The sequence below is a fragment of the Molothrus ater genome, chromosome 7, assembly GCF_012460135.2.
Source record: "Molothrus ater isolate BHLD 08-10-18 breed brown headed cowbird chromosome 7, BPBGC_Mater_1.1, whole genome shotgun sequence".
In the NCBI taxonomy this organism is placed as follows: Eukaryota; Metazoa; Chordata; class Aves; order Passeriformes; family Icteridae; genus Molothrus; species Molothrus ater.
The window spans coordinates 23,750,949-23,811,896 of NC_050484.2; the positions used below are offsets into that span (position 1 = coordinate 23,750,949).

The 60,948-nt window shown below is 43.6% G+C and overlaps 2 protein-coding genes across 2 annotated transcripts; both read right to left on the reverse strand.

Moving 5' to 3' along the window:
- Positions 1–4,513: 4,513 nt before the first annotated feature.
- Positions 4,514–7,708, reverse strand: RPL37A (ribosomal protein L37a). The gene is made up of 4 exons (XM_036387258.2): positions 7,626–7,708; positions 6,569–6,697; positions 5,282–5,364; positions 4,514–4,672 (listed from the first exon to the last, which is right to left on the reverse strand). The coding sequence occupies exons 1-4, from the start codon at positions 7,626–7,628 to the stop codon at positions 4,609–4,611; spliced, it is 279 nt and encodes a 92-aa protein (XP_036243151.1). The 5' UTR covers positions 7,629–7,708; the 3' UTR covers positions 4,514–4,608.
- Positions 7,709–11,460: 3,752 nt separating this feature from the next.
- Positions 11,461–46,619, reverse strand: SMARCAL1 (SWI/SNF related, matrix associated, actin dependent regulator of chromatin, subfamily a like 1). The gene is made up of 17 exons (XM_036387229.1): positions 46,391–46,619; positions 45,085–46,042; positions 44,337–44,387; positions 41,529–41,789; positions 40,302–40,352; positions 37,398–37,578; positions 36,252–36,402; positions 33,243–33,401; positions 31,430–31,495; positions 23,587–23,727; positions 18,193–18,411; positions 17,341–17,411; positions 15,107–15,209; positions 14,260–14,442; positions 13,665–13,765; positions 12,158–12,254; positions 11,461–11,778 (listed from the first exon to the last, which is right to left on the reverse strand). Exons 2-17 carry the CDS (start codon positions 45,953–45,955, stop codon positions 11,581–11,583), a joined length of 2,904 nt encoding a protein of 967 aa, XP_036243122.1. The 5' UTR covers positions 45,956–46,042; positions 46,391–46,619; the 3' UTR covers positions 11,461–11,580.
- Positions 46,620–60,948: the final 14,329 nt, after the last annotated feature.

Genomic DNA, 60,948 nt, shown 5'->3' on the forward strand with positions numbered 1-60,948 from the left:
GTAAGCCCTAAACTCCCAGTCTTTAATATGGAGAACAACTCCAGTGGTGCCCCCAAGGCTTAGCATCATGATCCCCTACAGACCAAACAGGGTGTTGGTGACCAAGAGGGGGCAGGAAGCACAAAGGGGGTAAAGCCAAAGCAATTATTTTGTTTTGGAAACAAAGAAATACTTAACAGAAATCAGAATGAGGAAAGCTGCCCTGAGCTTGTTCAGTTTTTTATTTCCAAGTTCCTTTGGGCTCCTGAAACACCTTTTGGTACCTGAAATGCCACACTTATTACAGCTACCATCCCCTTAGGTTATATCCTTGATCCTGAAAGAAAAATCCCATGGGACTGATATATTGGTCTGAGAAAGAGGTCCCCTTCTCACTTGCTCTTCAAAAGTAACCAAGATAAACTAACCTGCACAGCCACATCTACAGAACATTCAGTCAGATTCAAAGTCTCAGTTTCCATCAAACCCTTCTCCAATTCCCAGAGCTGTTGAAATCCAGCTGGGTCTGGCATTGCCATAAGCTCACACCTTCCAGGACAGGTATCAGCTCTCTGTTGCTACAGCATCTAAGATAACTCTATCCAAGCTCCTGACTAAGGCTTAACAGCAAATGTACTGAAAGCAGTAAGCAATATTGTTTAGAATTCCTGTTTTCACCCTAGATTCCCAGAGGAAACACCAAATTCCGAGGATTACCTGGCTGAATCACTTAGTTGTCAATACAAATTTCTCCTAGTATATACACAGCATTTGGACTGAGCACTGACACAGATTCAGCTTTGCTAGTGGTGACAAATGACTACAAAATCCTCATGTCCAACCTGCCCATTCCTATGGGCGGACAATCGAAAAGAGTGCCATGGTGTGTTCTGGGGGGAGCGGGAGCCGCTGAGCGGAGCAGCTGTGGCCGGAGCGCAGGTGCGCGGAGCCGCTGCCGGGCGGGATGCAGCGAAGCCGGGGCGATGCAGCGGCCCCGCAGCAGAGCGGCAGTGGCGCCCGCTGGCCGCTCGCAGCATTGCCAGCGCATCCTCCTCCTGCCCGCCTCACTTCGGGGAAATGGCGCTGGCAGCCTCGAACATTCACCCACACGAAAGGCCTCTGCCGAGGAGCACGCCGGGGTACCACGGCACAAGAAGCCCAGGGGATCTGCGGGCACAGCCCATCCCACAGGGATGCAGGTAGGACCACACGATCCAGGTCAAAAAGATAATCTCACATCCTTATCTTCTCTTTGTATTTCTGCCCTGCCCAGCTTCCACCCTCTGCAAATATTAATCCAAAGGGAACTAATAACCTCCTTAGTAGGAGTAGAAGTCGTCTCAGATAAGATACCTGTGCAGCCATCCTGGTATCAACACAGTGAAACATATCCTCTGCATCTGTTAATGAATAGCCATTCATACTTCAGAGCAGTTGAGAAAGCTTCATCAGAAACCTGTACTTCAATTACAACCTCTGCATTAATGCAGAAAGCACAGAGGTGTGCAGAGTCATGTCTCATCACCTGGAAATGTGACCCAAGCACACTGAAGCAAGAATAAAACGCAATGTGCAGAACCACACTGTCCTGCCCATGAGAGGAAGCAGAGGGGCAGGGGCTGATCTCTGTAGTGATCAGTGACAGGACCCAAAGGAACGTAATTAAGTTGTCAGGGGAGGTTTAAGCTGGACATTAGGAAAAGGTTCTTCACCCAGAGAGTGGTTGGGCACTGCAACTGGCTTTCCAGGGAAGTGGTTACACCACCAAGCCAGTTGGGATATGAGGATATGCAGATTGATATGAATGACACCAGATACCTGAATACATGAATTGACTTTAGTAAGGGAAGTTTGAAGTACTGAATTAAAAGGAAAAATGAAAAGTTTGGAAAACAAGTTCAGGTGACTGAAGTCAAACTTGTGAGCCACAGACTTTTTGCAACTTGGGGAAAAAGTTCCTACTTAGGTCCAGCTTTGAATTAATCTTTTGAAGATGTCAGGCTCATTAATGAATCATTATTGCTGTGGCTTATCACTCCCCAAATCCATGTAAAGCTTAATTTGGAATAAAAATAAGCAACCCCTCTGCTACTTCCTTGCTATTTTTCCTCCAGCAGAAAAAACTGTTTATAAATTTTGTTAATAACCAAAGTTATTAACAAGACTTTTGTTTTCTGATCTGTATTGCTAGGGATGGGAGATACAGCCACCAAAAAACCCCCAGATAAAACCAAATTGAAACTCACAAGTCAGACCATGAAAGATATTCCAGCATCTTGACAGTTTAAATTGATTATTTGGAGGCAATTACTAACTCAAACAGCAGCTTTTTCACCAAGACTGAATGTCCAATTGGCTTAACATGAAAATTTATTGTTGCAACTCAGTGTGGATTAGGTGACTCAAACAGCCAGACATGAGAGCCTGCTACCAGACCAGGGAGCAAAGTGTTTGGGTGGACTAACCCCGAGATCTGCACACACCAGAACACGCCACAGGCTATGGTACACAGCGATCTGTGGGTGGTGCTGAAGGATTAGCAGCACCAGCCATCTTGCAGCACATGGCTCAGTTCCTTGAGGAAATGGGAAAAGGCAGAGATGTTTTACATGTTCTCTCTTCCCCCCCTTACATCTGCCCATTCCTCCACTCATGGAGCTCTACTCTATTCCTCAAGACACAGATGTAAGGATGTACCAAGATGAGCCAAGCTTCTTCAAGTTATTTAAGCTTTCCTCAGATTCACCTCACTGCATTCAAGCACCAAAATGTGCAATTAACTAGAAAGGAAAATGGTTTTTAATGGCTTCACCAGTAACCAGGGCCACTCAAACTACTGCATAGCACTGCTAGTGTCTCCATAGTTACACCTATAAATACAGAGCAGTGCACTGGGTTTGCATGGCAAGGTTTTGGGAGTGGGAGGGCTACAGGGCAGCCTCTGGGAGAAGCTGCCAGAAGCTTTCCTTGTGTCTGACAAAACCAATGTCAGCCCACTCCAGCACAGACCCACCACTCACCAAGGAGGAGCCCATTGGCAGCGATGCTAGTGTCTGGGCTAACAGATTAAAGGAGAAAAACTCCCAAACAGCAATTGCAGCCAGAGAGGGCAGTGAGAGTATAAGAGGAGCAGGTCTGCAGGTACCCAGGCCACTGCAGCAGAAACAGGAGATGCTCCAGGCACCTTTGAGAGACTGAAATTTTAAGGGTTAATGACGCAAACAATCAGCCTTTCCAAAAGCAGCTGGTGAGGTGCAGGACTTTAAACCAACTTTTGTTTAGCCACAAACTGGTTTTGAGCCAGATGAGGGAGAAGGGCATTAAGCAGATCTTGTGAGATGGGAAAATGCTTTTTATCATGCAAATGTCCTCCCTTACACCACTGGCTGAGATGTAAAACTCCTCCTCCCTTTCCCCCTCCCCTGGAAGGTATTGGGACATTCACATGCACACGTAGCTGTGACAGCATTTGTTCCTGCCTCAGCGAGGATGATGTGAGGGAGCTGTCATGGCTTGGTCATAAACCATCAAAGACCCCCGAAGCACCCCCAGACCCATTTAGGGCCTGGACTGCACCTGACCCACAATGTTATATCCGACAGTGGAAACCCCACCTCCTTCAGGGAAGGAACCTGGGCATTCCCACCACACCTGAAGATACTAACCCAGTGAATTTTTGTGTTTCAGGGGCTCCCCCACCTCCCACAGACAAAGACTGTGACCATCACCTTGACTAAGGGACACTGAAGTCACCCACAATCAAGTCTTGTCACTGGATCCATAGGTGGTGATATTTTTCATATTTTACTCTTTTCTTCCCATTATTTGCTTATGTATTTTACACATTTATGGTGCTATTTCTATAGCTAACCAGAACAGCTACATAGCTCTGCCGTTCCACGGCAACCAAATTATTCTAAAATGCGTCTGCCATCCCAGTCCTATAGCCCATGGAGGGCTACATGCTGCAGCAGGGCTGTCCAAAGGAGGCTGTGACACTGCAGGAAGCCTGCAGTGGAGCTGGCCTGTGGCAGTACCTGTGCCCTGTGGAGAGGAGCCCAGGACCCATGCTGGAGCAGGTTTGCTGGCAGGACTTGTGACACCATGAGGGACCTGCGCTGGAGCAGAGGAACTGAGAGCAGCTCTCCCCCTGAGGAAGCTGGAGCAGCAGAGTCAGCATGTGATGGACTCAGCCCCCATTCCTCTTCCCCCTGTGCAGCTGCTGGGGAGGGCAAGAAAGCCAAGAGTAAAGCTGAGGCTGGGAAGGGAGGGGTGATTGGAATGAACATTTGGTTTAATTTCTCATTATCCTACTCTGATACAGCTGGTCATAAATTAAACTGGTTTCCCCAAATCAGATCTGGTTTGCCCATGAGTAGCTGGTGAGAGGCATCTCTCCCTGCCCTTATCTCACCCCACAGACCTTTCATTCTATTTTCCCTCCCTTGTCCAGTAGAGGAAGGCAGTGATGGGGCAGCTTTGGTGGGCACCTGGCACTCACCATACATAACAGACAGGACAGAAAAGACAAACATTATTCCACTCCATCATCGCCCTTTTATTGATAAAAGGATAGGTCTTGACAGTGGAGGAAAAAGGATGTTTCACAAGGAGAACAGGATGTAGCTTCTACTGGTCTTTCAGTTCCTTCAGTCTTCTGATGGCAGATTTGACTGTCACTGCAGAGGTGGTACTGGAGGGAGAAGCAGAGTCATTTGCATGTGGCAGAACAACTGTGCTGGTGTTGTTTATTTTTGAGAAAGCACTTATCATTTCCAACTGTTATCATCTGACTGCACTGTCAAACAGGGTCTAACTCCACTTTAATTTTTCCTCACAACACAGCGTAGGCCTGGCTCCACAAAGCACATGGAACTTCAGAGGCTGCATCCCAACCCCAATCTCCCAGTCATGCACTGATCACGTGCACCGATGTGTGGGCTCAGGTCCCTCACGACTGGGACAGGAGTGTCTTCTACAGAATTGTGGGGCAAGGAGCAAACAACGGGAGTAAGCAACTGCACCCTCACAATAAAGGTTATTATAACTCAATTTTTTTGCTTTTACAACCAAAGGAAAACATGAAAATAATTTTTCTTGGAATAAATCTGGCTTTGCCTATTGCAAAGAATAGCAATCAAATTTTAACAAAACAGGCAACTTCCCCCATTACTATCTCAAGACAGATCTACTTAATGATGAGTAGATCAAAATTAAAAAAAAAAAAAAAGAAGTCAAAAAGCTGTATTGTGCCACAGCTATGTGAGAATAAATACTGGTTAGAGCTTCTTCATTTCCTTACTTGTAAGTCCAGGCACCACCAGCAACTGTCTTCATGCAGGACCCGCAGTGCCAGATACCCACAGCCTTCCTCTTCATTTTGGTCTGGAACAGAAGATTAAGGAAAAAAATAAAGTCACTCTCCATCAGCTGAAAAAGCCAAACAAGAAACTTCAGGTAAGGCCTTCACAGCACTGCTATAAGCTAAGTTTAGACAAGAAAGGGACAGACAATCCTTTTACTCAAATTCTGCAGGCACTTGTGAAACACTTTTCCATTCACATATGAACTGGGTCATTTCTAAAGGCCTCATCAAAACTTCAGCTTATCCTGAAGGAGAAAAATAGTAAGGAGCTACCTTGGTTATAACAACTGATATTCTCTCTGGTTTGGTGCTCATGTAACCCCACTGTTCCCAGGACTCCCTGGGCAAGCTCAGCTTGCTCAACACAGACCCAGATCTGAAGAGTGAGTGGTGGGTACAGAACTCCCTCCCCCAGGCAGGTATCCTTCACCCTGCAGAGGTGACAATAGGTTTGCCCACACCTATGCCTGATTTAGGCAGCTCTGCAGGCAAGACTATGAACATTCTCACTTCATATATGAAAAGTAGTAAGCTAAAAACAAACAAAAACCCAACAACAAATCAAAGCAAGTAAAAACCCGATGAAAATATTTTTACATTTCCAGACAGTTTAAAGATTCCTACTCTACAGATAGCAATAAAAATATCTGTGCAAAGCATAAGGTGATGGACCTTTCAAACTGTCAAAAACTACATTTAACAGCAAATTTGAACTATGTACACACAGAGTTAAGATTACTTCCTATCAGAAATTCTTCCTCATCCAGAGTTATACAGCACACAAAAGTAAGCAATTGCCATCAGAAGTTTAAAGTGGGAAAAGCAAACTCTGTTCCTCTGCCAGGTATGCTGTAAAAAGTTACTGAAGGACAAAAAAAGTTAAGCCTTAATTATCAATATAACAACTGTGATGCTTTAATTCTGTCAGGTCTATTTTCTTAATTATGTAAAGCATATAATATGGCAACATTGCTCCCTCTTTTGCATCATGAAACGTAATAATGTTTGTTTTCATTTAAGTACTACTCAACATTCATGTGAAATGTCTACTCTCTTTTTCAAGGACTCTGACAGCAGCTTAAAGCTCACTACACACTAGTCCCTGTCTTGGAACTAGGCACGTTTCTCTTCACTACAAAAATTACTGATGAATCAAATCACCTCTCTAGCATCAATACCAATGTGATTTTTAAAGATTTTTTGGGGGGGAAGGAGATCTCTCACCTTGCCGCAGAAGGAGCAAGTATACTTGGCATGCTGGCTAATTTCAATCTTCTTCACCATTTTCCTAAGGGATGCACCGTAACGGGTCCCATATTTACCCACGATCCCGACCTTCTTGGTGCGCTTGGCCTGTTGGGAGGCAAACCAGAATGAGCTTCAGCTCTACAGAGACAGCTTTCTCCTTGCTGCTCCCCTCTCCCAGCATGGCAGCTGAGGGCTCAGCACCCTACAGCCTTCCCTGCAGCCTGGGAAAACCGAGTATTCACAGCGTCAGGCTGGAAGGGACCACCTGGTCCAGCCTCCCTGCTCAAGCAGGACCGGCCCGGAGCACATGGCACAGGACTGCATCCAGACGGTTCCCGAGTATCTGCACTGAAGGACACTTAACGCCCTCTCTGCGCAGCCTCTCAGTGCTCGGTTCAGCAAAGTTCTTCCCCGTGCTCAGGTGGGACTTGCTGTGCATCGGTGTCTGCCAGTTTGTCCTATGGCTTGGCACCACCGAGAAGAGCCGGGCTCCTGCTTCTTGACAGGAGAAGAGATAATATCCGTACGCTATTTTAAGTATTAAATTATATGTATTTATATAATGAGATTCCCTATCAGTGGTCACTTCTGAGGCTGAACAGGCCCAACTCCCTCAGCCTGTGCTCGTGAGAGCCGTTCCAGTCCTCCAATCCTCCTCGCTGCCCTCCCCTGGAGCATTAGCGATGAAAGGCCACCGGGCTGGCGCTGCCGCAGCCCCGCAGCTCCTGCCGGGCACCCGGGGCCGCCGAGACCGAGCAGAGCCCCGTCCGTCCCGGGGCCATACGGCGGTGGCACGGAGCGCTGCAGCCCCTCTGTCCCCGCGCCCCGGCTGCCATTCCCCTCACCCAGGCCGCCTCCCTGCGGCCGCCCGACCGAGCGAGCGGCTGTCGCAGCGCAGCGCGGAGCCGGCTCGGGGACGCGGCGCATCCCCGGCCCAAGCTCCGCGCTGCCCCGGGCGCGCCCCGCGGGCTCAGCGCGGCGGTCCCGGCGCGGATGACGGCGGATGGCGGCGGACGGGCCCGGCCTCACTCACCATCTTTCGCTGGCCCCGACGCGGAGAGGGAGCGACAGTGCGCAGGCGCGGGCGGGCCGGCGCGGGCGGAAGTGACGCAGAGAGCCGCGCGGTGCCGGCCCCGGGCGGTCGGGCCTGGCCGCGGCCGCAGCGCGGCGGGACAGAACACAGCCCGCCGGACGGACGGACGGACAGACAGCTAGCCGGCCAGCCGGCCGAGCGAGGCGCCTGCGCTGATGCTGGGAGAGTGTGTGGGGGCTCCCCCACTGCAGACACTGCCGTGTGCTCCGCCAGGGTCCTGCTCGAGCAGGGAGGCTGGAGCGGATGAGCACCGCGGTCCCTTCAGCCTGACCCATCCTGTGGAACGCTGTGAGACCCAGGCGGTGCATGGGCGCCAGCACCGCCGGAGCTCACATTCCTGGGTTTCCAGCGAGGGAAGTCACAGCAGAAAAGGAAACGGGGTAGTTCCATTCACTCACCTCGTTTTTAAAGAGGATAAGCAGTAGGTCAAAACAGAGACAGAAAACGTGCCCAGAACTGCAGAAAAAGCAAATATAAAATCAACGAGGATGAATTCCTATCATAAAACATACCAACCCCAAACCATGAGGTTTCGAGAGCTTTGTCATCAGGTCAGGTCAAGGCAACTTCCTAACTTCCTCGGGGTTAGCCTGTGCTGAAACCACCAGCCCTGAAAGCCGTTGTGTGCCGTTTCAGAGGTGATTCCCAGCACCAAAACACAGAGGGAAAAATACAGCAGTGCCACCGAGCTGCAATGCTTGTAAAGGGATTAGCATTAACTCATTAACCTACATTAAGAAATGTAATCCAGTTAGCCTGAGAGCTTTTTCATGCGCAGAGGCGGCTCCGGTCCATCCCCTCCTGCCAGGAGAGGGCCGGAGCTTCCCAGTCCCCAAGTAATTGTTGCAGGTAATTTTCCTCCATACCCACCCATTGCTGCCTCAAGCAATGACAGCACTCTTCACTTGCAGTTTAGCTAAGAGGGAATCAAGGAATCGAATGTACCCAGCCACAGTGTTACTTTCCCTGGCTGGGGTCTGTAGTTTTAAGAGATGCTCATGGACGACAGATGTCACATCCCTTCTTGGCTCTTGCTCTGAGGGTTTGAACACTGACATTTTTAATGGCCTCTGTCATGCCAGGCTCTTCTGGGAGCTGGTGGGCCAGAGGAACGTTTGAGATGAGGGCTCAGCAAGGCTTTAGGCAATGGTATTTATATCTCCCTCAGTTGAATCAAAATTTCATTTGATATATCCTACGAATAAATCTGCCCTTTTCAGATCCTCGTCACAATGATGACTCACAGGATACAGCTTTGATACCAGCGTATTAAAAAACAGAAAAAAGTAATTTCCTTTGGCTGCCTAGTGACAATATGGTTAAAAAAATATAAATTGTCAGCCAACACATCCAGAATCTACTGCTAGAATCTACTGTCTGTATCTACAGAGTTCAGGTTTGCTGTGACAGTGCAGCACATGGTCATATCCATCACCTACCAGTGTCACAGAGAGCTCTGGCAACAACCAAACCCAGCCACCCTGGGTGACAGCCATTCCCAGCACTGCCAAAGTAAACACACATTTATTTCCAAGGGACTGAGAAGGACACAGGCCCAGCACAGCCATGCCTTGATAGTCCACCCCCTTGAACTTTTCAGTTTATTGTTGATGTATTTTAACCTGTTGTTGCTGTTCTGGCATCCTCCTTGAAAACACACCTTTCTCCAACAGAGGTGGGAGCACTGATGCAGGTGTACAAGCAGGCAACCAGCCACAGTAAGATGCTCCAGATCAGTGAGATGGGTCCTTCCCTTTCTTATAATGCCAAAAAGATACAGCTCTGTCATCTTCAGCTGGCAGGTGCAAGAGGCCCAGGAGTGCTCCATGTTCCTGAGCTTGCTGCGGGTCCCATCCTGCACACTGCCTTTTAGAGGTTCTTCAGCAAACCTTGGAGATCCTGTCTGAGCCTGCTGCCAGCTGCCCAGCCACCTCCTCACCACACAAATGATGGACTAATGATGCCATTGGGGTAAGGCCTGCAGTCTCTCCAGTCCCTTGAAGTAATCACTAACAGCACTTTCCTGGAAGCTTCTTCTCCCCTTTTTCATGTAGTAAGGATAAAAAGTGGATCTCAGGTGTATTTGAAAAACCTCTGTATCTGGGCAGCAAACCAGCTGAAATTTTATATGTCCTAACAAAGGGAAGGTTCACCTGGCATTCCTCTAGCAGGGCTGGGATTTATCAACATACAGACAAGATGAATCAAGTTAATAAGATGCAGAATTCTCCAAGGGTACTTTCAGTGTATCTTAGGAAAGTACTGTTTTGAAGCAGCTGTAGCTTTACAAAGAAGAGAACTACTCCTATAGGAGACAACAATATGGGCACCCAAATAATGCCTTTTGCATTTTTGTTTTGTTTTCAGTCAACAGACAGCAACATTTCTCACCCCTTACTCAGAACAACCCACTTTGCAAGTAGGAAGATCACTCATCCTACAGACAGATTAAATACTCTGTGTTCAAGATGACAGACATTTTCAAATGCCAAAAAGCGTGTCTTCATCACCTGGCCAGCTGCTGAAGTAAGAGCAGTGATGGTAACTCTCAGCCTCAAACCCAGAGATAAAGCATTTCCTCCAGCTGCTCCAGCCACAGCACCCCTTGCTACTGCTCACACCCCAAAGACCCATCTGCAGGCACAAATGAAATGCAGCTCTCCAAACTGTACATGCAGCCTGTGGGGCATTTCCGTGACCTCACCAGCTGAAAATGGAACAATCAAACCCTTCAATGCAGGAAAGAGTACCTAATGTTACCAGGTTGATATTACAGCACAAACATTTTTCTCCTCTGCCTTGCAAGAGAGGTATTTTTGTCAGTGTCTGGTACCTGCACAGAGCCAAGCACATCACCTCCACAGCACGTTAGCTACTGGCCTCCAGGAGCTAAATGTAAGCCTTCAGTTTGCCACCTTTTCTACAGATTACAGCTGTAAAACACAGCTAACTGGGAGATGGAATGCTAAGATAGATAAAGTACCAAAAGCTTGGTACACAACTCAGAACAATTTTTTTATTTAAACAGTTCAGTCCAGAATCAGTTTCTCACAAAACAAGAGCAAAAGTCTGCCTGTGTCCCCTTCTCATCATTCATCTGTAGAAATCAGTCTTGAAGAAAACACCCACCCACCCACCCCACCTCCCTGAGAAGTCAGGGTTAATCCCTGGCAGTCAGCACAAGCTTCACCCTCCACTGATAGAAGAAGCTCCTGCCAATGGAGCAGGTCCTAATATTCAGCATGAGGCCAGAGATGAGTGTGCAGAGGCAGACATGTACCTAAAACAGGCAATGCACATTTACTGGCACACAGCTACATTACTTAGCTCAAGGTGGTAACTTCCTCTTTTCCCTCCTCTTCCCCACCTCCACAAAACATCAAGATCTGTTTGGATCTTTTTTCCTCATGGCCAAATGGAATACCCAAGAGCCAGTCTGTGAGTGATCCAAGTAATGGCCCAATTTGCCAGTGAACAAACTCCTAGAAATACAGACTTTTGGAAATGGAAAACATTGTTAAAAGCACTCTGCAGGTGCTGATGAGTTGGTTTTCTCAAGAGTTCTGCCTTGGGGACAGATAACCATTATCTGCTTTTTAAACAAAACAACTGTGGAAGCTGACATGCTGAAACACAGCAGAATGATACTTGCCCATGTCCATTCAGTCATCAGCAAAACGAGGACTGCAAATCCTGCAGGCTGCCAGGTGTGTGCTGCACATCTGTCACACTGTCAGTCTGCCTTCTCATCCTTTGAGATGAAACATCCCAGAGATACAGAACATTTCAAGTCTTTTATTTTCAAAAATTCAAAAAAATAATATGTGATTGCTTTTGGTTTTTCTTTTTTAATAAAAAAAATAACCTCTAAGCTGCTATTTTTAGCTGTCACCATTTACACTTCCTCAATACGCCGCTTTTTTTTGGGACTCACTGAACATGCCTCTGCTTCTCTGTCTTGCAAGGCACTGCCAGAGTCAAACTCACAGCCAGCATCAGCTGCCTCCAAAAACAACACATCATCAGCATCATCTCTGCTCTCAGAGAAGGTCTTCTGGAAAAGGTCATAGATTGTCTTCTGCTTTGGATCTGTCTGAGGAAACAGAACAGAACAGGATCTGCATCCACACGGTCATGTAAAACATGGTGAGCAAAATCAGAGGAGAATCCCCTTACACAGTGCACATGTGTGTACAGATCATACCTCTCATGATACACACCCACATGTATCTCATACACTACATACTCAAAGACATATGTATGACATGGATGCTAACAGGTCTCCTTGCAAATAGCAGGCTTGGAACTTCTGTGGAGAGTCCAAGCCAAGGCATGGATCCTGGGAGGAGCTGAACAATCTGGTCTGAACAGGTAGAACAGGTGTAAGGTCACCTGTGCCAATCTAGATGTACACAAGCCAAAGCCCATTCAGCCTCTCCCAGGGACCACCAATATTCTTTCAGGTCAATTACCTTAGGACAGTAATTAGTTGACTCAGCTGTTTCAGAGAAATTGGTTTCTGAAAGACCAGCTTCACCCAGCACTTTGATCTTCTCCTGAATCATTGGCCTAGGAGTGATAAACAGATATTACCGAAAGGAAAAAAATCAAGGACACTGCTTCATTTACTATGTGTAGATTAAAAAAGGATACAACTGGGAATAAAAATGGCTTTTCTACCAAACTTTGTTAGCTCCTTAACCTGTCCTGCTCTTGGTTATAATCACTGTATGCTGTCCTGAGATATCAATCAATTAAATTAGTAACAATTAGAGGATTTTGGGCTATAAACATTTGGAGAACACATACGTCCAATACAGAAAATAGTTGATTGAGGCAACAACACCAATGGTGCATTTCAAGGATAGCTCCCAATGTACAGCAGGAGGAAGAATCCATCACTGGCCCAAGAGGCTGAGAGGTCCCAGCCACACCTGCACACTGGACACTGAAAGATGCCAAGGCCACAGCACAATTAGTGCATTTACCAAACAGCCTTGCCCTCTTGTTCTTTTTCTTGTCTTTAAAAAGATGCCACTGTCCTTTTGAGAGCCATATTTCTTCCCCATTAAGCACTAATGACTGCACAGACAGCATTTCACAAATAAAGGCAGAATTACTGTCGTTAACTTTCCATGAAATTTGGGTGATGCATCAGTTTCCAGATCCTTGCATTGTAGGGTTGTAATTACTTGCCATCATGATATTCTGGAACTGCACAAGTTCACTTAGTTCATTCATTCCTTTAAACAAGGTAATAAAGATGTAATTTTGGATTTAAATGAAGCAGCTGGTGGATAATTTCTTGTCATCATTTGCAGGTCAGCTCCCTTGCAGCACTAAAGATTCCTCAGATTCTGCCCACCCCCAAATGGTCAGATTCCCCAGTCCTAAGGACTAATGTCTGCTGCTAACTCTCACTGAAGCCAAAAAGCCTCATTCCACAACTATCCAGAGGTGGGTCAATAGCTTTTAAATCTATTTGAAGGGCTCAATGAAGTGCAAGAGGAAGGCAACAGTGCAGTCCTCCTCCACAGCTCCCTGTCCAAGCACACAGCAGCCAGACTGCTCCTCAGAACTGATCTACAATACACTGAACCATCATCTCCAGTGTCTGCTGACTTCATTTCAGTCTCGCACTTTACAGTACCCTACCACAGGAATGTTCTGGGCTGGTATCTAAGACAATTCCTCCTTACACAGAGACTCTGAAGGTTTTAGATGCATCAACTCTCCCAGAATTTCTCTTGAGAGCCCTTTCTTTGTTAGGTAACTACTTTTATTCCTCTTGCTTGTCAGCCACTCAGTCATGTCCACTGCAGCCAGGCCATGTCACCAGCTTGCAGCAGCCCTGGCACACATTGATCCTCCCCTCACAGGCCGTGGAAATCAGCACAAGCATTAACCCCTCACACCACATACGTTACAAGCAGTGGAAACACGTGTCAGGAGAATCAAAGTGTCTTTCTCACTTCTTACCATAAGTAGTCATCTGCTGTGCCTTTAGCCACCAGGTAGTGAACATTAACAGAGCTGGTCTGTCCAATTCGGTGTGCCCGATCTTCTGCTTGGATCAAAATCTTAACGTAAAAACATGACAAAAAGTGAAAACTGCAACATCTGAGAAACAGTGTAAGCACCAGAGAACAGAGGATCTCATTTCTTCTGCTTAGCAACTCTTTCTTATGTGGGTCCTGTTGCGACCTATATTCTCAAACAGAGTAAGCCAAGAAGTAATCTGGTACACCAGGTTCCCAAAAGGCACTGAACAGTTTTCCAGAGTAGAGGGTCAGCATTGATGATGGACCCTTTCAGGTGCTGGATAAGCAAACCCTTTTAAGAGCTCTGTCAAATAAAGACAGAAGCATGTTTCTCTTTTGTGCCACCTTCCTCTGCCAGCAAGCTGTGTAAGCTAGCCTCACACGTTCCAGCCCAGGCACCTGTGGTTGCAGAGCCAGCAGACCACAGAAAGAGACAAACCCTAGAGAAAGTTGCCTGCCCATTATATCTTTTAATCAGCAACATTTCTGCTCTCCAGAGAACATCCAACCCCTGTCCCCTCCAGGACACTCACCCCTGGGTTCCAGAAGAGCTCTGCAAACACCACCAGATCTGCAGCAGACAATGTCAGGCCCATGTTTGCAGCAGTGAGGGAAAGGACAGCCACAGCCTGCTTCTCTGAGAGCTGGAACTTCTGGCACAGAGCCTGCCGCTCAGCTGAGGATGTGGAGCCGTCGATGCGAATGTGCTCGACGTGCTGTGAAAGGGCAGAAGATGCTGTTCAGAGACCTGGTGTCCCCTTTCTTGCATACTCCTTCCATGTTTTAGGGGATCCCATGTCCAGTGATGCCACTGAGCAAAGTCACCAGTGCTACTGTGGGTTATAGTCTGGAACGTTATCTTAAATCATTCTTCACACTGCCCAGCGTGACCCAGGATGCTTTAGAAGCATCAAAGGAAATCTCACATGAAAAGTTAGACAAACAAGAGAAGTCAAGAGAAATGACTGGCAGGTCTATCAACTCTCCCTACAGTATATTACTTCAAAAATGTAAGAGCACCACAGAGGTAAAGGCAGGCAGAGATGATGGGCTTGGGTAGCCTCATTCTCCCTCTGAGGAAAGCCTGGAGAACAACGGCCACACAGGGTAACACAAGAATTCACAAGCTCCAGGGCAGACAGTGGAATTAAAGAACATTAAATACATAAAAGCCATTCAGCTAATGCAAAATGCATGCTGTGAGGCATTCACCCTGACAGCTCAGCTCCCTCGGTGAAGGGCACACTCAGAAGCACAGCAAGTAGAAATCATCTCTGTCACTAACTGTCCTGAACTACCTGACCAGCCATAAATCCAGGGGGCTGTTCAACAGCTTTGAAGCTGGAACAGTGATAAAGTTAAGACAAATCAGTCACTTACTTTCTTCTTCAGCTCTGCAACTACTGCATCCAGCATTATCTTGTGATGAGCAAACACCAGGAATTTATTATTCCCACTTTCCAGTAACTCCAGGATGTACTCTCTACATGAAAAAGGAAAAACACCAAAACACTATAAAATTATGTGCTGAGAGAATACAGACTTTGCTCACAACAAATTTTGAAGCTACTGCCCATCTATACACAAACACCAGGAAACAGGCTAGCATAAAAATCTGCAGTAAAGTGCAAGCAGCAAGTCAAGTCTTCTATAGATTAAAATACAGAAAGGAAAACTCCCTCAGTTTTTCTTCACCACAGGCAGACATCTGCCTACATTATACTTGGGTGTCAAAGAGAATCAGTTTATTATATCCTACTTGGAACATGACATCCCAAGTCAATCGACTGAAGATCATCTATACTTAATTACAATCTCACTCACCCATCTCTATTTCTAACTTCTGCACAATCACAATATACTAAAGTAATCTGTATGCAGTTTAACTTCCTAGGTTTACTTGGGATTGTTTTTATATCAGAAGAAAACACCTCTAAACATACTGATCAGAAAAAAGTACCTTTTCTTGCAAGGGTTCCCACTGACAATTTACTCCAGCTTAAATATCTAAATTTGTCAGCTATTTCTAGGAGTTATCCACATGTATACAGGCTAGTGGCCAATGAGAGGCAACAAGGCTCCTTTTAAGCAACTTAAATGAAAACATCTAGATTTTCCCATGGACTAGTAGCACAGCTACAGAACCCACTTCTATGTAGTAACTTGTATTACAGTCAGGTCAACTGGAGCCTGAGAACACCTATAAGCCCATACAGATGATGTATTTTTTTCTTTGGAACAGCAAAGTTGTTGAGAAGATCAGGAATACCAAGACCTTTGCTAAAGTCAACACATCTAGGTCAGCTGCAGCTGTCACAAAAGACCAAGAAGGATTTCCAGCACTGTATTAAGATGGCAGACAACTTTGCAGAGTTCATAATATTCAGATCCCCATTACATGACAGTGTTATTTTAACAAAGAAATCTGGGAGAGAAGTGGGACTGCTGTATTTTAAAACAAATATCAAAGCAAACATTCAGAGTAGTAAACAGATGCCAACCAACACATCACAATTATTTTGTATTTCATTCCCACTTTCTATTTAACAAATGGTAAGTCATTTCAGTGGAAGCAATGGAAGATAAGTCATTAAGGCTAAGACATGGGAAGTGCTGATGATCATAGGACAGTATCTTTAGTTAGATGCAGCTTCTAGTAACTGATATTTTATATGCTACTAAACTCTAGGAAAAAATGGACTACTTCCTACTAGAGAGTCAAATAAACAGCACTTTATGGTTTTATATTCAGTTCACACTTGTAACTATAATAAAACCACGAAAGTCTTGTATCTGTTCACTAACAAAAGGAAGAAACTCTTTTATAGAAATGAATGCTGGGACTATGAAGTGTAATTCTGTGCCAAACAAGCAAATTTTGCAGCAAGGTCTGTGACTGTGAAATCACACAGTGCACATCAGTTGGTCCTTACATTCAGAGAGTTGTGGAAAGTAAATAATTTTCATATTATTACCATATTACTTATTAGAAAGTTATGCTATGACCTAAAGCAACTCCTTTGCAGTCCCAGCAAAAAGGCTAAGGATGAAAGGGCACAGAGAGAAATTACTTCTAGGGAAGAGAGAGTTAAAAGCACACCTGTGGTACAAAAATTTTACTACAGAGTTCCCATGTGAGCCCTGTGGAAGAGCCAAGAACTTCAGTAGGAGCTGTGAGATTCCTAAAGCACACTACAACCAAAGCTAAGCCCATCTCATAGGTTCTTTGGTTCAGGATTCTTGCTGCAGCAGAACTGCAGCATTTGTTTTCTCAAATTCTGTTGATGCTTTTAGTTTCATTATTTCCCTGCTCCTTAAACTGAAAAAGGGTCCAGACCAGGGAATTTGATCCAAGTCCCCAACACAAAGTCATTTTAAATGGTTCAAATGACAGGTTAGATTTGTATCTGGAATGAAATTAGAAGACTTATTCAGCCAAAGAATCCCAAGAGAAGAAAATGTTTAGTGCATTGTAATTACAATCAAGTTTTTCTAGGCTGACTTGAGGCTATGCTTCATGTCCCTGCACTGTTATCTCTCAGGCACTGTCTCCCTGTTCTCAGCAGAAAAGCACATTTTACTGGGCAAGAATGAAGCAGTGACACGGAGCTTACACGACTGAGCGGATTTTGGCTTCTGCTGTTCTGCTGAAGTAGACAAGAAGAGCTTCCTTCTCCTGTTGTTTCTGTAGAAGGAAGAGATAAACAAATCTGAGTCTCAAAAATGCCTTTATGCCTTTTCTCCTTCTTGCTTACAAATCTGGTATTTCTGCAGCTGCCAATAAACACTTTGCTAGGAAAAAAAATCAGCCTAAAAAAGCACAACAATAGGGGCCTGGGGGGGAAGTCTCCTACTCACCATTAGGTACAGCAGATACTCACACAGCCCTGACACCTCCCTCCCTACCTCCCACTCAACTCCTACCAGCTGGATGACATGTGTATCACAAATGCAGTTGTAGCTGAGAAAGCGTGTCCCAACTAAAATGGCAAGGAAAAACCCCCAAGTTCTTACAGAACGGTATTAGCAACCTAGGAGCCTACAACATGCATTTTCCACCCATACAAGGAAAACAAACAAAGAAAGCAAAAATAGACCCTTCGCATTTTTGGCCACTGCTCTGTTCACAACACAAAGAGTCTGGTTTTGTAGGCTGAATGAGATTACAAGTCTAGACAGGAGAGTAAGTAGAGAGGCAGAAGATATGAAAGACAATTACTAACAAGAGGAAAAAAAAGAGGAAATAGTATTTCACACAAAGGGATAAAGTAGACCACTTAGATCAAAAGCAAATCAAGCTGAGCTAGTTTTGATTGTGCTGTACACTCATTTAAAATTGTGCCTTCACATAAAGGTGTGGCTCTGACCTTTGGAACTCGGGGTACTGCTTTTTCATGAAAAAGTTTTTTAAAATAAAAGTACCTGAAATAGCAATGGCTCATTGCGAAAATAAGTTTCTGACTTACACTTTCATATCCTTTGGCCATCTTCTTTGCTTCAGCTGCCAAGGCAGCTTTGGTCTTTGCACTAATGCCTTCAGGAGCCACCACAACCATTTTGCGTTGCTTTGCTGGAAGCTGGGAAAGCACATCTGACTTCAGACGTCGGATCATGATGGACTCTTCCAGCAAAATTTTCAGTTCAGTTAAGTTGGATGATCCAGAGTAGTCCCAACCCCATGGCATCTGGAAAAGATCAAAGCAGTTATCAGTGTCAAACCTGTAAGAGACTGCTCTGCATACAATCCAAAAGCAGAATAAATTTCCAGGGAATCTGGACAAGGCAAGAACTTGATGGTCAGCAGGAGATTTGACAAAAACAGCCAAAAGGTAGAAGTGTACAAACTAATCCACTCAACATGAAAAGGTTACTGACAAGCTTCCCTTCTTCCTATCTACAAGAGCCCAGGGAGGTGCAGGGAAGCAGACTATGCAGAAAGGTGGCAGGAATCCCTTCTCCAGCCCTGTGTCCTGATACTCACTCTCACACAGCAAGGTGTTGCTGCTCTCGACTTGCAGCTTTGAGCAGGCCAAAAGAATTCACTGCTGTTCTGTGCAGGCACATTTATCTCAGCTTTAAGCAGAGAGACACACAAAAATATTCTCTACGAGCATGAGGACAAACATCCTTAACCCAGATGCCTTCACAGAGTTGTTACACTTGTCTGACATGCTAGGTCAGAACTGCCTGTTCTCCACTGTGACCCGACTCCTGCTCTGCTTCCTGGCATGCTCTATTTCTGCCATTACTGTGTTTGGCTCAGACTCAAGCAAACCAGAAATAAACTGTGGCCCAAAAGACATTACTCCAAACATTGTCTCCTCAAAGCATCATCACTTCAAAGCTCCTCTGAACAAGCCATTCATTTACTCCTCCTTGAAGCACTCCCCTCTGAAGCTGGCCTATCCTCCAAGATCCTGTGTGCAGGCAATATACACCTGTTCAATTAATCTCAGTTCATCACTTCTCCTACCAGCAACCCCACAGCCTGTCTTTTGTTCTCTAAGAAAGAACAGTGGCATCAAAATTGGTACATTCCCCAAAAGAAGCATCTTTCAAACAACTGTCTTTCAGAGAAGAGACCAATACAGTTTTAATGCTGAAGCAAGGGAAAAAAAAAAGAAACCTTTCTGCTACAGTTTCACAAATAAGTATAGGGAATACAGCTACAGGAATACCAAAGACCAAGGTGGGGAGAGAGGTGACATCTTTCTCATAGCTCTAGTTCCAAATAATATTGGCAATGTCCAAAAATACAACCCCTGGTCTTGGAATAACAATCCAAAGTAAGCCATTACATATACCCTCCTGAAATGCATATAATGGAGATGGGAGGAGCCTCAGCAGCTCAATCAGCTACATTAATTGATAAAATAGACTTAACCTTAAATATCTATATTGATTTTGTCTTCCCCAAGAGAAAACTGCTACAACACATAAATAAATGAAAGTAAAAGAGAAAGATTCACTGCATCCTCCATCCTCTCCTAGAATGCATGAGACAAAAAATAAATCATACTAGCCATAAGGTTAGTCATGCTACTGACTGTATTAAGGGGTGGTGCTTGGATGAGAACATGCTGTGGGACAGGAAGAGGAAGAATCAAAAAGCTTATAGGCAAGTAAGACCTCTCTGGTATCCAAAAGTGAATGTTCTTACTTCAGGTTGAGATAAAACAATCTGCAATTCCTATTGCTATATTGTACTGATGTGAACCATTAACTGAACTCAGATTCTGGTACTTATGGCCATCATTAAGCTCATCTGACTTAATCTATTCCTACATAATTATGGCACCATCTGATTAGCTACAGTTGGTTCATTAAAACAGGAAACAATTCAAATCATTAATACATAGACAGTTTGAATCCTGTAGAATTAAAACTTGGGCTCTGAAAAGAGCCCAGTGGTGTAGGGCTAGAATTAATAAGCCCACCTGGATCTCAGCCAACCCCTCAAAAAACCAACATGGGTATCACTGCTCTGCTTTCCTGAAACCAAGAGTGCAACACAGATGCATCCCTCAGCTGCATGGAAAGCTAGCTCAAGTCTGCCTGGGTTTGTTAGCTTTAGGCATTCTGCATGAAAGCTGACATTACTGAGCCACAGTCTTTATGCTCCCTTTCTGCATTTCTCAGGCTCCATGGGCCCAGCAGAGCAGATGGAGAGGACCAAGGAGGACTCCCTGGTGCTGTGCCCATCCTCCAAAGCCCACTGCCCACACTGCTCAGTGCACTGGAAGGTGAGTAGGAAGGACCAACATGATTAGGCTGCTCAGCAAGGCCTGCTGTGGGGCCTGGATATCCCTTGGGCTACCTCTTTCCACTTAAAAGCCCATGTTTTCCCACTTTCCACCTCCATAACAAGCATTCACATATGCTTTGTGTCCATGTAGCCAAACTGATTTCAGAAGAGCAGCATCCTCATAAGGCAAAGCACAAGGCACACACAGAGCCAAGACACCATCTACTGTCATGTTAAAAAGCACACACAGGCAGAGTCCCCACAGCACGTTTAAGTTATATGTTGCTTATGGTGCTGGAACGATTTGCAAACAAAGAAACATTCTAGCTCCGTGCTGCACCTAGCTAGTTATAAAGAGAGAATTACTTTTGGAATTATTAAAATTTACTTTAGTATACCCTATTGTGGAAAAGAAAAGAGAGAAAAAAGAGGGACATTTATTTTGCCAAAATACACATCTGGCTTTGATCCATAATATTCCAGAACACATGCTTCCAACTGTGATTTTCTTAACAAATTGTTACAGCATCGTACATGCGTCAGTAAACTTATTACAGTGTTAGCAGAAGCTGCCAAACTCTTACAAATTCAGAGCATGTGCTCAGATAGAAATTACTTAATATTTGCCAACATCAGCCAATTTGAAAAATGAATTCACAGCATGTATTTTGGGAAACAGTCTTGGACATCTTGTAAATAACGGGTGACATTTCACTTGCTGCATTTTTAAAAGTACAGATGCTGGGAGGTTGAATTAATACTTATAAACGTCTATAACTTTTGTAATCAGAACTGCCAGATATTTGCAATTTTCTTGAAACAGAAACTAGTCAGACTTTAGTTTTAAATTGAACCAATCAGGTTTGCCAAGTTTTCTTTAATCTTATAGTACAATCAGATTTATTATTAATACCAAAACATTTTTACATAACACCCTCATCCTTACACATCTTCAAAAGCCTTACAAAGCCTTTCTGTGCAATTATACTTCCACTCATAATGCTGCCAATTTCAGGATAGAAAGCAGAATTTGAGTATTGACAGCAGAAGTACCACAACAGTTCTTCACAGAGGATGCAACTCCTAACACAGTCTCAGGTTAGAGCTACAGCAACAAATGTCAGGGATATTCCACAGTCATGAAGGAACCAACTACAATCACCTTTTAAATTTTTTGATTGCCAAGTGGATCTGTGGCAACGGATATTCAGCAGTCCCATCTTTTTCTCTAATACCATCTACATCTCTTAATTTCCAGCAGCCCCGCTTCTCCAAACAACCAAATTCCTCCTAGGTTCATGCTATCATTTACTGACATTAACTGGAACAAAATGTCCCAGGTGAGCATGGAGAAGACCAACAATGTTCATGTGTCTAGGAGAGGCAGGTCAAACATAGAAAGAAAATTGTACTAGAAATCCTGACGAGGTTTTGAAGGGAAGCTGATATAGACTGTGACCTCCATGCTGAGTTTCACTGAAGGTTGAGAAGTCATTTACACTGGACACACTATTATAACTGGATCCTGTAAAACAATTTTATTTTCTTTTATCCAAGGTCCATCTGCCTCATAATTGAAATGACAGCTACTTGTGCAGAACTTTACCCTTAACAGGGCTTATCAAACTCCAAATCTACTTAGACTCACATGCTGCAAATGAACTTTCCTTTTTACTGCAGAAAATCAAAAAGATTAAACTATATCTCTTCATTTCCCTCTAGGAACCATTCTGAAAGGAATGCTCAGGAAGGAATCTTTCAGTTTTAAAGATAATGAAGCTTACCAGAAGATGTGGCCTCTCCCTCCATATGATTCCTACCATAGATGGAGACCAGGACTGATACTCTGTGATTCTGCGTGCTAATGGCCTTTTTCTAATCAATGGCACCAGCACATGACTACCAAAGCCAATTAAGTGCTCCTCTCACTTGCACACTTGGACATACACAGAACAGCACTCCACTGGCTATGAAAGCAAGTGGGCATTCAGATCTAGGAAAAAGGGGACTCAAGAATTTTATATGAGACTGCAGTAAGAATCTTCTTGGTGGAAACTTGGTATATGTTAGCTACCCCAAACAGAAAAGAAAACAAACACAAAAGCACTACAAATAGCTGTAACTATTTTTATGGCATACACTGATGATGTTCAGCTCTCCAATAATATTTTTGAACACTGAAATGGTCATTTGGTGTTTCCTACCACTTTGCTGAACACACTGAATTAGAGCTGTAGGGAGATTTGAGTCCCTCTTTTTTGTCTATGCAACCAGCACAGAAGATCCTAGAGCCTCTCTGTACAGCAGCAACAATTCTTCTCATAGCAGTGTGTGTTCCAACACACAGAACAGACCTAGGGATAGCAAATCCAAGTACAGGTGAGTTGCCCATACCTTGGCAGCAAGGCAGACATTTACTATCATGGCTGCAAATGCTGGCTTTGTGCAAAGCCAAATTCTTGCAGTGGCTGGACTCAGTAACTCTGTGGAAACAACTGCTGAGCAGCTGGCAGAGGAGTTATTTTCAAAATATGCTGAGGATTGCATCCATTTTCTAAATTAGAAGAGGGTGGAATACAAAGATATAGTCTGTAAGTCTTCCATTTTTTACTTACCTGGAGGTATAAAATCCAAAATCCCAAGCAATGAAGTCCTTTATCAAACAGTGACTAAGACTAGGAACTAGGTTTTTTTGTTTGCTCTTTTTAATTTTTTAAAATCCATTATCCTAAATCTGCAGCTGCTTAAAGGCCCCTTAGTTACTCTGCCCCTTTTAAAAACTTGGGAGGGCAAGATCTGATAAGAATAGGCTCTTTTTACCAGTTATGGCCACATTTGTTTCGGGATTTTTTTTTCTCCATTTTTATTTCCATGGCTTTCAGGGCAATAAACACTACTGCCTTCACATCTCAGTACTCTTCATCTTCACAGGCCCATCACTGCAGCACCTACACCTCCTCAGCTTACAAACTTTCACAATATAACTTTGCAGAGAAACTTTCTCAAGGAAAGATGTAATATCGTGCAGAAAGAAGAAGGAAGAGAAAGCCTCCACATTTTGCAACAAGCCAGTGCTGTGTGCAGAGCGCCATTTGGCCCTTTCCCAGGGCAGTACCTTCCTGGCGTCGCAGTAGCGCAGCCCGAAGGAGTGGAAGAGCGGGAAGAAGCTGGGCTGCACGGCGGCGATCTGCGTGTACAGCTCCGCGGGCCGCGACATGGCCGGCGTTCCCGAGAGCAGGATCACTCTCTTGGCAGCCTGGGAAAACCAAGCAGGGCATCGTTACCATACAGCTCACAACACAGAAGAACACAGGAAGTCACCACAGTCCTGAAAATAAATCCCAGACCCTCCCGTTCAGGTACCCTAAATGGAAGAGTGCTTCACCTTCACCTATCGCTGCATGAAGACATTCATGCCCAGTACTTCAAACTTCCAGGGACACGCAGTTTCTTAATACTCATCCTCACACTCTAAGAGAAGGGTACATCCATTTTTACTACAGTACTTTCTGAATCAGCATTTACCCACTAGACACATCTTATGCCTGGCTCAGCTTTTCATTTGGCATCAGCTATCCCAGGAAAATGACACACACCCTCGCAGGTACATCCCCACCTCCAAAATAAATTCTCTCAGAATAAACCTGCCACAGCAAGCCACAAGCAGACTGTCTTTCTCACAAAAGCAGAAGAGATACAAAGAAGAAGGATTTTTTCCTTACATCTTTGTTTCATTTTTTAAAAGATTATACTAGCAAGGAGAAAAAAATGAAGCTCTCTGACGCAGGGCCAGAAGATCTGACAGCCAATGGTGAGTGTAGGCACATCTGGCTGGATACTAGAACATGAGAGAATAAATACAAATCATATAAGATTGTAAAATGTGTTGTAGAGAAGACAGGAAGAGGACAGAAAGCCTGCATCCAAAGTAGGTGCTCCCAAAAATCAGGGCAAAAATTATACTTTAAAGTAGAGTCTCCAAGATACACTTCTACCTCCATGCCACCACTATTACCTAATTCTATTATTAGATAAAAGCTATGAATTTCTACTGCTGTAAATTCACATACTGTAGTTAAATTACACGTGCCTTGCAATTTCCTACATGGTTTAATGCAGGTTCATTAAAATAACAAAGAGATTGTTGAATGACATCTGTACCAATAGCTCATTCACATTTAAATGAAAAAGAAAATTAAATTCTTTTATCATTTCACTGAGATCAACAAGTCACCCAGATCTATTCAGCTGTTTCATCCACTTACCAACCAAATCGGGTGGAAAAAGAGTTCCGGAAATTAATTCAAGACTTTATCAGCTATTTATATACAGGTTGTGATCAAGGTGGGACCTGCCTTCTCCAATAGTCCCTACTAAACAGATCAGAGGGAAATGTGATCACCACCAGGATCAGACAATTCCCAAGAACATTTAAAAAAGCAGAAGAGTTACTGAACTAAGTAAGAGAAGAGGTCAAACCTTTGAGCATGTCAGAAGGTGAGAGTTTGCACAAGACAGAGGTGCTGATGCTACTCAAAAGAGGAAGGAGTCACAGAGACCAGAGATACCAAATCCCATGAGGAAACTGATCAAGCAGAAATTAGGTCCTTTTAAAAAATAAGGTAACAGTAGAGGACAACTGAACAGAACCTAGACAATATCTGACACCTAGCAGAAACCTTTGAGGAAGAAACTGACACTACCCTGAGAAATCTGCTAAAAAGCAAGACAAGCAAGTCCCACAAGTGCAAGAAACCTCCAAATTAAACTTGTTCCTCATGGAACAACAGAAGGTAACTGCCAAAAAAAGGGAAACATGAAGGCAAAGGAAAAAGGAAACATGGGATGACAGACATCTCATGTAAGAAAACTCTGGATCAAGCTAAAGCAAGAACACACTCAAAGCAGAGAGAGACATAATAAATGCAACATAAACCCAACTGTGTTGAAAGGGTTTATGCCATTCTCAAGGCTTTTCTTCTCAGAGGGTGTTCCCTGGGAGCTGCACAAGAAGAGGCTGGAACACTAATTCCCCAGTAGTTAAAACAATTATTCAGGCTCCTTCCCGAGTCCCTAAATAGGTGTCAAAAGAGAGGATGATGAAGTTGCAGGTTATTTGAATTCTAAACTTGTCCAGCTGCTGTTTTGCTGTGTGGAACTTATTTCTGAACAGAGAGGGTATTCAACTACTGTAAGCTCTCACCAAGAGCTGTGACATGTCTTCTAATTAACTATTTAAAGCAAACTGAAAAGTAAAAAAAAAAAAATCAATAAAACAACAACAATAAAACCAACCAAACCCCAAAAAACACTAACTCTACAAGAGCTGTGAGCAACTTCAGAAATTAATTCCAGAAAATTTGATGGAACATAGGTGGTCTAACTCATTATCCCAAAGGTCCCTTTCAGTTTTAAAACCTGTGACAGATGGAGCTCAAGAAAGAACAGAAGGAAAAGAAAAACCCTAGGACGACAAATTTCCAAGTGTTGAAGGCTGACTTAAATTCTGGATGAAAGAAATGGCTTTGATTCCCATTTCTTTTTCTAGTGGCAACTCATTTTGAATAGATGCCAATAAAGATTTGCTCCTGCAGAGAAGTCTCTACTGATCACTGCTTAATTCTTGTTTCCTGCTGAACCTTCTGTGCTGCCAAGAGTGAGCACGTAGCCTCTTTCTTCAAAGGTCTGTAACAATAATATGGAACAATGCCACAGAAAGTAAGATTGCAGGGGCCAGAAAGGACTTTCTAGCAAAATCAGATCTTGTAATCAATTGATACATATTTCCACACAGATGAACTAACATTAGCTGCTCAGTTGCATTTAGGCATGAAGTTCACAGAACTGGTGGAGACCTGGTCTGAAGTTCTCATTTACTAAGTAGCCTAAGACAAATGTGGCTTTGTAGCATTACAAAATATACCAGCAAGAATTAATTCCACAGCTGTGAAAACATTTACAAAAGTCACTTCTGAAAGTCAAAGAATAATTTATGAAATTATGGCACTCACTCTAGAGGTCAAGACCCAGCAACCAACAATTGAAAGGGGAGTAGGTGAGGCAGAGGGGTTATGTGACAGCCAAAGAATTGAACACACAAAGAGCCTCATTAACATACAATGACTGTCTCTGTGTTAAATGGATTTCCCAGCAGGAGCTCTGCCATATGCTATCAGACTGACATACTTTTTAAATAAGTGTGGCTGGTTCTGGCTGTACATTTACTCGTGTCCCCAGTTTTTGCTTACTGTGTCATTTTAAACTGCTTAGCTTAAGAATAGCTTATCCTGCAAAATGAAAAATCTGAGAAGGACCATAATAAAATAATCACCTGATGAAATAGAAGATGTGGTAAAGGGGAAGAGTAGCAGCTGCTTTCATGAGTTTGTTTCTCTACTTCGGCAAGAGATCGGGCTCCGCATTTCTTAAGATGAAATTATTCCAAAAAAATATAAATACTTTTCCCTATTGTTAACTGACATCTAGACAGAATGTGTGTCAAACAGCAGTGATAAGCTATGACTGAAGCAAATTAAACTGCCTTCCTATTCCAAGAAGGAAAAAAAATTTGGAAGGTAAGAGCAGATCTGAAGATGAAGCCCTGAGGGTCCACAGCTTCTTCAGTTCCAAGATGAACCTCCTTCTCTCAGCAGGTGACAATAAGAAAGGTTTATTTATCTAATCCATACAGATTTGTAGCACCTAAAGACAGCTGCTGTTTATTTCCCAACAGAAATAGAAATTTTTGTGTTCCCTCCTCACCTTCTACCTTCAGCATGGACCTGTTTCTCTCCACTATTTTTAAGTTGCTCTATGGCAGCAAGCATAAAAGGTTTAGATTCCAGCCACACAGTGTATTTGGACTCCCATAGCAAAACCAAAGACCTTTAACCCTGTAAACATCAGGATGTGTATCAGACTATTAAATGGAACAGCAGCTCAATGGGAGGAGTCAAATTATTAATATTATCCATGTGTTGGAGAGGAGTGCTCATAGAGACCACACAGAGTATAAGAACGTGTAACGCCACTGGAATTTCTGATTAGATAGTACCTTCTATTTATCAGTTTCCAGTGCAGCTCTTCACTACTTATTGTAATGCTTAAAAAAAACCTCACCCATTTTCCATTGGGACCTTCCCTAGTTTCCATGCCTTGCAGTATTCCATGCAATTGCATGCAGCACCTTGGCTGGTGAAAATAAGTAGGATCCTTTCCACTCTGGTCCCCAAGAGATCCTACTACAGATCAGTGAAAAACTTTTGTTTTGTTTGTTTGTTCTCCATCCACATCCCTGAGGCCTTGCTGGTTTAGACTGGTAGTATGTATGCTGACTCTCTTATGTTTACGTCTCCAAGCCAGTCTAATCTTAGAAGCAGAAAACAAAATGCTTACAAGAAGTGCAACACTATTGACACTTTCTGCCTCTGAGGGAAGCAGATCCAGGGCAGAGGTGAAGGGAAAAAAACAGTATTGTCAGTATGCCTAGGAGGACTTAGTCCCAAACAGAAGACTACAGAAAACAGCAAGATGACAAGCAGGTCCTATTACCAATTGACACAGCTTTGAGTTAGGAGAAAGGACATGCCAGGCCTAACGAGGCCTTTTGGTGACTCAACTACAGCCCAACAGTATGAAGCTATTCTCACTTTGATGTGCATGGAAACAAGACACAAAGATCACTTTGAACACAGCAACCTCTGGCCCCTGAGTACGTGAGAGCTGCTGCAGCTGGGGACAAATCTCAGGCAGCTGCTGGCACAGACCTGCTGGTGTGAAAGCTGGCTGACTTTGAAAGCAGCATTTCTGCCACATGAGCAAACATCAAAGAACTGTTTTCTACTACAGCTTTCAATCCATCCTTCTCCATAATTCTGCAGGGATGCACACAGACTGTGTGCAAACTCTACCACCTCCTTTCACTGAGGCAGACAGAGCATTCTCCCCCGTGTACAAGTCTGCACACCCGCAAGTTTGTACATCCAGTGGGAGATGAAGGGAATAAGATATTTGGCCTAAACATCTTGCTGCTGCTATTTCACTCTATCTTATTGTTCATGCAATTGTAAGTTCCTCTCAAAGTTCTGTCCACTAACAGTAAATTTGTAATAACACGTCTGTATATTTACTCTAAACTAATGACAACCTGGGATAAACCATGAGGCAGTGAGCACAGCCACTGCATACATCCAGCCATTACAAAATTTCTTCCTCTGTCTCAAGCAAAACTTCTCTCAATCTCTGTCAGGGTAGCAGCTAAGTATGTCAGAAAAGATACCGAGTGGTGCACACACAAAATTTGCAGCTTTTGTTAATATTAAAAAGATGTCTAAAAATCCCCAATGGGCAAACTTAGGTGACATGTTTAATACATGGCTTTGGTTGACAATTCCATACCACACTTGCTCTGCAATACATACAAGAGAGCAGGAAAAGATGAATTATGACTGACTGGCTAAAAACACCATTTTGAAAACCTGTCAATATCAGACATAAAAACTAAAATAACACTTTAAATACAGCTTTAAATGCTGTAACAATGAGATAAAGATTTGAGAGGTGGAGATGCAGTTTGGCTATCTAACAAGACAAATTAGAAACTAATATCCAAGGTATGTCATCTTTATTATCAATGTACCAATTTAATCCAATTATTGTGCAGTTCTGTATAAACACTTGCAACAACTATGTATTTCATTTATTATTCAAATGGAGAAGTCGAAAGTGCAGATTCTATCAAGATAAAAAGAATTAATTAAGTATGGATAGAACTGAAAAACATTTTTGTCTCCAAAACATTTTAACTTAGATCTGTCCAGTGTCATTATGGACTCATAAATCTTTACAGCATGTAAGGGCCAAGGATCACATTTCTTAAGTAGGTTTCTTTTTTTTGGACCCTAAAAGTCAGTTCAAGCTTTTATACTTTAGGATATTGAGATCCTCATAGGAAATACCAGCAACTATGGCAATTTCAGATAGTTTAAAGCAGTATTATGCTAACAGTTAGAAGTGGCAATGCTCAGAAGGTAGACAAGGCATGCATTAGCTCCAGGGCCTCTGGTTACAGCACTGGCACAGCTGCACACTGTAACCTTAAGGTAGGGACTGGGGTACAGGAAGCAGTTTTCCTCTCAAGGACTTGCTTATACAGTTACACCTTTTTCTGTTCTCTTCTAAGAGCCCTACTGCTGCTCAAATCATTTTAACATAAAGAAGGCAAGATTAACAATACTATCCTCAGCAGCATGTTTAGTCACATCTCTTATTCAGTAATTTCAAGGTATCATGTAAAAGAATGAAAATACTCCCATTTCTATCCCACTGGCTACTTACTATAGGTATCACATAGTATAGATGTTAGAGTCAGTATTTAAGTGATGAAAGCTCATGATGTTTTGGGAGTTCTTTCAAATACAAAAATATTGGTGTGATGTGTTGTGCCAGGAGTGACCACAGCATCACTCACTAGGAGCTGAAGACACAGCTGCCAAAAGGGATAGTTTTAGAGCAAAATGCCTATGTTGGAAAGCAAGGAGAGAAAAATGGCTATTACAGCAAGTACTTCAGAAATTTTAGTCAGCAACCAGGCAAACAGAATTTACCTGAACATCTAACACAAAACATCTGGTACTGTATGCTCATTGCAGGTGAGATAATGCACCATGTTTCATATGAATATGAAACTCTTAATGCTTTCAGAAGACTGAAATTCAGTTTCAGAAGCATCAGCTCTCAATTCTTTAAGACCAGTGATGTGACAGCACAAAACTGTAAATTCTCAGGAAGTGCATACAGGCAATTAACCTCTGCCTAACAGCTACCATCTTTCACTCTCATATCTTGCAGCCTGCAAATAATTTTGACAAGCTGATCCTTCCAAAGCTTCAAGTAGCAAAGGATGAGGCTGTTTTTTGAGCATTTTACTCAAAATGAAGGCGAATTTGTTATTTTCCATGATTTTCAGTCATACACTCTAATTACTGTATTTCAAACTGCTCACAGAATTGGACCTCCCACTTAAGCTTCCAAGTATTAAAAGCCTGAAGTGATTTGAAAACTAAGAGAAGAGTCAGGCCTTTAAGGAGAACAACCAAGTTATTCAAGGACAACCATCTTCAGCAAGCCATTAAGAATCTTGCATATTAGAGGTGGTTGCTATAAAGCCATCACAGATCAGATCTTCTCTTTATACATAGTGCTGGTTAATTGCTGAAGAGGAACTACATCTACCTTCTTCCAATGTACAACCCCTGCAGTGTCTAGAAACTACCCCTAACTTTAATCTGTACCTGTTAGAGGCTACCAGGGTGAGTTTGATTCTTTCATCCCAGGACAACAGACAAACATTAAAATTTACATTTCTCCTGGTGTCTTGTAATTGACTACTGCCTCCCTTCTGTGGGCCACTTGTCCCACTAACCTCACATTCTGCCATTTTCCAGCAGCTCTGTACATATAACCAGAGGGAATGCTCCTAAGCCCTAGCCACACAAATACATTGGAAGCCTGCAGTAACAGTCTAGAACCCTAAAACCAGGGAAGGGCCCTAGGCAATGCCATTCTGACATGCAGCAGCAATCTGTGTACTGAGAAGTAACTGATAATGATTATTTTCATTTAACAAGCTATTTTGACACCACTATATTCTGTCTACTCTCCCTGAATACATTCAGTAAGTTCTGACATTCTATTCTCCCTGTCATGACAGAACTCATCAGCAGCACTACCACAATTATATCGAGCTTTTGAAGTTGTTTTGTTAGGTTTTACCGTCTGATATTTGTATGGAAACAAGTGGTAAAGCCAAATTTCAGTCTTGGATCTACACTATTACCCAGATTTCCCCTTAAACACCAAAAGAATTCAGCTGCTGGCTCCTAAACCTGCTAAGTGGAGCTACACTGCCCTGGGAGCCTGAGGTTAGCAATCAGAGCTTTGGCACCCAGCATACACACCTTGAGTAGAGGCATGGCAGCTTGGCAGCGTGCAGTTTTTGTGTTCTTCAGGAAATGAGATTCATCCTGAAACAAAACAAGCATGAAAGCAAAGTCAGTTCAGATCCATAGTCAAAATGCAGGTTACAGAACAAATTCCCAGTGTTCTCAGCTATCTAGCATTAGAGGCCTTTCATTCAAGATATTTCAGGCACTGGAATAGTCACATTAAATTCTAAACAAAAAGACAGGATGCAGAGTAGCAGGCTTCCTGCACTCAAACCTGCAGCTGCAATCAAATGGAACAAAATCAAACCTTGCAGGCATGAATCATAGATGAACACCAAAAAAAGTGAGCAGAGGGGGCTGGAGAGGGAAGGAGAAAGAGGAATATTATTTCCATAACTGATACTCATTTGCCCCTATGTATCTTTTAAATGCAGCAAACATAGGAGGCCTATACAGTGCCAGTTCCCTTAATAAGGGTTAATGCAAATGATAAGGAAAAAAGAAATCTAATTAAGATCCAACTGTTCTGCTGATAGGGCTCACCAGGTGGGTAATAGTCTCCTACTCCAGACATCACCCTCAAATGGGCTTCACTTCTACTGCTACAGTAAGGCAGAATTTAAGGCACAAAAGAGATGGCACCCTCCAAGGGTATATTCTCATCTTTCCATGTGTGTAGAAACAAGCATGCAAAGACAATGTAACTGCTCAGCCTCTCAGGCACAGCCTTCTCCCTCCCAAATAACAAATAAGCTACATTAATTTTCCCAGCTACCAAAAGAAGAGTGGAAGAAAAAGCAGAAAAGCTCAGCACACAGCAGGACTACTCTCATCTGTAAAAACCTACCAAGGGTCCAAATTTGAACATATAAACACACAGAAAGAACATCTGCCATTTCAGGGCTGGTTAAAAGTTCCAAGGCAGTAGCCTCGAGCCTAAAAAAATAATAATCTGCATTTCCACCTTGACAGAATGTTTAGTCAGTGTGTGTAGGAGACAAAATATAAAAATGAAAATGATCAGTTCCCCCATGAGTAGCTTGGTCTCCAAAGAACTCCATCTATTACCACATTCCCATCTGATGCTGAGAAACAGAAAGACTAATATGTTCCAATTGTCATGATCTTTGGGCAGGTGTGTGTGTGCTGAAAACCAGACTGAGAACATCAAATACTCATAGTAAGCTACAAATACACTTTTGCTCTCTATTGATCCAAGCTGGATTTGAAACACTAGATGTTTTGAATTTTTAGTAACTGAAATCCAGAAAAATGCCATTTACTGTGGCTCTATAAAAAGATAAAAACTGGAATTTGAAGTAATTTACAAAAGAAACTGTACAAATGATCAAAGAAGGCTTAATGCAGATTGTCAGTGGAACACAAGCTAAGGGAGATGTTTTTGATGCTTTACCCACATACTTGATGTTGAAAGGTTATCTGGTTTACTGGATAAACACTAACACCACCCTGAAGTCCAAGACTTAAGAAGATACAATTCCATGACTACTGTATTGACACAGCACATTAAACACTTTTCTCTCCAGCAGAGGACATGACCAAGCACAGTGGAATCAGAGAGGCACCATAACCAGTAAAAGTGAAAACAGAGCCTTAGGAATCACAAAGGAATTAAACTCTACTAGTTATTTCAAAAGGTTTCAGAGAAACCTCATGCTTGTACTCATGAAGACAGCTGTGATCACAGCCACAATTACAAGATACTTTCAGTCCTAAATAAGGCCCACTTCACACTTCTTTGCTGTAAAAAGGCTACCCCATTTGCAGCATACAATTAACTTGAAGATTTTCATGTATCACTTACAACAATAACTACTTGGAATGTGCTCTTAAGTTGCTTGTCCATCCTGCTGAGGAGATCAAAACTGATGATGTTGATCAAGCTTCCTGTTAGGTTGTCTTTCCCACTCACTATGACATTGGTGCTTCCTGGACTCAAGGATGGAAGCCATCTGTGGAATGCCTGGAGGAAGAGGAAAGAAATTAATTTTTTTCTGGTGCTTATCTTCTTTGTCAAGATCCCAAAGCACTACACAGAATATCCTCATGAATATTTAGAGCATGGACCCACCCCATCCACCATTAGACATCACTTTGGAGCACAGTAAGGGTAAGCAGCCTTCCCATGGCAACCTCCCTGGTAATGGGAAAATCAAGAACAGAACTCAGGCTACAAGGCAACATCTACTTTATATAGCAAGGAAAGCTCAAACCCTACTCCTTCTTACTGGGAAAAAAAACACCAACAAACAAAAGGAAAACAAACCAACCCCAGTAATACCCCAAAAAAACAAACAAAAATCTGATCTTTAGTGGAAATGTGCATAACTTCTTGAGAAAGGCACCTGCTATGCTCAGAGCCAGAGAATACTGTGACCACTGCTTACAGTAAAATTTAGTTTTCCCACTCAACAGGATACCTATAGCTGTGAAACACAGACTTCTAAGCAATAAACATCTATGACTATAGCAATGTTTACTCCATGGTGAGGGTGAAGTACAACTCGTCCAGATGAACAAAACCCTTCCACTACCTCCTCTTCTTAAAAAGTCCACCAAAAAAACCCCAAAACCAAAAAAACAAAACCAAAATGAAAAGATCAAGTTGACAACACACCAGCTGCTCTATGACAGCAGCTGAAATTCATGTGGTAATTGTCATTCAATCAACCTCTTGAAATGCTCCACACACCAGAGCAAGATATCCTCCCCCAAACCCATCTGTTAGCCAGACCACCCACCCTTTCCCTTGTAATTCTGTCCCCAGTGACACCAAGCTCTCTGCAACATTTCAGTTCTCCTGATGTTGCTCTGCAGAAAACTGTCTGGGCCCATCAGGATCTGGTCCCCACAGAAATGTAACCAAATGGTGATGAGAAATGGCATCTCTGTCTCTAGGAGCTTTGCCTGTTGAAATCCCATAACCACAATCATTCCTCTCCACTGTTCAGCAATCTCATGCAGCAGCAGGAGCAGTGAAAAGTGAGCTTCTCACATTGCTCAGTGTGTGAGAAAGTAACAATGAACTATCCTTCTCCACTCACTGAAAGCACCACCAAATGAGCAAATGTGCAGGCAAGGTGAGATAACACCCAAAAAAGGATGTGCTTGACACCACATCAGAATTTAAAACAAAGGTGGCAGCAAAGGAAAGTACCTGGAAACTCCTACTGTACTGCTCTCTCCTTTATTAAAGGACATGGGAATAATTTACACCATAAAATTGATCCTGAACTTTTTATGAGGTGCTGACCTTAGTCCACAAGAAGTGCTATGAAACTACACTGTTAATTATTTAATTTTTAATGCTGAACTCTAAATGCATATGGGTGCAACACTTCAGATCCAAGAGTACCTTGTCCCTTCCCATGGCACCTTGACTATAGAGTCACTCAGTGACCTGAGCAGAAAGCCAAAATACAACACTGATATTGCTAAGATGAAGAAAATTTCTGCTGATTTGGTTCCAGAGACACCACAAAAGCTTGTACCATTACAATACAACACATCTGTACAAGAATGAACTGAGTAGATTACAGACTATAATAAATTTCACCTTCTGAATTTCTGTGACACATTTTTCTTACGTCCACATCCATCACATACTCAGAAATCAAGCAGAGCTCTAAAGCAAGTGTCCTAACAAAACATCTCCTACAAGAGCCTCCTGGGCAGCTGGGGGTAGGGGAAGGAAGAAATTAAGCACTCAAATTAAAAAAAAAAACAACAAACAACTAGACAAAAATGCCTCATATTCTTAAATCTCCCGAAGCAGAATGTAGAAGTTTATTTGCAGTTGCCCAATACTTCAGGAAACCTAGGCACAAATTGTTCCTGGTAGATATCCCACTGAAGCAATGGATTCAGGTTAGGGGCTGTCCCACAGGTCTACAGACCTTGAGATTTCAAGTATGATGAGCATCACTCCCTTTCTCAGTAAACAACTTTATCTTCTTTTCACCCTGCATTTTGTTGCACTACTGGATAATAAAACTCACACCAAGATGCTCTAACAACCTGGTTATAGTACAAAACCAGTAAATCCAAATCAATACTTTTCTCATCAATGTCACATTCCCGGAATAGCTAAACTCCCACCTCCTCCTTCTCTGGAAAGAATTCACTGACCTAAAAGCTCTGTCTCACCTTTTTCTCCCACAGTGAACATTTCACTAGCCTATGGCAACCCAACAGCCTCAGTGTACAAACTATGGCAGTGATTTATTTCAAGACACATTTCTCAGCCATACAAGCTTTCTTGGGCTTTGACCAACATTAATAAAGGACTCAGGGGAGTCAGCAGCATACACTGGACAGGCCAAAAGACATATTATGACAGACAATGATGATGATAATGGGGCTTTCTGAACAGAATGGAGAATCCTAGCATCTGGGACTCTGTTCTTGCCAAGGAACTGGTAAATACTGCTATGATGAGCTCAAATACCAGACAATTGCTTGAATGTAACTATTATCTTTGACACTGATGAGTAAAATGCCCACTTGGAGCCAACTGACTTGCAGGAAAAAAGTTAACAGAGGGTCAGAGGACACACTTTCTCTAGCTGTCCCTTTTCCCAAGAGATCAGCTGGACTACAAAAAGAAAATCAGCCATTAAAAAAAAAAAATAGGCATATACCATACAGTCAATGCCAAGCATTTTCCCACCATCATCAAGTTTCTAAATCAGTACATTTTTTGGGTTTTTTTTCCTTAATACATTCAGAAGTTTAACTTTTGCAAAGCACAATACAGTCTAACCATCCCACAGGCTCTTCACTGACCCCGTGCACATGGCCAAGCCCACAGTACCTCTGCCCAGGTAAACCTCACAGAAGAAGGAGTGACCACCAGCAAGGGCCATTCCTGCTGGTAATAGGCAGCAATGCAGATGGCCTGGATGGTCTTGCCCAGGCCCATGTCATCCGCCAGGAGCAAACGTCCCTTTCTGGAAATTGCAAAACTGGGGAAAACAGAGAGGGAAAGAAGAGTCAAGAAATGGGTTACTAACTGGCAACCAAGATGAGCACAAGTAATGACCAAGCCTCTGATGTGGATCACCTGGAAGTGATCTGGGTTCTTCAGTAAACCTGGATTTTCTTCCTTAGTCTTCATACAAATGAGCAGCTCCCACAAATCTCTCAAAGCTTGGAAACTCCTTAACAGAGTGGTTCAGCTCAGTTCATCTCTCAAAGCTTGGAAACTCCTTAACAGAGTGGTTCAGCTTAGTTCTTAGAGATTTTGATTTCATATGAGAAGTAGTCTGAAGACCTTACAATTATTTAAAGCACATTTTTTCCATTATATTACTCCCATTGTGTTCCAGAGTTCATCCTGGCTAAGGAATTATTACTAAAAACAATAGCAATTTAAGACCATTAAGTACAGACTGTCCTGGACTGCATATTGAAATCAGCAACTATTGATCATATATGATGGGGATAGGGACATTTAAACTTTTATCTGTACATATAATTAGTAATTTTAAATGGTTTAGGGCTTAGGTCCCATTTCTTGGTCCCTTCCCATGTGTATTTAGTATTCAAAAAACAACAACAACAGAAGAGATGCACTTGGGAAAAAAAACAATTACGTTACAAAATAAAAAATCATATGACAAATATGTACATACTGAATCACAAGAGGGAGATCAGAGATGTATCATTTGATCAATTTTTTAGGCTAACAAAATACTACTTTCCACCTGACTCATGATGAATTCTATCTAGAAATAAAACAGATGTGTCACCCAAAAAATAATAAAAAATTCAAAAATAAATCCCAAACAAACCATCCTATACCTAACAATCAAAAGCCCAAAGTGGCAGAGTGTATAATAGACCCAGACTCTAGAGAAATGCAGAGCCCTCCATGGACAAGAAGGCAATCTGTGCACCAATAAAAACGACACAATTCTAGACAAGGACTAGCACTTAAGAGCATGCAAAAAGGACATACTTCACACCTTCCCGCTGAAAGGGCATGAGGCTCATCACAATTTTGGAGTCCACTCCTGAAAGGTCAGCATCAGGAACGTCTGTCAGTGATGGAGATCTCTGGAGCTGAGCAGCAAAGGTCTTAATTACTGCTTCAGGCAGTGGCTCCACTTCTACGGACACAAGGTTCAGTAACACTTGCACTGCAAAGAACAGAGCAGTTCATTATCTGAAGGACAACATACATACAACTTCCACTATGGATCTCAGGACACAACCCTCAACCTTGTCAAAAATATCATCTCCTATCCTGAAACAGCTCACAGAAATCATGGCATCATGCACAGGTGTCAGCCTGGCCTCTTCCCTAAAGTTTATTTCAGAACCACATGATGAATCACATCTCCTCCCCTCTTACTTAGACTTGATTATAAAAAACTGCAACTCTGATGCCATCATTCAGAGACGATTGCTACTAATACAGCTGGAGCTGGATTATTCATGCTCAGGGCACCTCAGGGCACACTTTACTCAGAAGTGAAGTACAGATTTGAACAAAAGAGCTCCTGAAGCCTAGAAAGCAGGAGCATCTTTATCTCAACCTTGGGATTCTGTACCTCTGAGGTGCCCACCATGCCAAAACCATCAGAAATGACCCAAGACAGTAACCTAAAGAATATAATTCATCTTCAATTTCGAAAACTCTCTTCTCCTCCTGTTCCCTGAATTCACACAGTTGGGTTCTGCCTCTACTTTACCACGCTTATTTACCACACTGGGTAAGAAAACAGGAAGCACCTCAAGACTCAGAGAAACAGCTCTTGTACCACCAGCAGCAGCAGCACTCCAACAGCCATCCTTCAGGACCTACAGCACCTCCCTGCCCAGCTGCTCTTCTCCTGGACAGAGCAGCTTACAGGCAGCCACTTCAGTTCCTCAGTACTAGTGTTCCTTCACCCATGAAGCCTCACAACTTTACCTTCCCAGTTCAACTAAAGGGATCCCCAGCATCCATTATGCCAAGACCTCAGAGCCTTCATCTTTTCATCCCACACATCATAACCAGAGCATCTAGCCAATTCTCCTCCTGGACAACCTTATTTTAGTCCCCTCCAGCAGCCTCTGTATCCCATCCCCCCAAAAATAAAAGTGTTTCTTTTTAATCCAACAGTTAATTTCTAAGCAAATTAACACCAGTTTTAAACATGCAGTGAGCTGTAACCAGGAGAACTTATTAAATAATTTTTGTCCAGTGACTATGAAATCAAAGACACCTCTACACTAGGAACACAAATGCAGGGGCACAAATTTTTATTGCAGGAAGCAGCTTCCTTTTTTTTTTTTTTCTTTAATAGTGGTTTGTATATGAAGTCCAGAAGGCAAAAAAACCCTGCTTGGAAAAACAACTAAAATAAGAACTCACTATACCAGCAGTAAATGCACCAGAATTCAATTAGGTATTTTTGTTTCAGTCGTCTCCAAGAGGAAAACAGCAGGATGGACCCCTGCCATATAAAGGGGGAAAGCAATTCCAAGAAATATACATATGAAAAGATTTCCATTTGTGGTTGGGCAATGACCAAACTTTTAAAACTCTCTGGTTTAATTTATACTTCTTCAATAGCAGGAACTCTCTCCATCCAAAGAACAGCACAAGCTTGTTATTACACTCACAGACTGAGCTGTGTGTTAGCATAATTGCTACAATTTGCTCACTGATAATTCTGTTGCTATTGTTCTGTACATGAGCTGGGAGAGTGATTAAGATATATCTGCCACCAGCATGATTCATCCAACAGACAGTTTTTAGTGAAGTGACCTTTATATAAAGATGACTGAGCAACTAGGCAAAGAGACATTAACCTCTACAAACAGTTCCCAGCTAACAGATCTCTCTGCTGGAAATGGCATCCAGCCTAAATTCTCTTTTTTTAATTTTGATGTAGGCAAATGAACAGGCAACAAAGCAAATGCTGCTCCTCTAAAAGGCACGTGCTGGAATCCTCAAATGCCCTCACAAATTACACGCTGCAAGATTCATGGAATTATTTTCCTTTCCTCAAATCTGTGGGATTCTGAATACCTCATGTAATGTGTACAACTCCCAGCCAGCATGACTGATCCTATGACAGACTAGGAGGTGATGTGTCTGCTCACACTGCCTGGAACATGCTACAGGATCAGGCCCTTTGCATGTACAAAAGGCCTTTTGACCAAATTGTGAGCGATCATCAGCACTCAGCAAAATCAGGAAATGTCAACATCCCAACCCTGCAGTTTCATAACAGTCTCCTCCAAGACACACTCACTTGTTTCAGGACTTGGCCTTCCTACACAGCCCCACCACATGGCTTTCAGCCCTACAACCATTACTAATGTTATTAAGATATGCATCATAGAAGCAGGCACTTACTCAATTATTCAACACATTCTGGTATCCCATGGAAGCAGGAGCCCATGCTGGAGAACAAGTACTCTGAGAAACAGCATTTCACTTCTGAAAAACTCACACTTCCTAAGGATGTGCAGAGAGCACCTGGCTTATTATCCTTCTGGAACTTACCCCAACCAAATTCCACAGCCAAAACCCCTCACATGAGCACTGAAGCAAACACAGCATGCTGACTGGGATGATAAATAATAATCTATAAAACTTGTGTAATGCTATTCATCTCAAAGCACTCTATAATCTCAATTAAACATAAAAACCTGAGAAGCAGATGTGCTAGAAGCATGCTGCAGAGACTGGATGATTCTGCAAAGTTGCATCTATTAGCAAAAAAAAACATACCAAAACACAGTTCTACATTTCAGCTTGGCAAGTCACAGTTTCAGCAGGATTATACAGATACATAAAGGCAAAAAGCAATAGACAGAAACTGATGCACAGGAAGTTCTCCTTCACTGGAGAAACACAGCTACTCACTTAGTTTGGGGTAATCCTCCAGCAGGAAATTCCACTTTCTGGTATTCATATCTGCAATAGTTACAACAAACACTGTCATAAGTCTCTTTTGAAAAAAGACTGAATTCTCTGTCCATAGGAACATGTCTATCTACCTACATCCTCTGCATTTCAAAACCGTTTTAGAAGAACTGTTACCTTGATCTAAATCAATTCTCCTCTCTTTGCTGTCATGTTAAGCTGTTAGTTTGGAGAAGATTTAAAAGTATGACCGCACATGAAATGGTGGTATCACCAGAGCAAGCCAAGATCAGCTTTCCTAATGAACCCATCTGCTCAAGGATTTTGGCAACCATTTTTCTTCACTGCAAGAAGGGCCGAAGAATGTGTGCAAAGTTTCTGCTTGCGAACCAACAAACCCTGACTTCAGTCAGTAAAACAATCACTTTCAGTTGTGCCTCGATACCCCAGAGTCGAAGTGCTCAGGAGGGTGCAGGAGGAAATTCATCAATATCCAAATTTAATGCCAGACCTATCTGGAATGCTTATCCCTGGGTAGCAGCTGTATGCAACACCAGGGAAAGAAGACTGAATTCAGAGTCAGGTGAAGGCAGAACAAGGAAGTGGGGCCCTGCCCAAAGAACTAGAGCTCCAGAATTTCTTCTCCATGCTGTCACTGCCTTTCTGTGACACCGCGCATGTCACCTCATCACTGTGTCTCATTTCCCAAATTACAAGTGGGAAAAAAATTATATTTACTATAGCCATCTGAATGCCAACATAAAAAGCGCTCTACAGTTACACTTGCCTTGAAAACATTGGTAAAACTCCTGGCAAACTAAATCTGCTCAGGCAGTTGCAGCCACTGTACACCACAGTAAAGCAGAAGTAAGAGAACATCCAGCTGCATTTGATAATAAAGACAAGAACTTTGCACGGTCTCCATACTGCTGGCAGACTGTCAGCACAACCCACCTCATTTACAGACTTTACAGTAAACGTCAATGTAATCATGCTGAGACCTGAACTATCACCTCAGCTAACAGGCTGAGGACACGTTCTGCCATGGGATAAAGTGCTGGACATGGATACAACACTAAATTAGAACTACAAGATCTGTTAAAATCTTCACCACAGCACATTCTCTTGTACTCTTTCAGAGGATGTACTCTTACAACCTCTTATCTACGAAGCAAGACCAGTCTCAACATGGCCATAATTACAAAGCAGACACAGCAGGAGACTCACCATAATTTCTGGAATCTATCTTTTTGAACACTGCAATCACTTCTGCAGAATACCCGATATCGACCTCAAATCGCAGGCGAGAGATGAGCACACACTTCCCTTTGACCAGGGCTGAGGGCTTCTTCCAGTTCTTACACATCTTCAAGAGGGATTTCACATCAACTCTACTGCCAACAAAATGAGAGCCTGATGCCAAGCCAACCACATTTTCTCCTTCCAGTGGTGCCAGAATTACTGATGGAAGTTGATTTGCTGCTTCCACTAGGGAGAATAGAGATATAGAAAAGAATTAATAACAAAGAAGCCATACAAGTTTAAAAGGAATGATGATTTCCTGCTTTCATTCACAGGGACAAAAACTAGAGAAAGCAATGGCCTGGAGGAGAAGGGTGGTGGGATTTTCCACAGAGAATACAGCAGGGGCAAAGGGAACATGTGACAGTAAATGCCCTGTCCAGCATTGTGATTGCACTAAGCTCCCTCTCTGTCAGCAATTCTAAAATGTGGCTCCCTAGGCCAGGGCAAGCAATCTTCAGAAGCACATTTAGCAGTAAATTGCACCCAGCTTACAGTGCTTTAACTCAGAAAATCACAGGGACAGGGGCATGGTGATCAATAGCATGTGTCTGAAAAGATGGGAAGGTGCTTCCGTAAACAACAAAGGAGAAAGATTTAAAAATCTGCCTCCTGCCTCATGTCAATATCTGATAGACAATCCATCTAGGAGGAATGCTGTAGGAAGGAATCTAGTCCAAATTCCTAAATCTCTTTTGTTACAATTTAAGTTCATTACCCTTTATTCTGTGTCTTACAGTTAGACTTGCACTTCCACACAGCCACCTGCACTCCTGTCCTACCCATCACCAGCAATCACTTCTGACACAATGCCAGGGCATGGAGACTGGAGGGACAGCATTTTACTGATGTTAGCCTGAGAACACAGCTATCCACAGAAATAAACATGCCACTTGCCCCTGTGTTTCTCTGCCAATCCATACCCATGTGTTGCCTTTATTATTATAACTGAACTCTGATGGTTAAGAAATACTATTTCTTATACTTTTTACAGCACCAAAGTAGTGAAGTTTGTGCCCAAGCCTCCACCTCACAGATACTACAGTAACACAAAGATTCATGAACATTTCCAGAGTCATTACACTCAAAAGCAGGGGACCATTAAGCACCCTCTGCCTCCAAGTACTTGTGGAAGGCAACTTTCCCTCTCTGTGAGATGTTCAAAATAAACCCAGGTGAATCCAGTCCTTTGAGCATTGAGCTGCACATGATGTTCCTCTCTGCTTCTTTTTAACTAGTCCAGAAAACTTATACACAACAAAAAGGTACAAACTTTAAGTTCAGTGGTCAAGATGTGAAAATGGAGAAAAAAATTCAGACAATTTCTTCCCAATCAATTAATAAATAAATCATTTGGGTATCATCCAACCTTATTTTAAAATAAGTGACTTCCTGAATAAAACCAAGCATTTGAGATTTCCACTCCAAATAAAAAGAGTACCCACTGAAAATAATTTTCAAATTAGAGGGATTGGAAAACACCAATACCTTCTCCTCCCAATGCACCAAGCAAAAGATTTTAGATGCTACTGGTTTAGCATTGTGTAGTTAGAGGTCACCTCTACAACTAAAACTGAAAGAAATTAGGGAGGAAAAAAGCATATTTTACTCCTTTATTTCAACATTTGCCCCTAAGCTTGACTGCGTGTTTAATTTATAGTACAAAGAAAAAAAAAGGTGATACAGGATCACGTTATTCATAAAAACTAAATTACAAGTGGGAACTTTAAAAATAATTGGTTTTCATTTTCACTTTTACATTTGCAAGGCCCTCTTATGTTAGTTCCCTTTTCTCAGGCTATTTTCCCCAATTTCACAGGCCAATGTTGGTCACATACTGTCTTCACTTGTAAACAGGAACTTTCCACAGAGTACTCAGGTATTTCATAGCTTTAAAGAAAAATGCTTGATTTCTAAAAACCATTCTCTTCATTTGCAGGCTCCTTGGTACAGAGGAGCTCTCATCTGTACTTCATACACTTCAAGCAAGCCAACAGCATTTAAATTATAAATGTGTGGCAACCCACATGGGAAGCTAAAATACCAGCACTCAACTGTGGTTTTTTAAAGTGCTCAACACAGGCCTAATTCTGTTCCCACTGAAATCAATAGTGATTTATCACTCACTTCAGTACAGTGTGCTTCTGAAAAGCCTACCTGAAGTGTTTGCCTCTATAATCTCTCAATCTTTCCAGAATAAGAAGACAGGAGAGGAAAAAAAAGATGAACCCACCCTTGTTATACCAAAAAAAAGGCAAATTCATTTTCAGTCTCACTCAAAACTCTGGAGAACTACCCTTTATCTTTTTTTGACACACAAAATGAACAATAAATGTGTTTATAGAAGAGCTATTTAAAAAGAAAATACATTAATGGACCCAGAAATTAAGCATCAGCCACTGGAACACACTCAGTTTTCAAAACAAATTCAAAACAAGTACCAGCACAGCAGATAATTTTCCTATGATCTTGTTGGTTGCTGAAAAATGCAATGGTAGAGAAAGGGCAACCTGTGCTTGGTATTTAGATTACATGAAAAATTAAATTATTTCTAATCAACTACAAAGCATCAGAAAAATGTTACAAGCTTGATGCCTAAAAGATGGGCATTATCTTTAAGTAGCACTATTTTATTACTCAAGACACTAACAAAGCTAAACAATAACTGTGGAAAGCAGGGGAAGGAGGGGGTGTCAAGATTCCGCTTGTTTCTATCATTCAACATTTACTTACAGACACTGCTGTAATCTTCCATGCTGAAATTCCATTTTTTCATAGCAGGATCTAAAGTAGGGCAAGAGTAATAGGGCAGAATATGAATCATTTGGGGCAGAAAATAAGTGGTGCCATGAAATGTTCATGTGAGGTAAGAGTATTCAATCTACTCATGCAAATTTTTTGCCACACATCTGAAAAACACTTATGCCCATGTTTACAGCTGCATGACAGCAGAAAAAAACATGGGGAATATGAATACTAAGACTGGAATGCAACAGCCATTCACAGGGATCAGCAACACCTGAGGGAAAACAAAAATAGAATAAAACAAATAAAGATAATGGTAAAATATTAGAAGAAAGACAAAAGGGAGAGATTCCACTGCTCTCTGTAACCCAGGAAACAGAATCAGCTCATAACTCTGAACTACAGCTGAAGTGACCCATTTTCACATCCCAGTTTATGAATAACTTTGCTTCCTTCACTTCCAACAAACTGACCAGCTGCTGCCACTAAACCTCTCAGAACACTGCTCATAAAGGAAGGCTTCAGACTTCTTTTCTAAATCCAAGCTCAAGCTATTTATGTCCAGAATTTCTATCCAATTTAATCAGCATTTACTTCTTTAATCCCCCATTAATACCACATATTCCACCCCAGCAATAGGTACATTGGTAAGAGCAAGTAGCAACTACAATAGCAGCAGATGCCAAAACTTCAACCCAATTTACAACAGAGATAACAGCAGACAAACAGTTCTTACCATAGACTTTGCTTGGTACCTTCTTAAACACAGCAATAAGTTCAGCATTGTACCCTATTTCAACCTGGAATCGGTCTTCCCCATATTTCACACATTTTCCTTTTGTAACATTATTTGCTTTCTTGTAAGAGGCAGCTTCAAAGGCAGAGCCCACACCAGCAGAGGTGGTCAGCTTCTGCATCCCACCACTGGCCTGAGAGACAAAACCTCCCTCTGTTCTTTCTGTCACTGTGTTTATGCTTTCCAGCATTTCTGAATCGCTCAGGGGGGCACTGCTTGGTAGTGAAACATATTTAATGGCAGATTTGTCCCAAGTTTGTAAACCTTTACTACCCTCAGGGTGCCCGGTATCAGTGAATCTCGGAGGAGCTGGTCCTGTGGGGTTTTGGAACGCTGGGTTGCATTTGGGCTGCTGGAATGTTCCATGATTAACTGAAGTGTGTTGTCCATCTTCCTGACTACCAGCATCCAAGAAATGTTTATGGGAATAACTCAGAGAATTCGGGATGATCGCAGGGAACTGCTTTAGGCCACTTGCTTGCTCTGAGTCCTCTGAACAACTCTTTTGCTGCTCTCTGTGTGAGCCAGCCATCTGTTGCTTTGCTGTGTAATGGTTATAGCCTTTCTGGAGACAGCTCCTCTGCTCCACAGGCGTGTTTGGATTGCATGGGGGCTGGCTGATGAACCCAACATGATTGTTTTCCTCCTTGGAGCTTCCCGGCTTGCCCAGCCTGTGCCCCGTGTGCGGAGCTGCAGCAATGCCCGCGTGCCCAGCGCCCTGGGCTGCCAGCCTCTCTGCTCTCCTGGCCAAAGCCAGCCGCCGGTTCTCCTCAATCCTCCTCTTCTGCTCCTCCGTAAGGCCTGATGACATCTTCAACAACTCCAACAAGTCTCTTCCAAAACTACATTGGGAATTAACCACAGAGGCAACTGCTTTTTTAGAGGAAGAGAGGCCCGTCTACAGGGAGAAAAAAAAAAAGCAGATTATTTTTGTATTGATCACTTAGTATTATTGGTGATTGAGTATTACTGTAACTGATCCTACATGAATCTAGTAGTACAGCAAAGTAGATAGTAACATACACTGATGAGGCCTTGCATGCCAGTCCTGCATTGATAAAACATATGGAAAAAGGAGAAAACTCCCATTCCACTACTGTTCTGAGTACTCTTCTCTGCAATTCCCAGCAGAACTAATAAAATAGCAAAGCACGGGGACACCCTGCATTGCAAAGCCAGTCCTGCGAAGGCACATGGAGGCAAAGGATTACATCCCTTTGGTGTTAGTGTGTCCTATTTCGAGTACCTTTTAGCAAAGATGGGACGATGCCCATCTTCCCTGTTCACCTTCGGTTCCTGGGTATCTCACAGAGCGTGGCAGCTACATGCTGAACCCCACAGGACAGAGCCAGCTCCTCCTGAGAAAGCTCCATTCGCAGGTCACGGACCTTCAAACAGCAGCGAGGAGCTGCCTCCCGTTACTTCTCCCAGCAGCCCGCCCCGCTCCATGCGCTCGCTGCCCGCGTCCTGCGGGATGCCCGCCCCGCCGCTCCTCAGCTTCCTGCGAGCGGGGGGTTCACCCTCTGCCCCCTCCTCTCCCAGGAGCCGGGCAGGCTCCCGTCCCAAACTCCACGGAGGTCCCGACCCGTCCCTCGCGTCCCCCCGCCACCCGCGCGGTCCCGGAGGTCACGCTTTCTTCCCGCCCGCCGCGGAGGCTCCGCCGCCCGCTCACCGCCGGCGGGCACGGCCCGGAGCGCCGCCGAGGGACTACAGCTCCCAGCAGGCCCTGCGCTACCGCCCGGTGGCACTGAGCGGCCGGGAGCGCACAGCACGCCGGGAGATAAGAGCGGCGAGCGGGGCGCGCGGGGCGCTAGGAAATGAAGTCTTCCGGTCGCGGCGCCATCTCGGGGGCGCTGGGGTTGTGGCGTTCCGTAGGGGGAGCCGGGACTCCGGGGCAGCCCCCGCTCAGGCCCCGTACGGCGTGCGGGGACTCTGCTGCCGGCCCCAGGCTGAAGTCCTTCCCCAGCCAGCACCCAGCGCTGTACGCGGGGGCGGACCCCCTCGCTGGCTGCCCCTCCTGTGTGGGTCTGGCTCGCCAATGCGTGCTGTTCCTGAACGGTGGCTGAGCGGAGAGTTAGCAGTGAGCTGATGTGTGAGAAAGGGTGACGGCACTTGTCAGCAGTGAGGAAGGAGTCTGCCCCCGGGGCTAGGAGCAGCAGCTGGCATTGGTGCAAGGCTGCTTTGTCATTTTTGAATATTGGTGGTAGGTTGGAAAAGACTTCTGAGATCATCGAGTCCAGCCTATAACAAACACCACCATGTCAGTCACACCATGGCCCTGAGTGCCACGTTCAGTCTCCCTAGACACCTCCAGGGACGTGACTCCACCACCTCCCAGGGCAGCCCTTTCCAATGTGTAATTGCCTGTTCTGTGAAGAAATTCTTCATAATGTCCCACCTTAACCTCCCCTGGTGCAGCTGGAGGCTGTGTCTTCTCAACCTGTCCCTGGCTGCCTGGGAGAAGAGCCCTACCCTCGCTAGCTGCAATCTCCTTTCAGGCGCTTTGAGAGAGTGATAAGGTCTCCCCTGAGCCTCCTTTTCTCCAGGTTAAACAACCCCAGCTGCTCCCCAGCTGCTCCGGACCCCTCACAGCTCTTGTCTGGACTCACTCCAGAACTTCAATGTCCTTCCTGAGCTGAGGGGCTCAGAAATGGTCACAGCACTGAAGATGTGGCCGCACCAGTGCTGAGTACAGGGGGACAATCACTGCCCTGGTCCTGCTGGCCACACTATTCCTGATACAGGCCAGCTGCCATTGGCTTTCTTGGCCACTTGGGCAGTGCTGGTTCATGTTCACCTGCTGTCAGCCAGCACTCCTGGGTCCTTTTCCACTGGGCAGCTTTTCAGCCACTTTGCCACCTTCCTGTAGTGCTGCCTGGGGTGGTTGTGGGTGAAGTGCAGGGCCTGGCATTTGGTCATGTTAAATGTCATACCCTAATCCAAGCCCATTCATCCAACCTGCCCAGCTTTCTCTGCAGAGTGACAGTCCAACCTAACTTGGTGTCGTCCACAAATTTGCTAATGGTAAACTCAATCCTCTCATCCAGATTGCCAATAAACAGGACTGGGCCCAACACTGATCCCTGGGGACACTACTAGTGACCAGACAGATGAGGGGATGTGCCTGGAGGCTGGAAGAGGACAGATGTCAGGGCTTTCTACAAGCAGAACACAAAAGAGGACACAGGAAACTATGGGCCCATTAGTATTACTCCAGGCCCTTGTAAAGTAGTACAGTCTTCCAAGAAACTATCACAAAGCAAATGAAGTAGGTGATTGGGAAAGCCAGCACAGATTTATTAGAGGGGAAATCATGGCAGATTAACCTAAACACCTACTACAGCCAAATGACATTTTCTTTTTATATGGAAAGAGTAATGGAAGTGGTTAACCTGGACTTCAGCACAATATTTGACCATGTTTCCCATGGCCTCCTCCTGGATGAGTTGACCAGATAGGCTGAAGGGGGGGATCTGTGAGATGGGGAGGGAATTGGCTCCCAGGCCACAGCAGAAGGCAGCAATCAATGGGTTTTACGCAGGCCGGCACTGGCAGCCTGTCACAAGTGCAGTCCCTCAGGAAGCAACATTGGGTCCCTACGCTGTTCAAGAAATTACACTGGAAGAGGTTTCATCTTGAAATGAGAAAGAAAGTTTTTGCATTGAGAACAATCAATCATTGAAACAAGCTCTCCAGGGACATAGTGGGGTCCCCATCATGGAAGGGTTTCAAGATCCAATTGGACAGGGAGATAGAAAACCTAATCTTGGCTCCCTTTCCCACAAAGGGTTAGATCAGATGGTCTTTCAATGTGCTTTCCAACTTGGAAAGCACATTGATTATGATTTTGTGAACATCTTCAAAATAAGGTGATTATTCATATTTGCATCAGTTAAAATAAAAGTTAAAATAAAAGGTCCTCCCAGGGTTTTAATTATATATGGGGCTTGATCGTACACACGAAGATGCCTTTCCTGAACAGTCACATTCCCCATGTGGGTGACCAGAGCAGGGGAGAAAGCAGAGAAAAGGCCCTGGGGAACACCATAACCCCCTCCTACCTCAGAATTTTTCTACCCTGCCCAGTGGCAGGCCCAGAGCTGCCATCCTTGTCCCCAGACACCATTTTCTTTCACCTGACAGGCCCTTTGGCTCGGGACACTGCAGCCAGCTGGCTGTTTCACAGTTTATTCATTCTTCTCTCTGCTAGTTAATTAGAAAAGGTTATCATTAAATTGCTTCCTGATTAAGCAGCAGTGACTGCCATTAGTCAGGAGCTTGTCAGCCCGAGAAAAACAAGGCAGGCAGGAAGAGTGAGGTGCAACTCAACACGCATCACAGCTCTGAGAGTGCTGTTCCTCACCTGGGAATCACACGCAGACATGAGCACACCACATGCACACAGGCACTTCCAAACACACCACTTTTCAAGAAAACCACAGGCTAAAGAGATGTCTGGGTCCAGGGTTTTGCCTCTCTCAAGCAAAAAAATCAAACTTTTTCACATGTTTCAGGTCCTCTTGCTGCAGAGCATGTTTGCTAGGAAGGGATGCATAGCCCCATGGTCTCTGTCCCGATCTTCTGCCTTCGCCCTTTCTTCCCTTGCAAGCCAGCAGACTCCAGGTGGCTGCACAGCAGAGAGACACAGGAGCAGATGAGAGACCTTTTTTCTCTCTTTCTTGTCATACTTTTCACTGCCCAGAGCTAAGCCAGATCCCAGTGTCACATATGGATGAGAGAGAGAGGGAAGGTGCAGAGCATAACCCTGCAACTGTTTCCAGCCACCTTCTCCCTGCCAGCAGCCATCCAGTTCCAGGTCCCTGGCGATGGCTCCTTATGCTTTGAGAGATCCTGTGGGGAAAAAACCAACAACTTGGGAAGAGCGAGAAAAGCCCCATCCAAGGACTGTCCCAGCTCATGCAAATATTGAGAGCAGAACATTGTTTGCAGAGAGCCCTTGAGTTGCACGGTCAGGCAGACACAGACAGACGTTGAAGCATTTGCTCCATATGGCCCAAGTTCAGCGAGACACAAGGAACAGCCCGGCCATGCAGAGAACAGACCTACAAAATGAGAGGCCACTTGCAAGCAGTTTGCTGGTGCACTCCAGGTGTCCTTTCAGTCAGAACATGCTCCCAGCAGTGGCTTGGACTCACCCTCCACATACTGGGTCAGGGGCAGAGATGCAGAGTGAAAATCCTGGGAAGGATGGTGCATCCCAGCTGTGCTGCAGAGGAAATGGTTCACATCCTTCCAAAGAAATGCTCCCATCGGTGAAAAAAATAAAGGAAATGGGGTTCTCAGTGTTGGTCTTAGCAGGAGCTTTGTCTCATTTGGATCTAAACCTCTTCTCATGAGCTGGGCTGGCTGACTGCTGGCTTCAAATGAACTGCCTGTATTGTATATCTCATATGAGCAGCAGCTAATATCTAATATGAGTCCCCCAAAACTCCAGAGCCATTCTAGAATCTCATGGATTATCCTTTGAGGGGTCTTAGGCTGCTCTTTAGAGGTCCTATTACTGTCATATTGAAAATATTTGCCCCATTTCACCACTTTGCCAGCACACCTTGGTGGTTCTCCACATGAACAGAGCTCACTTCCTTCCTCCTGGATGTGTGGCCAGCCTGCACTCTCTGCTGGGGCTGAATTGCATGCAGGGCTGCTGTGTGTAGCAAAGCTAACCAACAGAGAACTGGAAATCAGCCCAGGGTAAGGATCCTGAGATGCCCCAGCTTCTGGGAGGGTTTTGGTAGCCCACACTAAGCTCAGAGACACCATAACCAATGCCCAATTGCACCAATCTTTGACTTTGGCTGAGGAGAACTTGTAGTTTCACCTTCTAAAATAAATTAATCCCATGTTATCAGTTTGTACCCAGCTAAGACCAGTCAAGTGGTTGGACTGGGGACATACAGGTCAGCTTTTAAGAGAAGGTTGTTGTGCAGGAGAGTCAGAGAAAGGCCTCTGGACTGTCAGAGCTTGTTCCAGATGGAGAAACCTTTATTTTGGGCTGCTAGGGTCTGACCTGAATACTCTTTACAAGACTTGTCTTCTGTAGGCTGTGGGGTTGTACTTCCTCTGCTCTGGTATGGGATCCTCAAGGAGGTCAAAGCTGCCTAATGGGGAACTCGAGCCCTGGGCTTGGAAGGCCAGGGTGTGCTTGGGGAGATGCCAACCCTGCATCCCCTACAATTCCCTGGATTTCTTTTCTTAGACAGCTGTAAATCCCCTTGACTTTCCCTCTGCCGTTGAGGCACATCAAGGACCAAGGCCTCTTGGCCCATTTGAGAGCTCAGGCCCTTTCCCTGAGCATCTTTGTAGGACCAAAGACAAAATTTGGAGTTTGCTGAATCCTGCTGTCCTTGCAACTCTGATAAAAGGGCACCTGCAGAGGCTTTTCTATGAGCTTTTCTAGCATGAGAAGGTTGTTCCCCTCCTCTGACTGCCAGCTCAGTGAAGACCACTTCTTTTTCCCTCTTTTTGGCCGCCCGGTGCAAGAAAAATTAGTTACCCTCCATTCTTTTGAAGCAGCCTCTTTTATCTGCACAGCTTGTTCTTCCCTGGCATGCTGAAGCCTTCCTGCTCTTGTTTATAGTACAACCCCTCCAACAGATTGCAGGGTCTCTTTTCTGCCTTCTGTCCTTCTTGGCTGGATTCCCCTCCATAGCTCCAGTCCAGAGCAATGGTCTGCACAGCACATGGCCCCCGCTTCCCTGCCAGGCCACTGCCTCACAGAGCTGCTGCAAAGTTGAGTCTACTCCTGATCTTTTGTGTGAGGCAGCCCAGGCATGGGGGGCAGCTCATTGGCACCCAGCACAAAAATTTAAAAGACAAAAACCCCATATCCTACATTGAAATTCAAACAGTGTTTCCAAAGCTTCTGTGTCACCAGCATTTAACACAATATGAGCTGTGATCCAGCTGGGGTGAGGCCACTGGCAATGTCGACTCTCCAGTATCTTATGCTTAAGACTGGAGCAGAGCACACCAGTGGTGGGATTCTTTTGTTCAGATGCTCAACAGAACTTTATCTTTGTGAAACACAGTTGAATTGGCAGAAGGGTACAAGGTTAGAAGGAAAGGCTTGCGTGCACACAGAGACAATTTAACTGCATAAGCTTTATTTCTTTAGGAAATGAGGTTAAACAAACTAAAGTTGCATTCCTAGTTCTATTCTGGAGTTTAAATTATTGGCTTGGTTTTCAAGCTCAAAACAAGCAGCTAATCCTATGGCCTTGTATTTATATGAAGCCAAGTATTGAGGTCCTGTTTGTTAAAGCTAGCTACAGTTTTCTGCCCTTTCTTCTTCTGGTGCATAAGAGACCCAGAGATGTGGAGATATTCTTTAAGCAGTAGAATCAGAGGTCACTGGTGTGATACTACACCAATGTAATATTAATGGTCCTTTGCTCTTTCACAGGAGCAGCATCTTTCCTTGAAGGATCTCAAAGCATAATCCTGACCAAAAGGAGTTGGCAGAGCACCTCTGGAGTTCTCTGGGATGCAAGGTCTGATGCCAAGGGGTCTTCCAAGAGAGAGACCCAGACTTGTGGCATCCTCAAGACTTCCCTAAAGGCCCTGAGCTTACAGTGGGTTCTGATACAATTGTTTGCCATCCTCTGCTGTGGCTTAGATGGGAGCAATGTGAGACTGCTGCTTGAATTCAGAATGTGGATTCAGCAGAGAACTCTCTTCTACCCCAGTCTTCACTCAACCAGTGATGCAGGAAGCTTGCTCTCATCTTAGAAACTGTGAGTGCAGTTCTTGGAAAGTGAGCCAGAATCTGGCCTTGACAAACAGCACGCTTAAGCACATGCTCAACTTGAAGTGTGTGCTTAAGCTTGTTAAGCCTGCTTCTTCAACAGAGAAGATTTTCCTTTGTGTTGGGAGTCTCATCTGCTAAAGAAGGTGGAGGTCACAAGGTGATTTGTTTATTATATTTTGTGTAGCAGCCTGATCTAGAAAACACTTGCTGTCAGCTGCAGTATTTTTCTACCAGCTTGTCTCAGTGATTTCCACTGGGCTCCATGGGATAGCAATTATTCCACAACAGGGAGTGCTCTTGAAGTGTCAGGGCAGTGTGCTTGCAAGGTACTGCTGCAATCTGCCCATACATCTCTTATTATAAACAGCAAGGGTCATAGGCAATGGGAGTGCACGTGCTTTTCCCCTTTCTGATCATAGTAAAAATCGTAATAGCCAGATCCTGAGAAACAGCCATAAAGGTTCTGTTTGAAAGATTGTGACTACAGAAAGCAGATGCTCATCAAGTTAAATAAGGAATTTAATTAGCCAGCATTTTATCTTGTTTTCAGCAACATGATGACAAATCGCATCTTAATAAAATAACATTAGGGAGCAGCACAATTCCAGTGCTTCAGGAAATGAGAAGCTGTATAAGTTATAGGCCTGTTCCCACCAAAGAAGTCATTCCCATTCAGAAATTTGACAGGCTGTTAAGATGGATAGTGTTTTAGCAAAATGGCTCTCTGGAATCTAGAAATATTTACACCACTTTTGGCTTTAAAAGGCTTAATACAGGGGGCATGAATAGCTTGATGGACTGGTAATGCAATTAATACTTCTTTATTCCTGTGGTGGCACAGGTATGCAGGGTTCTTCACGAGTGAGTAGAGCAAAGTTGTACTGTTCTCAGTGGGGCTATAAATAAACATAAATGTTAGACATTGTATTATAAGTAAGAAATTTAGTGTTTGTCATGTCAAAATTCAACTACAAGCTCTCATTTGATGTTTTGTGTAACATACCAATTCTTACCTAACACTGAGAAAGGTTTATTAAGGATCCACAGAAAGTTTGCTCATGATCTGGTTTGAGAATCACAAAAGCTTGTCTAAGCTCAGCTTCTGGGACCCAAGAAACTATTGCTGTTTGGAATATTTATGTCCAGCAAAAAGGATTACAAAGCATAAGAATGACAACAATAACAGATGAGGAGAATTAGTTTAATTATACAAGAATAAAGGAACTACTTCTCACATTCAGCATGGCTGTCCACTGAATCCTTCCTTTTGTCTGTACTAGGGATCAGACCCAAGTTTTAGGTGACTGATCATGTGGTTATCACATAGCTGTCTACTATAAAATGCACATTTTGATCCTAGATTATATATTGAGGCAATACATTTCCCTTGCTGATCATCTGTTTTAACGACAGTTATTTCTGATGGTCTATTTGACATTTTCCATCTTTCATATTCAGAAGTTGCTCCATATAGCAGCTATTCATATTGCACCACAGAAAGGAGGAAAGTGCAAGAGTTGTCTGATTGGATCTCTTTGTCATGCGAGGGTGCACACATACAGAGACAGTACAAACACTGAGTTTATTGAATCAAAGACAGTCAGTGCAGAAGTGTGGGTTGGGAGTGGGTCTCCTCTTTTAACAGGCAAGAAATTTCTTTTAAGATTATCTTGCAGGAGCTTGATTTAAGACGGAGTGTAGAAGAGTGAGGTTTTCTCTTCTCTCTTTTGGTGGAAAAAATTGAAATGTATTGACCTGGAAAATCCAAGCTCAGAAGCAGCAGCTGGGTTTTCAGCAAGTCCCTTGATTCTTTCCCCGTTGTCCATCTGGATTCACTGTAACACAGAGAAATCAAGCACTGCCTCTGAGGTCAAGTGAAGTTTGGAAATGGCCACCATTTCCATGTAATTTTGTGAGGATGGGGCACTGCTCCATCCTCTGAGAGCGCTGCTGGATGTCAAGGTCTCTAAGCAGTGGTGGGTATGACTTCTCATTTGCAGAGCTGTTTGCAGAATTGGACCCTAAGCCCTCCTGGAGTGAATTGTGAAGCAATGCACAAATCAAATCAAGATGCTGACTGAGATTGCATCATGGCACAATATCATGCTGACAGAATTTGAGGCTAAAAGCAGTGACATTCATGTCCTGCAATCTCTAATGCTTTGTAAGGTTGTAAAATGACAACTGGGTCCTGGAGGACAAAGACTAACCCCCTTGTGCCCTGCAAATACTTTCCAGTCCACAGACAAATTAAAGACCAAGTCTTCACAATCTTCTGATCAGCACCTAAACTCGGTCTCTTAGCAGCAGAACAGGTAGTTCCTTCTGAATTTGCAGATGCTGTCAGGTTTTATCCATGGGCATGACACCTTGCAGTATTAATGTTCCCTGTGGATGCCACCACCTTTTTTTAATAGATTTTCCACACTTTCATTAATTACTTAATTGGCACACAGTAGTATAAGAATTGAAGTGTATTCCTATAGGGCAGTCAAACTTTAGACAGGCACCATCTATTTGCAAGCTGAATTAAAAACAACTGGGAAAAGCATTTTCAGTTGTCCCCGCTTCGTTCCTGATTTCAGCAACAAAGCTGATATATTGCCAGGTACTGATCCCACTACCTGGGATTTGTCCAGGTTGAAAACTTATTAGCGTTTATTTGAGGGAAGAGGGAGAGAGAGGGAGAACACAGCTTGTATAAATCAGATTAAAGTATTGACAACTCCTAAGCAATGTTCATTCCAGGAACAAGTTCACTATGTGATAACACCACTGCTATAAAAGAATTGCATTTTGAATGCATGTCACTCTGCAAATACCTGGTGGGTCATGAGTTCTTGAGGCTCAGCTCCTAGAAGAGAAAACAGGATTGTTTAAAAAGTTAAATACTCTAGATGGAGATTGTGTGAATGATTTAATACGTGGGAAACTTAACAGCCGTTGGACCCTGCCCTAGTTGATGATTCATAGCCATCTTGGATCAGAATAGAGTAGAAATTATTGCAGGTGATACAGACTACATGAAAAAATCCAGGTCTTGGCCCAAGCCTAGTGAGCAAAGAGGCTCACTGTGTGCCATGATTAACCTTGGCTTGCACATTTCAGTGGAGAGGCATGGTTAAATGCAAACCTAAAAGTACAAACTCCTGTCTCTTCTCTCCGTGTGACTGCTGGATGTCACAACCATGAAATACAATAGTCAGTGTGTGTTAAGAGTCCTCCACTCTGCCTGGTCCACAAGTAATGTACATCTGTCTTTGATTTCAGCCACGGAGCTCAGCTTGGGCTGCAGACACTGGTGCTTTTCTCTTGGGAGCCCTTGATGCCCTGAGCAGCAAAGCTGCTTTGCCACTGGTGTCGAGTCTGGGCTTGGCTTCCTGACTGTCAACCTGGCATCTTGTATCAGCACTAAAATGCCCTGTGTTATTTTTATTTGACACCCATATGGATAGCAATGGATAGCAGGGTAGTAGGAAGCAGAATTAATATAGGGAGCAATGGATAGCAGGGTAGTAGGAAGAAAAAGGGACAGCTGCAGTTGCAAGTAGAGAGCTCTTCAGTGGTTTTACTAGTGTCCCAACCCCTTTCCCCGTCCCTTTTTCACACACACACAGAGGCAGTTGAGTAGTGGCAGATGGGGAAAGAAAATAGATAAATAAAAGTGTCAGCAGGATGGATTGATTTGCACTTGGTCTCCTCTCATCTCTCTGCATATGTCTGCTGGTATGTAAAGATCACACAAGCAAGGGACTTAGCACTGACCTGGAAAATTTATATCACTGAACATAAAAATGAATCAAGAAGAAAAATGTAGGAAAGAGGTGGTCAGGGAAGAGAACAAAAGGAGATTAATTTTTTTTCCCTTGTACACATCAGGATTTCATTGGGACAGTGATTTTATGGGATCATGTGGTGCCAGTGCTTCTGCAGGTGCAGCTCTGTTTCAGAGAAAAGAGACCATGTGGGCAGTATCCTGTGCTGAGATCCCTTGAGGTTTTGACCCTTTTCTGCCTAAATGAGGGTTCCCCAAGTGGCAGAGCCAGTCAGGGGTAGGTTCAGCAGCAGAGTCCCAACACATGATGACTTTAGATAGAAAAGACTCCATCTCTGTCTGCACATTCTCCTGATACCCAGGAGGCTCTACCAGTACCTCCACACACCCAAACAACTTCAGGGAGAGCAGGAGAATACATCTCAGTGTACCCTGGGCCAATTCTCCTGTGCTTTATCAGTTTTTTATTAAGTCTTGATGCTTAACATGAAAGTCATACCCAGGATCACAGGCAGCTTCAACAGTGGAATGAGGTTCAAATTTGGCCTGTGTTTTATGCATGAAAACCTTCATTTTTAGAAAGTGCTGGAAACATTTTTCCTAAGGCACCATTCTCCAGGGCATCCTTGCTTCCTTTTCATTGCTAGTTTCTACACAAATGCAGGATCTTTGGTGCTTAGTCACTCTACTGTTGCTGCTGTTTATTGCCTCCAATGGGCATAATTCTCTGCTTAGGAGACCTTTGCGAGTTGCTGTGGAGGACCCGTGGGCTGTTGTCATCCCATTTCCAGGGGGCAATAAACAGCAGCAGTCAAACTTCCATGGAAGAAAGATTGTGCGATTATTCAGTCATAAAAAGAGGGAAGAAAAATAGAGATATATTGCATGTGTTCTTACTTGCACATCACACAAGGTTGTGCGAATTGCTCTTGAAGAGAGCCGTGCTATGAGGTAAAATAGTTCTCTACACAGCACTTCACTGCTGACTCAAAGGGGGAATTCTCTTGCCTGTGCCTCAGTTTCCCAATATAAATCAAAGGGGTTGTAGCTCTTCCCATCTAGCTTAAGTGCTTTCAGGACCAGGAATTAATTTATGTCCTTACAGGACAGGGCAGGAAGGCAGAGTTGTGAGTTTGGTGATGATGCAGGGAAAGAAGTGTTTCCTGGGGTTGACAGCTTGTTTTCCCCCTCTTGAATAAGACCACATTGTCTGGGAGGAAGATCCAGAGAGACCCCACTAGTCTTAAGATGGAAAGGACTGGTATTAGAGTCAGCCCATCACCACAGTCATCTGCACTATGACCTGAGGGTTAAAAAACATCACCAGAGAGAGCCCAGGCCTGTTAGGAAGGAAAAGCCCCTTTAGCAGCATGGAGATGTTGCCAACTTGCAGACACTGGCTCAGAAACCATTACTTTTGAGGTTTTCCTTTTAGGATCTGCAAGACTGAATATTTCCGTCTGCTGGGACTAAGTCATTAGGAGCTGCATGACCCCAAAGACTGGAGGAGATTTCCAGCTCATCAGCACTGAGGGTTCATCCCACAGGGAAACCCAGGCACTCACCAACTTTATGGAGATGTTCAACTTATGGCAGCACCATCCCTAAAATGCTCCCCCACAATAAAATGTAATTACAAAACTCTTTAACTACATAAGCTTCTAAATCAATTAATTATCTTGGTAAGAAAATGTGTATGGTTTTGAAATCTCACTTTAATTAACAAAAAGTGCATTAGGAAGCAGTAGATCTGGGCCATCACTTGGATGTAACAGTCTCTCACTTCATGTGCTCCTAAGGCCCTGGGAGAGTGTCAATGTGATGTTTAAGCTCCCTTTCAAATACTGTGTCTGGGCCACATGCAAGCCCAAGATCTCCTTTTCAGAACAAAGTTTCCATTCTGAGATACTATTGGGGGATGCTCCTTAGAAATGCAATGGTCATAAATCAATTCCTCTTTCCATGGATGTAAATCCACTGATTTTTCCCACTTACCATTCTTCTATTTCCCTCTGCTTTCATTGTCTGCACTATGCCACCTCCAACAACCCTGCCTTTAAATCCACACTCCTCTCTTCCTGTTGGAGCCTTCAGTTCATTCATTGACAGACACTGCACCTGTCCTTTGTGCAAAGTTGTGGGGAGAGGTCACCAAGGAGAGTGACACCTGCCAGTGCACTTTTTAATCACAGTTGTGATCTTTCCTGTGTTTCTGATGTGTGTTGGAGCATAGTCAGGGCAAGAGAGGAGACAATGCAGTATTTTAACAGGCTGTGGGGCAGCCCTCTGTTTTGTGCCTGACATTTCCAGGCAGATGTGGAAGCCTACTGCCTTCTTCTGTGAAAATGATGTAGATATGGTGGGTAATTCTTCAGCACAGGGAGACACTAGGATGTCCTCCTGCAATGTACTTCAGTGTGCCTTTCTCTCATCTCCAGTGTCCCTGCTCTTCTCAAGACCCATTTTATGCAACAAAGATCATTTAGGAGACACCTAAAAAGGGTTTCTTCTCATGTCTGGGTCTTGGGCTCTGCCAACATTGAAACCCACCTACTGCTGATGAAGCTAAGGAGATTATCTAGCTTGTAAACAACTTCACCACCTGAACTGTATTTATGCAGCATGTGTATGTCTGCCTGCTGATCCAGAAACAAACTGCTGTAGATGGGGAAGCTATCTGGGCAGCCTAAAATGTTAAATCCTAAGACTGGTAAGAATTTGGGGAAACAGTCTCAAATATCCAAATATTCATTATACTGAAGGAGAATTGTATTTCAAGAAAGATCTTAGCTCAGCATAGGATTCACAGGATTCATAGGATTAATCTCCTGGACATCCTGGTGTGGTGTCTCCATGCACTACCCCTTTATGCCAGGTACAGATCCTCCTGAGGACAGACTATCAATCTTCCCATACAAAATTGTTGGCTTTTTCTTGAGGATGGCAGTGTTGTGCCAGATGATGGTTCTAGGGGTACATCCTCAGTGTTACTGTGTCTGCTGATGAACCCTGGTAACTACACAAATGCTGGATGACATGCTAGATCCTTTCTGTTCACCTGGATTTGGAGAGCATGGGATATCTCTCAGGATCAGCCCCTAATGGGCTTGTTTAACAGCATTAGTTTTCCTCCAAATCTGTCAGACAAGTGTAAGCTAGTTCTAGGTCTGTTGTGTGTCACTAAAATAACATACATCTGAGAAAGCAATTAATTAGACACTTGAAACAAATTTGACTTGACTTAGGAGAGTGGTGGAAATATCCAAGGGACTTTTGATTATATACTTTCTTTTTTTTTAATGTCTAATTTTCAGGTCCTTTTAGGCTTGGGATTTCATGACAATTACTACATTCCTGGATAGTTAAATCCACTCAGCATTTGGCTGAATGCCTTCTGAAGATATCCTGAAACACACCGTCTATTGCAGCTGCTCTGTTCCAGTCAGAGTTCTGACTAGTCATCCAAGGGGACAAGGAATTCCTTTTGTAGGAGGTAGTGTAGGACTTGTTACCAGGAAAGCTCCATGTTTGAAGTTGTCTAGTCCTGAAGAGAAGTGCTGTGGCACTGCAAGTTTGAATTTTAAATCCAGAGCCTAAAGAAAGAAAAAGTGGGGGCCTGTCCTCATCAGCAGTAGTATCTTCTCACCCACATTCTCCTGCACATTGACTGGCCTCAAGCCTGCTTGTAGAGAAAGCTCTAAAACAAAGACATGGATTTCTTCCTGAACCCAGGCAAAAAGATGTGCAGTTGTACTTTGCTTTGCTTGGGGTCCTCTTGCTGGACATGCCTGATTTTTCAAAGAAGAACCAATTCTTTTCTCTCCCCTTTGTATAGAGCAAGCTGCCATGGAAATAGAAATTTTTTTTTCTGTATCAATTCAGAGACAGACCATGATTTTTGCAGGAAGAGAGCAAGTGGAAGTTCAGTCCCTGCCTGGGGAGAAAGCAATAGCACAGGAACTCCCTGTATACAGAGTGCAATGACTTTTGCTCCAGTCCAAGACAGCAGATACACTATGGCACAAAACTCCAGAAATTATTTGTGTTCTCAGAGAAGATTATTCCAATCAATATATAGATTATTTCTGAATGTTTAGAAGATGCATAACCCCCACCTGCTCAACCCAGCTTTCCAGCAGCAACATCCTTTGCATCAGCACATTTGCAACTGCCCAGAAAGAAAGAAAGATTAAAAAAAAAAAAAAAAAAAAAAAAAAAAAGTGACAGAGCTCCCTCTGGCCCCTGGCTGCATCTGCCCACA

Coding starts and splice junctions, on each gene's coding strand:
- RPL37A (XM_036387258.2), bottom strand. Junction 5,365..6,568: donor CTTGCTCCTTCTGCGGCAAG/GTGAGAGATCTC, acceptor CTTCTGTTCCAG/ACCAAAATGAAGAGGAAGGC. Junction 4,673..5,281: donor GGTGGTGCCTGGACTTACAA/GTAAGGAAATGA, acceptor TTCTCCCTCCAG/TACCACCTCTGCAGTGACAG.
- SMARCAL1 (XM_036387229.1), bottom strand. CDS start 45,955: ATGTCATCAGGCCTTACGGAGGAGCAGAAGAGGAGGATTGAGGAGAAC. Junction 33,402..36,251: donor TGAGGTTTACCTGGGCAGAG/GTACTGTGGGCT, acceptor CTCTTCCTCCAG/GCATTCCACAGATGGCTTCC. Junction 18,412..23,586: donor GCTACTGCGACGCCAGGAAG/GTACTGCCCTGG, acceptor GATCTTTTCCAG/ATGCCATGGGGTTGGGACTA.